Here is a 70,841-nt window from a genome sequence, read left to right as displayed (position 1 = left end):
GTGGTGGTGGTGGTTGATGAAGAAGCAACCGTCCCTAAGTAGCCGAAACACCTTAGGGGACACAAGCCACAACTCAAACAACCACTAATGCTATATGGATCAAAAATTGGTTAGGTTGCGGAAGGCTACGGTGGCAATGCGGATGATGTGGTGGAAGCCCTAGGCAAAGATGCCAAAGTTGTCAAAATTTGATGGAGTCAAATGATGTTGGTGGTATTTTTGTGGGAAGGGGGATGTCACTAGCTTCAAAACGAGCTAAAGAACGTCAAAATCAGAGTTCGGATGAATTAGTTATGGGCAAAATAAAAATCAGACGAAGTCTGAAACTACAGGTTACGGACGTCCGTAAATGGATGGATGTCCGGGCGTCGGACGTCCGGGCGGGCTCGGAAATCCGTAAATTCTGTTCTGTTGGGAGACTCCGGCCGTTCGGAAAGTTGCGGACGTCCGTAAAAACATCGGTCGTTCGGTGGGTCGGGGTCAACGCGAGATGCGAGTTTTGGGACGCGATTTTGGGCGGAAAATGGAGATTTTGGGGTCAAAATTGAGGAGATTTCGTGGATGGATAGTGGGGAAACTTGGGGAAATGCTAGATCCACTCGAAACCAAGCAAATCCATGGATCAAAATCAACAAAACTTTTTTAAACCAACAAATCACAAAAAAAATTTGGGGCTATTTTCGGTGGGGATTTTCAAATTGGGGACGAAATCAAGCAAAAGAAGGCTAGAAAACAAGGGGTAGGGGCTCCAAATTCGTGATCAACCTTGCTCTGATCCAAGATGATGTAGGGTGGAACCCTATACGGCCGATCTTTCATGAAAGGAGCGGATCCCAACTAAGAACACGAAGAACACGAGGGGGAAACGAGGGAAAACACAAGAGAAACACTCAAACCAAGGAGATTAGGTCACACATATGCTAGATCCTCGAAACACGAGAGGAGATACAAGATCCACAATCAACAAGGGACGATACAAAGGGTAACCGGTTCTTCTCCGTGAGGAGGTCTTGATGGGGCAACCCAAGAGGGGGTCTTGAATCCAAGGGGATCTTCTCCGTAGAGGGGCCACGGTCTCTCTCGTGGAGTAGATCCGTAATGGATGAGCAAAGCTCTATCTCACATATGAGCTAAACCAATGCTAACCCTAACTAGGAGGAGGTGGAGGAGTATATATAGTCTAGAGCCACGAAGGGGTAAGTGAGGGGCGAAGGGATACATGGGCCTCGGGCCCAATCTCTGTGCGAAGACAGGCATCGGACGTCCGGTGGGTGTCGGACGTCCGGAGGCTCGGGACGGTCCGGACGTCCGGAAGTCTTCGGACTTCCGTAAATAGCGTTATGTCGCCGTGGTACCGGTCGTCCGGTGGCGCTCGGTCGTCCGGGGCCTGGGGGGTGTCGGACGTCCGGTCCGCGTCGGTCGTCCGGCCGCTGTAGCATTCGCAGGCTGGCTCTTCAGGCTGGTGGAGGCTCCAGGCGTCGGACGTCCGGCGAGGTCCGGTCGTCCAGAGGCTGTAAACTTCGGGCAGCTTCTTCTCTTGGTCCTTGTACTTGGCGTCCTCGCTAGCTCGTCCGTTGGGTGTGGTGGCTCTGTGGCTTTCCTCTAAGTACCTGATCATGCATAGCACACACGTTGGAGGTAGTAGCCATGTCTCACATGTAGAAAATGAAGGTTCGGAGAGGAGCGAGTTCACCTTGTGTCCAATGACGTATGTTCGAGGTCTGATCATATGTCCTTTTGGGGCTTGGAGAGTAGTCGGAGTGTATATGGGGATGAACGTGGGATGCTCCGCATCAGGCTGCTTGTGAACTGAGAACGGTTATGGTTGTATCTCCCTATTACTATGTTAAGAGTCAAAAAAGAAGTTTATTTTTACGTACTTTGTACACTAATTGACCATGACATGATACACCATATGTTCTGCAATGTTGTATGTTCTTTTTTGTGAATAATTCTTGTATTACTCAAAATCAAGTGTTACAATCACGACACACAATATCAATGACTTCCTGTGGACTCGATCCAAGCCACACTGCAGTTCGTGACCTTCCAAAGTTCACCATAACATGACTAGCTGAATTTTGACAACGTTGTATATGAGTAATACAAGAATCGTGTTCAGATTCTCCTTGACCTCCACTAGAAGGGCATACCTTGTTTTGTTACTTCCTTGACTCTGCACCATCTTCACTGCTTCACGACAATTAGATTCAATGTCTATGGAGAGGCTGCTCCATTGCGAGGCCAACATAATACCTTCTTTGATAGCAAGGATCTCAGTTCCTGCAATGCTATATGTTCAGGGGCAGAGCCAGACAATTAAGTCGATGGGTTCATTCATTGAATTAATTATTTTGAGGATTTAGTGTGAATTAATTGATTGTAGTGGCCAATTTCCCAATATCACATAATAATAGTATAACAATCAAATATAACATAGCAATTAAACATACAATATTCAATATATATTTTTTACTTTATAAATAATATAGTGCAAGACATACCGGTTGGACGAAATTATAAAATTACATGCTTGCACACAGCAAATAACTTCAGGTTTAGCTTCTCTCTTCGAAATATTGGAAAAATTGACATATTAGTTTGACAGGTTTATAGTACCATAAATTGAAAGAAGCATGTAAAGTCACTCACATTTTCGGAGAGTACCCTTTCAATCGTCGTATGCATTACTTGCCAATATATCACTCCCAACTTGTCCCTCGATGTACTCTGTTAAAAGGTAGCAACACAAACAAAAGATCTTTGTGCACCTTGTCATTGTTCTCAAGCCAACCATCATATTCCTTAAACCATTCATTGACCTTCCGCGGTAATGAAATTTAAGCGGTGACATGTAAGGTCTCCAATTAAATATGTCCGCCTTATCTCATCCTACTTCTTAGGATTTCTTGTATAATTTGAAATTCTCTTCCAATCAGCGGAGTCGTAAGGCATATCATCTAAATTATTTTTTCACCCTATAGATGGCGCTTCGGGAGACTACTTGCAGTAACGAGATTCTGATGCACCATGCCTATATCCAATATGTGGCCTTCATGACTCCATCATTATCTGAATCTGATGAGCCCAGATCAATCAAAGTTCGGGAAAAAACAAATTAAAAATTAGGGCAAAGGTCATTATCGCACTAGGCTGAACCGAACATGCATAAGAGAAACAAAATGTGATGATGGGATCTATTTTTTTGAATTGGGATTGCATGCCCACCTGCTGGTCGCCGCTGGAGATCAGGTGACACGTCGACACCGTGACAGGCTGACGGCGAACAGGGTAAAGAGAGAAGGCTAGAGGAAAGGCGGCGGTCTTGGGGAAGCGGCAGTCAATTAACGAGACATGCATCCTGGTGCGTACGATTGTAGTACGTGATATGTTGGTGGGCCTTAGCTGGGCTACTCACGTTAAAAAATTGTGGACTAAAAGGCTTCTAGCTTGTCAATTCCGATCCAGTGGGTTCATCCTTAAATTTTTATTGGGTTCATATACAAAACTACCCACATGCACATGTGTGGCAGGAAACTTTCGTTGGGTTCAACTGAACCCAACGCCACAACGCTAATATGTTTATCTTTAATTGTTGTGCACAGTAATTTCCCTTGCACCCGCAAAAATAATCTATAACTGTCTAGACATGCATTGCCCCTTCTATGCTTGTGCTACATTGAGAAATGCGTAATATTATAGTCAAACTATGCATGTCTTGGAACTCATTTAAATTATACTCCCTCTATTCCATAATAATTGTCGTGGTGTATTATGGAATGAAGGAAATGTTGGAAATATGCCCTAGAGGCAATAATAAAATGGTTATTATTATATTTCTTTGTTCATGATAATTGTCTATTGTTCATGCTATAATTGTGTTATCCGGAAATCGTAATACATGTGTGAATACATAGACCACAACGTGTCCCTAGTAAGCCTCTAGTTGACTAGCTCGTTGATCGACAGATAGTCAAGGTTTCCTGACTATGGACATTGGATGTCATTGATAACGGGATCACATCATTAGGAGAATGATGTGATGGACAAGACCCAATCCTAAGCATAGCTCAAAGATCGTGTAGTTCGTTTGCTAGAGCTTTTCCAATGTCAAGTATGTTTTCCTTAGACCATGAGATCGTGTAACTCCCGGATGCCGTAGGAGTGCTTTGGGTGTGCCAAACGTCACAACGTAACTGGGTGACTATAAAGGTACACTACGGGTATCTCTGAAAGTGTCTGTTGGGTTGACACGGATCGAGACTGGGATTTGTCACTCCGTATGACGGAGAGGTATCTCTGGGCCCACTCGGTGATGCATCATCATAATGAGCTCAATGTGACTAAGGAGTTAGTCACGGGATCATGCATTGCAGTACGAGTAAAGAGACTTGCCGGTAACGAGATTGAACAAGGTATTGGGATACCAACGATCGAATCTCGGGCAAGTAACATACCGATTGACAAAGGGAATTGTATACGGGATTGATTGAATCCTCGACATCGTGGTTCATCCGATGAGATCATCGTGGAACATGTGGGATCCAACATGGGTATCCAGATCCCGCTGTTGGTTATTGACCGGAGAGGCGTCTCGGTCATGTCTGCATGTCTCCCGAACCCGTAGGGTCTACACACTTAAGGTTCGGTGACGCTAGGGTTGTAGAGATATTGGTATGCGGAAACCCGAAAGTTGTTCGGAGTCCTGGATGAGATCCCGGACGTCACGAGGAGTTCCGGAATGGTCCGGAGGTGAAGAATTATATATAGGAAGTCAAGTTTCGGCCACCGGGAAAGTTTCGGGGGTTATCGGTATTGTACCGGGGCCACCGGAAGGGTCCCGGGGGTCCACTGGGTGGGGCCACCTATCCTGGAGGGCCCCATGGGCTGAAGTGGGAAGGGAACCAGCCCTTAGTGGGCTGGGGCGCCCCCCCTTAGGCCTCCCCCTGCGCCTAGGGTTGGAAACCCTAGGGGTGGGGGGCGCCCCACTTGCCTTGGGGGGCAAGCTTCCCCCCTGGCCGCCCCCCCCTTGTAGATGGGATCCAGGGCCGGCGCCCCCCTCCCAGGGGGCCTATATATAGTGGGGGGAGGGAGGGCAGCAGTAACACAGCCCCTGGCGCCTCCCTCCTCCCCTGCAACACCTGTTCCTCCCGCTTGCGCTTGGCGAAGCCCTGCCGGGATCCCGCTACATCCACCACCACGCCGTCGTGCTGCTGGATCTCCATCAACCTCTCCTTCCCCCTTGCTGGATCAAGAAGGAGGAGACGTCGCTGCTCCGTACGTGTGTTGAACGCGGAGGTGCCGTCCGTTCGGCGCTCGGTCATCGGTGATTTGGATCACGACGAGTACGACTCCATCAACCCCGTTCACTAGAACGCTTCCGCTCGCGATCTACAAGGGTATGTAGATGCACTCCTTTCCCCTTGTTGCTAGTATACTCCATAGATGGATCTTGGTGAAGCGTAGGAAATTTTAAAATTCTGCTACGATACCCAACAGTGGCATCATGAGCCAGGCCTATGCGTAGTTACTATGCACGAGTAGAACACAAAGCAGTTGTGGGCGTAGATGTTGCCAATTCTTCTTGCCGCTACTAGTCTTATCTTGTTTCGGCGGTATTGTGGGATGAAGCGGCCCGGACCGACCTTACACGTACGCTTACGTGAGACAGGTTCCACCGACTGACATGCACTAGTTGCATAAGGTGGCTACCGGGTGTCTGTCTCTCCCACTTTAGTCGGAACGGATTCGATGAAAAGGGTCCTTATGAAGGGTAAATAGAAATTGGCATATCACGTTGTTGTAGGAGATATGTCCTAGAGGCAATAATAAATGCTATTACTTATCTCCATGTTCATAATTATGTTTATGTTCCATGCTATAACTGCTATGGTTCTCAAGTCTGCAATAACACGAGGCTCGGAGGAAGACTCATATGCACGTGTGGAATAATAAACGGTAAGAAGTATTCCTAGTCTGGCCTCTAAGACTAGCTCAAGTGTTGCATGATGATTCTGTTTTCCTGGTCATGGGCATGTCTATGCCAGCAACTTTGAGGGCACAATGTTAAGAGAACATTTGTGTTGAATCGACCCGAATTGATGTTATGCTATGAGATTCTTTCGTCACAAGTTTAATGGTACATAACACGGAGATGGTTAATGTTTGCATGATTCCTTAGACCATGAGAGTATCGAGTTTCTTCATGCTTGCTTCATGAACTTTGGGGTTTGTTAAACGTCATCCGTAAATGGGTGGCTATTACGGCGGCTTACGGGTTCATGGAAAAGTATGTCAAGTAACTTCATAGCTCAAGATTGGGATTTGCTCCTCCGACGATGGAGAGATATTCTCGGGCCCTCTCGGTGTTACGGTATCCATAATCGTCTGGCCAGACACCTTGTGATTTGATCACTGGGATGCCAGAACACAGAAACGAGAAAAGAAAACAAAACCGGTAACGAGGTAACTTGCATGGTGGACAAATTGTTCGTCCATGGGGATGCAATAAATCTCACCTCGGGTGTTTGTGACATATTGCGAAGCAATAGGAATAGCTCACTGCAACTGGAGGTTCACTCGAATATTTATTCGTGTGGGTATAGGGGTCAATATGGGTGTCCACGGCTCCGATGTTGATCATTGATCGGAAGGGGTTCCGGGTCATGTCTATACTTCACCGAACCTATAGGGTCACACGCTTAAGGGTCATCTATCTGCTGAATACTAGACAGGGAGTCTGAGAGAAAATCATCGAAAATAAAGTTTCGGACACCGAAAAGTTTCGGACAGCGGAAAAGTTCCGCAGAGAGAGGTCACCGGATGAGTTTCGGTGAAACCGAAATAGTTGTTTCGGGGTATGCCATTAAGTCAAAATGGTTTCGGCACATGCCTGATAATTCTTGGAGGGTGCCAGAATCATTCTGGAAACTTTTTAGAATTTTCAGAAATAAAAACCGGAAATGTTCCGGAGCTGCAGGAACCGGTTCAGATGCTTTTTGCAGATGAAAATCACTAAACTGGAATTGTTCCAGAACGCATTGAAAATTATTATGGTGGGTACTAGAAATGTTCTAAGCCCACATAAATATTTTCAGTTCGAACGGACGCTGAAAAATGTCGTCGTGAATAGTGAAAGTGCTTTTTGGGATATTTTATGGAAAGCCACCTTTTGGGGCTTTGCCCAAAAGATCTAGGGATGACATGGAAGGGTGGGAACCTCCTTTTGGGGGGCCCCGCAAGGGGTGGGACGTTCATGGGTGCAGCTCATCCATGGGGCCCCACTTGTCCCTTGTTTTCACTCTTTAGGTCCTTGGGAAGGACTCCATTTCATGTGGGTTTTGGGTTTTCTTGTAAAACCACCCTACCCCTTGGGATTTCCTATAAATAGAGGTGGAGGGGCAGCCCTCCACTCTCATCCCTTGCTCTCATACACATGCCATGCATTATCTGGCTTCTTCTCTCCCTCCCACGAAAAGAGTTTCGTAGAGCCGTAAGGCTGTCTGGGTTCCGGCAGGAACTAGTTCTGGACGGCGAAGCCCTGCCGGATAGATGACACCGTATGTGTGCAACTCTATAGAGAGATCGTAGTTTCGGTCTTAGTTCGTGAGTGCCTCCCGAAGGGCTGTCCGTGTGACCGTCCGAGTTTCGAAGGTCCTCCCGAAGGGCTGTCCGAGTGACCGTTCGAGTTTCGAAGGTCCTCCCGAAGGGCTGTCCACGACATCGTCCGGGGGGCTGTTCGACCGCCTCCCGGAGGGCTGTCTGAGGAGCAAATGAGGGTATACATCCTCGCAGTTGGGAGGTTGTAAATCCTAGCTGCGGGGATCTGCACCGCCGATCGTCATCGACTCTACTTCCCGCTCCGCTATGAGTCGGTAACGAAAAAGATCAAACCATGTATGCAGTCTCCATAGTGGTCCTGGGCTGGTGCGTAGGTCAGAATTTTTTTGTTTTCTGTCGCGTTCTCCTACAGTTGTGGTTTTACGTAGGTAAGAAACGTTCTTGCTAGAAACCTATAGAAGCCACGTAAAAACTTGCAACAACAATTAGAGGACGTCTAACTTGTTTTTGCAGCATGTGCCTTGTGATGTGATATGGCCAAAAAGATGTGATGAATGATATATGTGATGTATGAGATTGATCATATTCTTGTAATAGGAATCACGACTTGCATGTCGATGAGTATGACAACCGGCAGAAGCCATAGGAGTTGTCTTTATTTTTTGTATGACCTGCGTGTCATTGAATAACGCCATGTAAATTACTTTACTTTATTGCTAAACACGTTAGCCATGTAAGTAGAAGTAATCGTTGGCGTGACAACTTCATGAAGACACGATGATGGAGATCATGATGATGGAGATCATGGTGTCATGCCGGTAACGAAGATGATCATGGCGCCCCGAAGATGGAGATCAAAGGAGCAAAATGATATTGGCCATATCATGTCACTATTTGATTACATGTGATGTTTATCATGTTTTGCATCTTATTTGCTTAGAACGACGGTAGTAAGTAAGATGATCCCTTATAATAATTTCAAGAAAGTGTTCCCCCTAACTATGCACCGTTGCGAAGGTTCGTTGTTTCGAAGCACCACGTGATGATCGGGTGTGATAGATTCTAACGTTCGCATACAACGGGTGTTGACGAGCCTAGCATGTACAGACATGGCCTCGGAACACACGCAATACACTTAGGTTGACTTGACGAGCCTAGCATGTACAGACATGGCCTCGGAACACAGAAGACCGAAAGGTCGAGCATGAGTCGTATAGAAGATACGATCAACATGGAGATGTTCACCGATCTTGACTAGTCCGTCTCACGTGATGATCGGACACGGCCTAGTTAACTCGGATCATGTTTCACTTAAATGACTAGAGGGATGTCTATCTGAGTGGGAGTTCATTGAATAATTTGATTAGATGAACTTAATTATCATGAACTTAGTCTAAAATCTTTACAATATGTCTTGTAGATCAAATGGCCCACGTTGTCCTCAACTTCAACGCGTTCCTAGAGAAAACCAAGCTGAAAGATGATGGCAGCAACTATACGGACTGGGTCCGGAACCTGAGGATCATCCTCATAGCTGCCAAGAAAGATTATGTCCTAGAAGCACCGCTAGGTGAAGCACCCATCCCAGAGAACCAAGACGTTATGAACGTTTGGCAATCACGTGCTGATGATTACTCCCTCGTTCAGTGCGGCATGCTTTACAGCTTAGAACCGGGGCTCCAAAAGCGTTTTGAGAAACATGGAGCATATGAGATGTTAGAGGAGCTGAAAATGGTTTTCCAAGCTCATGCCCGGGTCGAGAGATATGAAGTCTCCGACAAGTTCTTCAGTTGTAAAATGGAGGAAAATAGTTCTGCAGTGAGCACATACTCAGAATGTCTGGGTTACACAACCGCTTATCTCAGCTGGGAGTTAATCTCCCGGATGACGCGGTCATTGACAGAATCCTTTAGTCGCTTCCACCGAGCTACAAGAGCTTTGTGATGAACTTCAATATGCAGGGGATGGAAAAGACCATTCCTGAGGTATATTCAATGTTGAAATCAGCGGAGGTGGAGATCAAAAAGGAACATCAAGTGTTGATGGTGAATAAAACCACTAAGTTCAAGAAAGGCAAGGGTAAAAAGAACTTCAAGAAGGACGGCAAGGGAGTTGCCGCGCCCGGTAAGCCAGTTGCCGGGAAGAAGTCAAAGAATGGACCCAAGCCTGAGACTGAGTGCTTTTATTGCAAGGGAAGTGGTCACTGGAAGCGGAACTGCCCCAAATACTTAGCGGACAAGAAGGCCGGCAACACTAAAGGTATATGTGATATACATGTAATTGATGTGTACCTTACCAGTACTCGTAGTAGCTCCTGGGTATTTGATACCGGTGCGGTTGCTCATATTTGTAACTCAATACAGGAGCTGCGGAATAAGCGGAGACTGGCGAAGGACGAGAAGACGATGCGCGTCGGGAATGGTTCCAAGGTCGATGTGATCACCATCGGCACGCTACCTCTCCATTTACCTACGGGATTAGTTTTAAACCTCAATAATTGTTATTTATTGTCAGCTTTGAGCATGAACATTGTATCTGGATCTCGTTTAATGCGAGATGGCTACTCATTTAAATCCGAGAATAATGGTTGTTCTATTTATATGAGAGATATGTTTTATGGTCATGCCCCGCTGGTCAATGGTTTATTCTTGATGAATCTCGAACGTGATGTTACACATATTCGTAGGGTGAATACCAAAAGATGTAAAGTTGATAACGATAGTCCCACATACTTGTGGCATTGCCGCCTTGGTCACATTGGTGTCAAGCGCATGAAGAAGCTCCATGCTGATGGACTTTTAGAGTCTCTTGATTACGAATCATTGGTGTCTCCCGAACCCGTAGGGTCTACACACTTAAGGTTCGGTGACGCTAGGGTTGTAGAGATATTGGTATGCGGAAACGCGAAAGTTGTTCGGAGTCCCGGATGAGATCCCGGACGTCACGAGGAGTTCTGGAATGGTCCGGAGGTGAAGAATTATATATAGGAAGTCAAGTTTCGGCCACCGGGAAAGTTTCGGGGGTTATCGGTATTGTACCGGGGCCACTGGAAGGGTCCCGGGGGTCCACCGGATGGGGACACCTATCCCGGAGGGCCCCATGGGCTGAAGTGGGAAGGGAACCAGCCCTTAGTGGGCTGGGGCGCCCTCCCTTGGGCCTCCCCCTGCGCCTAGGGTTGGAAACCCTAGGGGTGGGGGGCGCCCCACTTGCCTTGGGGGGCAAGCTTCCCCCCCGGCCGCCGCCCCCCCCCCCCTTGTAGATGGGATCCAGGGCCGGCGCCCCCCCTCCCAGTGGGCCTATATATAGTGGGGGGAGGGCGGGCAGCAGTAACACAGCCCCTGGCACCTCCCTCCTCCCCTGCAACACCTCTCCCTCCCGCTTGCGCTTGGCGAAGCCCTGCCGGGATCCCGCTACATCCACCACCACGCCGTCATGCTGCTGGATCTCCATCAACCTCTCCTTCCCCCTTGCTGGATCAAGAAGGAGGAGACGTCGCTGCTCCGTACGTGTGTTGAACGCGGAGGTGCCGTCCGTTCGGTGCTCGGTCATCGGTGATTTGGATCACGATGAGTACGACTCCATCAACCCCGTTCACTAGAACGCTTCCGCTCGCGATCTACAAGGGTATGTAGATGCACTCCTTTCTCCTTGTTGCTAGTATACTCCATAGATGGATCTTGGTGATGCGTAGGAAATTTTAAAATTCTGCTACGATACCCAACAGGAAATAGTTGATTTTTAGTATTGTTTTAATGTCATTGGAATAACTTTCTGGTGCATGTAAATTCTCACATACGGTTGTAATATTGGTCGAGACATGTGTTACACATGTATGCTTAGTAGTGCGAACAGAGGTGTCATTGTGCGGAGCATCAAGACTAGAACAAAGAAAGGCATCGTGTCATAAGAAAGATACCATCAAAACAGACATTTGTATCTTGCTGGACTGCAATTATTCACAATGAGTTTGCCTTTCTTAAGATCAGTGGATCAAATTGGTTTTTGTAAATTGTGATACTAAACACAATTATCATGTTAATTGTACATTTTTGTTTAATTTCACAAAGTTTTCAAAGTAATAAAATATTATTAAGCATCAAGTAATTCCAGATGGATCTTCCATGCACTGATGCAAGGCATGATGCCTGCAATACAATATACGGATCTTCCGATTCGTCGATGGCTCTTTCGGTTTCTCAGTGATGATTATCTCGATCGTTTTGGTTTACGGTCATCTGGCTTTGAAGCTTAAAGGTCTTTTGGTTAATTTCATAAAAACTACATCATAATTAAAATAGAGTAGTAGATTGTTTGGCAAGATATAACTATACTGAACGTAGTACAATTTTATGGCTACAGAGAGGGCCGCATATATCGAGGAAATCTTGCCTCTTGATAGTAACTGTGTAATTCTGGAACTACTCCACGAGGCCACCACAACCGGCGGGCCGGAGAATATCTGGTGCTCCAACACCAAGTGCTACGGTGATACGGACTCTTCGCAGCCGTTGGATCGAAGTCTGCAACATTTTGCATAAAAGCCCCCTAAGAGTCTGGAAATTGCGCATAGGTCCAGCAGATCCATAGCCCCCCCCGGTGCGGTTTCATCTAAGACCCGACAGAAGCCGTGTCACGATAGCACGTGAGCCTTGGTAGCACTATTTCCCACCGGGCGGCCACCTAGCTGCCCGTGTCCTCCTACCTGCCATCTGTTGCTTCGTCCCAAATTAATCAATCCACAAAATCAAACCGCTGCACGCTGCTTCGTCGTTAAGCCTCTGGCCGCCTTCTTCGCGGCCACACCTATAGAATCCAACCCGTGGGGATTGCGATCCCCATCCCCAGACAGCCAAACCAATTGCAACTCTCTCCCTCCTCCGAATCTCGAATCACAAAGGGACCGACCCACCGGCCGACCGAACCAAGCAGCGGAATCGATCGATGGAGGAGGCCTGCGAGATCGCGCGCCTGCCGGAGGAGCTCGTCTCGGCGGCGCTGGCCCGCACGTCCCCGCGCGACGCCTGCCGGGCCGCGGCGGTGTCCCCGGCCTTCCGCGCCGCGGCCGACTCCGACGCCGTCTGGGCCCGCTTCCTGCCCCCCGGCGCCCTCCCGCCGCTCGCCGACGGGGAGCTGGCCGCCCCCGCCCCGCCCTCCTCCAAGAAGGAGCTCTTCCTCCGCCTCTCCGCCGGCCCCGCCCTCCTCCAGGACAGGCTCGTGGTACGTACTACCTGCACGCTGATCCCCAATTCCTCGAAGAGATTCGGCCGATCTCTAATCAATTGATGGTCGTGTTTGCGCAGAGCGTGTGGCTGGACAGGGAGACCGGCGCCAAGTGCTACATGCTGTCCGCCAGGAACCTCTTCATCGTGTGGGGCGACACGCCGCAGTACTGGACCTGGATCCCGCTCGAGGACTCCAGGTTCGTTCGTCGCTATCTCCTGTTCCGATGCAGATTGTCCGAATTGTATCTAAGCCTGTGTTCCTGAATGTTTCTGAATGTTGCTGCTTATCTAACTGCAACTGCATTTGATCTGATTGTGCTGTCGCTTTGTGGTCTCACGCGTCTGATTTCAATTAATTTGACGAGGTTAATTGGTGCAGCCTGCAACTGTAAGTAAGTGGTAGGATGGTAGATCAAAATACCTTTGCCGTGAGCCAAAAACTCAGAATAGGGATTTCAGCATGGTTCTGAGTTCTGACTAGCAAAATTTATGATAAGAACATAGTTGGAATCAGTTGCTGAATATCTCGAAACTGTTTGAAAGAGGTTAAGTTGAAGTCAATTTCATTTGGAGAGTGGAGTACCTCTGTACATGCTAGTTCCTTCACACATAAGCAGAACTAAGTGCCCTTTACAACTTTGTTCTTTCTGATCTATGCACAGCACATATATGACACTTTGCATAAACAATGTGATTTCTATGATCTACCTTGTTCACAGTATAATACCAAGTTACAGAATCTTGCTGCAATGCTAGATCGATTTCAGCAACTTATGCTGTTGATTGGTTTTTGCCTTCGTTATGGAACTTTGATGCAATGCTAGGTTGTTTTCTGCAACTTACACTGTTGATTGCTTTTTGTCTTTGTTACAAATCGTGACCCTATGTTTGCGACAGGTTCTCCGAAGGTGCCCAACTCATGCATGTTTGCTGGTTCGAGATCCGCGGGAAGATACATAGCAAGATGCTCTCCCAGGACACAACCTATGCCGCCTACATGGTCTTCAAGACGACCTATAATTTCTACGGGCTGGATTTTCCGGTCCAGGAGGCATCGATCAGCGCCGGAGCAACCAACTCAACCCGCAAGGTTTGCCTCCAAGGTAACGATGACGACGACGGCGAGGGTGGGGTGCCCGAGAACTACCGGCCGATGGTTCCATTTCCGCGGCTAAGACTCAGGAGAAGGAACCGCCGCGTAGTATCCCACGAAGAGAATGTCGCGCTCCCACAGCAAAGGGCCGACGGGTGGATGGAGCTGGAGCTGGGCGAGTTCCTGAACGAGGGGGGCGACGACGGCGAGGTGTCCATCAGCCTGGTGGAGACGAAAGGCGGGAACTGGAAGAGCGGCCTCATCGTGCAGGGCATCGAGATCAGACGTAAGAAATCGGGCTGAGCGAGGAGCCCCTGGGATTCGACTCTGCCGGGTCAATGTAAATGAATAAGGGAAAGCATATCTTCTGTGGTGTGTGTTTTTGAACACTTCTCCTTTTGCTGCTAAAGCATACTATGTGTTACGGATTAAGTTACGGATTAAGCAGATTTGCGTCTGGTTATGTGAGATCCTTGTGTCTGGTGGCTCCTTGACATCTGGTTATGTGAGATCCTTGTGGCTTGTCGGCAATGCGCACAAGGTTCTTTTCTCGCAGGATTCTGCAGGATCTCTTCATATTTGTTTCTGTCACCATCTTATTTGCCCTGGCTGCGAGCATTTAGTTTTCGATTTCCTTGGGCCGACTGTGAAGACTAGAGGAAGATAAAATTGGATTCAAAAAGCAGCACAAGCCTTTGAGGAGAAACTATGTCAAGGAAAGAAGAGAGTTTCGGCGAGAAAATGCGCTAGGAAAAATTATGTGAAAGAATGGAGAGTTTCTGCAGCAATAGGATTATATTTTCCTCCGGCCTTTGAGGAAAAACTATGTCAAGGAAAGAAGAGAGTTTCGGCGAGAAAATGCGCTAGGAAAAAATATGTGAAAGAAAGGAGAGATTCTGCAGCAATAGGATTATTTTTTCCTCTAGCGTTTGATGAAAAACTATGTCAAAGAAAGAAAAGAGTTTGGGCGAGAAAATGCGCGAGGGGAAATTAGGCGAAAGAAAGGAGAGTTTCTGCAGGAATAGGAATATAGGATTATATTTCCTCTGGCCAGCCGTGAAGATTATTAGTAGAACATAAATTTGATTCAACTGAACTGGAGAGAAGTCAGAGAAAAAAAATGGAAAAAGAAATGGGGTGAGAGAGGCTCGAACTCTCGACCTCAGGATCACTCGCATATTTTCGCTATGAGACCTACGCGCTAGCCAACTGCGCCACCACCCCGTCGGTGTCTGACGAATGATTCAGGCATTTTTATAGGCAGACGGACAGGAAACAAAAGTGGAAAAAGGAATTGGGGCGAGAGAGGCTCGAACTCTCGACCTCAGGATTACTCACTAGCTCATGAGATATTTATCCTCAACGTGCGCCGGCCCACCGTCAGCCACGGGATCGCTCAATGCAGCTATGAGACCTACGCGCTAGCCAACTGCGCCACTTCGCTGCCCATCTCCAACCTCCTTTATATTCACTAATAACCAGTACTCTACCATGCATATTTTCACACATGTTGTTGGTTGCAGATAACTACAGTAATAAGCAGCAGTATGGCAAGATGGAGCAACAGTCATTTGTGGTTTTGTTTGTGTGCATACAGATGATATGTGCCCACCGGCGACGATGTCAGGGTATAAACGACCTTTGGAACCAGTGCTTCTGCATGACCAAATACCGGCATTGGTAGAGATTTGACTCTGGTTTTGGACTGAATCTTGAGTTATCTTCAGGGGGTGGCAGTTCAGCATTAGTACTCGTTATACAATGGTCTTCTTTTTCTCTTTTTAATAAAGAGGGATTCCTCTACGATTTCTATTATGAGAATCCACATATTGTGTTCTTACAACTACCGGCGACATAGACGGGAAAATGACGACGCATGATCAAGACGGAAAGGAGCGTGCACCAGATCAAGCAATAAAGAAAGGACGTGGCTCGCGGGTGCACGGGCGCCCGATCGCAGCCCCGAGCGCTCTTTCAGAAAAGGAAGGAGCCACCCGCGCGCGCGATCAGACAGCTATCAGCCACCCGCGCGCGAAAACAATCACACTCTGCTGTCCCCCGCGTGATTAGGAAGATGCTCTGCCACGTCAGTTCGCAGGAGGTGACGTGGCAGAGCATCTTTTCCGTAATTATGGGACGCTCATTTTCGACGCTCGGTTGAAAAGTTATTACTTTTTTTTAAATGAAACGGAATAAAGAGTGTGTCAGCACATGCATGCGCGTTAGTATTGTTGGAAATATGCCCTAGAGGCAATAATAAATAGGTTATTATTATATTTCCTTGTTCATGATAATCGTTTATTATCCATGCTAGAATTGTATTGATAGGAAACTCAGATGCATGTGTGGATACATAGACAACACCATGTCCCTAGTAAGCCTCTAGTTGACTAGCTCGTTGATCAATAGATGGTTACGGTTTCCTGACCATGGACATTGGATGTCGTTGATAACGGGATCACATCATTAGGAGAATGATGTGATGGACAAGACCCAATCCTAAGCCTAGCACAAGATCGTGTAGTTCGTTTGCTCAGAGCTTTTCTAATGTCAAGTATCACTTCCTTAGACCATGAGATTGTGCAACTCCCGGATACCGTAGGAATGCTTTGGGTGTACCAAACGTCACAACGTAACTGGGTGGCTATAAAGGTACACTACAGGTATCTCCGAAAGTGTCTGTTGGGTTGGCACGAATCGAGACTGGGATTTGTCACTCCGTGTAAACGGAGAGGTATCTCTGGGCCCACTCGGTAGGACATCATCATAATGTGCACAGTGTGACCAAGGAGTTGATCACGGGATGATGTGAGTTACGGAACGAGTAAAGAGACTTACCGGTAACGAGATTGAACAAGGTATAGGGATACCGACGATCGAATCTCGGGCAAGTAACATATCGATAGACAAATGGAATTGAATACGGGATTGATTGAATCCCTGACATCGTGGTTCATCCGATGAGATCATCGTGGAACATGTGGGAGCCAACATGGGTATCCAGATCCCGCTGTTGGTTATTGACCGGAGAACGTCTCGGTCATGTCTGCATGGTTCCCGAACCCGTAGGGTCTACACGCTTAAGGTTCGATGACGCTAGGGTTATAGGGAAAGTATGTACGTGGTTATCGAATGTTGTTCGGAGTCCCGGATGAGATCCCGGACGTCACGAGGAGTTCCGGAATGGTCCGAAGGTAAAGATTTATATATGGGAAGTCCTGTTTTGGTCACCGGAAAGGTTTCGGGTGATATCGGTAATGTACCGGGACCACCGGGAGGGTCCCGGGGGTCCACCAAGTGGGGCCACCAGCCCCAGAGGGCTGCATGGGCCAAGTGTGGGAGGGGACCAGCCCCAGGTGGGCTGGTGCGCCCCCCCCCCCACAAGAGGCCCAGGGCGCAGGAAAGGGGGAAGGGGGGAAACCCTAGTCTCAGATGGGCCTAAGGCCCATCTAGTGGGGCGCCCCCTCTCTCCCCCCCTTTTGGCCGCCCCCCCAAGCCCCATCTAGGGCTGGCCGCACCCCTTGGGGGGGGAACCCTAGATGGGGGCGCAGCCCTCCCCCTTCCCTATATATACTTGAGGTTTGGGGCTGCCATAGACATGAGAACGTCTCTCTTTCGGCGCAGCCCTACCCCTCTCCCTCCTCCTCCTCTCCCGCGGTGCTTGGCGAAGCCCTGCGGGATTGCCACGCTCCTCCATCACCACCACGCCGTCGTGCTGCTGCTGGATGGAGTCTTCCCCAACCTCTCCCTCTCTCCTTGCTGGATCAAGGCGTGGGAGACGTCACCGGGCTGCACGTGTGTTGAACGTGGAGGCACCGTTCTTCGGTGCTTAGATCGGAATCAACCGCGATCTGAATCGCTACGAGTACGACTCCCTCATCCGCGTTCTTGCAACGCTTCCGCTTAGCGATCTACAAGGGTATGTAGATGCACTCCCCTTCCCCTCGTTGCTAGATTACTCCATAGATTGATCTTGGTGATGCGTAGAAAATTTTGAATTTCTGCTACGTTCCCCAACAGTGGCATCATGAGCTAGGTCTATGCGTAGTTTCTATGCACGAGTAGAACACAAAGTAGTTGTGGGCGTCGATGTTGTCAATTCTTCTTGCCGCTACTAGTCCTATCTTGTTTCGGCGGCATTGTGGGATGAAGCGGCCCGGACCGACCTTACACGTACGCTTACGTGAGACAGGTTCCACCGACTGACATGCACTAGTTGCATAAGGTGGCTAGCGGGTGTCTGTCTCTCCCACTTTAGTCGGAACGGATTCGATGAAAAGGGTCCTTATGAAGGGTAAATAGAAACTGGCATATCACGTTGTGGTTTCTGCGTAGGTAAGAAACGTTCTTGCTAGAAAGCCATAGCAGCCACGTAAAACATGCAACAACAATTAGAGGACGTCTAACTTGTTTTTGCAGGGTATGCTATGTGATGTGATATGGCCAGAAGATGTGATGAATGATATATGTGATGTATGCGATTGATCATATTCTTGTAATAGGAATCACGACTTGCATGTCGATGAGTATGACAACCGGCAGGAGCCATAGGAGTTGTCTTTATTTTTCTATGACCTGCGTGTTATTGAATAACGCCATGTAAATTACTTTACTTTATTGCTAAGCGCGTTAGCCATAGAAGTAGAAGTAATCGTTGGCGTGACAACTTCGTGAAGACACAATGATGGGGATCATGATGATGGAGATCGTGGTGTCATGCCGGTGACAAAGATGATCATGGTGCCCCGAAGATGGAGATCAAAGGAGCAAAATGATATTGGCCATATCATGTCACTATTTGATTGCATGTGATGTTTATCATGTTATGCATCTTATTTGCTTAGAACGACGGTAGCATAAATAAGATGATCCCTCACTAAAAATTTCAGGAGACGTGTTCCCCCTAACTGTGCACCGTTGCGAAGGTTCGTTGTTTCGAAGCACCACGTGATGATCGGGTGTGATAGATTCTAACGTTCGAATACAACGGGTGTTGACGAGCCTAGCATGTACAGACATGGCCTCGGAACACATGCGAAACACTTAGGTTGACTTGACGAGCCTAGCATGTACAGACATGGCCTCGGAACACAAGAGATCGAAAGGTCGAACATGAGTCGTATAGAAGATACGATCAACATGGAGATGTTCACCGATGATGACTAGTCCGTCTCACGTGATGATCGGACACGGCCTAGTTTGACTCGGATCATGTATCACTTAGATGACTAGAGGGATGTCTATCTGAGTGGGAGTTCAATAATCAGATGAACTTCATTATCATGAACATAGTCAAAAGGTCTTTGCAAATTATGTCATACGCTTTAGTTCTACTGTTTAAGACACGTTCCTAGAGAAAATTTAGTTGAAAGTTGGTAGTAGCAATTATGCGGACTGGGTCCGTAAACTGAGGAGTGTCCTCATTACTACACAGAAGGCTTATGTCCTTAATGCACCGCTCGGTGTGCTGAACCTCTGCGTCGTCTGTAGATGTTGCGAAACATCTGACATACACGTTTTGATGACTACGTGATAGTTCAGTGAGTAATGCTAACGGTTTAGAATTGTGGCACCAAAGACGGTTTTGAAACGTCGCAGAACATATGAGATGTTCCGGAGACTGAAATTGGGATTTCAGACTAGTGCCCACGTCAAGAGGTATGAGACCTCTGACAAGTTTCTAAATTCTGCAAACTAAGGGAGAAAAGCTCAATCGTTGAGCATGTGCTCAGATTGTCTGAGTACCACAATCGCTTGAATCGAGTGGGAGTTAATCTCCCAGATGAGATAGTGATGGTTCTCCATAGTCACTGCCACCAAGCTAGTAGAGCTTCGTGATGAACTATAAATATCAGGGATAGTTATGATGATCCTTGAGCTATTCGCGATGTTTGACACCGCGAAAGTAGAAATCAAGAAGGAGCATCAATTGTTGATGGTTAGTAAAACCACTAGTTTCTAGAAGGGCAAGGGCAAAAGGGATACTTCATGAAACAGCAAATCATTTGCTGCTCTAGTGGAGAATCCCAAGGTTGAACCCAAACCCGAGACTGAGTGCTTCTGTAATGAGAGGAACGGTCACTGAAGCAGTACTACCCTAGATACTTGGTAGATGAGAAGGCAGGCAAGGTCGACAGAAGTATATTGGATATAAATTATATGAATGTGTACTTTACTAGTACTCCTAGCAGCACCAGGGTATTAGATACCGGTTCGGTTGCTAAGTGTTAGTAACTCGAAATAAAAGCTGCGGAATAAACGGAGACTAGCTAAAGGTGAGATGACGATATGTGTTGGAAGTGTTTCCAAGGTTGATGTGATCAAGCATCGCATGCTCCCTCTACCATCGAGATTTGGTGTTTGCATTGAGCATGATTGGATTATGTTTATCACAATACAGTTATTCATTTAAGGAGAATAATGGTCACTCTGTTTATTTAAATAATACCTTCAATGGTCTTGCACCTAAAATGAATCTCGATCGTAGTGATACACATGTTCGTGCCAAAAGATATAAAATAGTAATGATAGTTCCACATACTTGTGGCACTGCCATTTGAGTCATATTGGTATAGAATGCATGAAGAAGCTCCATGTAGATGGATCTTTGGACTAAGTCGTTTTTGAAAAAGATTGAGACATGCAAACCATGTCTATTGGTATATATGCATGAAGAAACTCCATGCAGATGGATCGTTTGGACTCACTTGATTTTGAATCACTTGAGACATGCAAATCATACCACATGGGCAAGATGACTGAAAGTCCTCGTTTTCAGTAAGATGGAACAAGAGAGCAACTTATTGGAAGTAATACATTTTGATGTATGCAGTCCAATGAGTGCTGAGGCATGCAGTGGATATCGTTATGTTCTTACTTCACAGATGATTTGAGTAGATGCTGAGTGTATTTACTTGATGAAACACAAGTCTGAATTATTGAAAGGTTCAAGTAATTTCAGAGTGAAGTTGAAGATCGTCGTGACAAGAGGATAAAATGTCTGTGATATAATCATAGAGATGAGTATATGATTTACGAGTTTGGCACACAATTAAGACATTGTGGAAAGTGTTTCACAAGTAATACCGCCTGGAACACCATAGTGTGATGGTGTGTCCGAACATCATAACTGCACCCTATTGGATATGGTGCATGCCATGATGTCTCTTATCGAATTACCACTATTGTTTATGGGTTAGGCATTAGAGACAACCGCATTCACTTTAAAAGGGGGCACCACGCAATTCCGTTGAGACGACACCGTTTAGAGAAACCTAAGTTGTCGTTTCTTAAAGTTTGGGGTTGCGATGCTTATGTGAAAAAGTTTCAGGCTGATAAGCTCGAACCCAAAGCGGATAAATACGTCTTCATAGAATACCCAAAACAGTTGGGTATACCTCCTATTTCAGATCTGGAAGCAAAAGTAATTGCTTCTAGGAACGAGTCCTTTCTCGAGGAAAAGTTTCTCTCGAAAGAATTGAGTGGGAGGATGGTGGAGACTTGATAAGGTTATTGAACCGTCACTTCAACTAGTGTGTAGCAGGGCACAGGAAGTTGTTCCTGTGGCACCTACACCAATTGAAGTGGAAGCTTATGATAGTGATCATGAAACTTCGGATCAAGTCATTACCAAACCTCGTAGGACGACGAGGATGCGTGCTACTTCAGAGTGGTACGTGATCCTGTCTGAGATATCATGTTGTTGGACAATACTGAACCTACGAGCTATGGAGAAGCGATGGTGGGCCCATATTCCGACAAATGGTTAGAAGCCATGAAATCCGAGATAAATGGATCTTTGAGAAGAAGACGGACGTGGACGGTAATGTTACCGTCTATGAAGCTCGACTTGTGGCAAAGAGTATTTCCACAAGTTCAAGGAGTTGACTACGATGAGATTTTCTCATCCGTAGCGATGCTTAAGTCCGTCGGAATCATGTTAGCATTAGCTGCATTTATGAAATCTGGCAGATGGATGTCAAAACAAGTTTCCTTACCAGTTTTCGTAAGGAAAGGTTGTATGTGATACAATCAGAAAAGGTTTTGTCGATCCTAAGGATGCTAAAAGGTATGCTAACTCCAGCGATCCTTCCAAGGACTGGAGTAAGCATCTCGGAGTTGGAATGTACGCTTTGATGAGATGATCAAAGATTTTGGGTTTATACAAAGTTTATGAGAAACTTGTATTTCCAATAAAGTGAGTGGGGAGCTGCAACATTTCTGATAAGTATATGTGAATGACATATTGTTGATCCGAAATGATGTAAAATTTCTGGAAAGCATAGAGGGTTGTTTGAAAGGAGTTTTTTCAAAGGAAGACCTGGATAAAAGCTGCTTACATATTGGGCATCAGTATCTATAGAGATAGATCAAGACGCCGGATGATACTTTCATAGAACGCACACCTTGACATGATTTTGAAAGAGTTCAAAATAGATCAGCAAAGAAGGAGTTATTGGCTGTGTTACAAGGTGTGAGTATTGAGTAAGACTCAAGACCTGACCACAGCAGAAGAGAGAGAAAGGACGAAGGTCGTCCCCTATGCTTTAGACGTAGGCTCTATAGTATGCTATGCTGTGTACCGCACACGTAGTGTGCCTTGCCATGAGTTGGTCAAGAGGGTACAATAGTGATCCGGGAAGGGATCACATGACAGCGGTCGAACTTATCCTTAGTACCTAGTGGACTAAGGAATTTTCTCAATTATGGAGGTGAAAGGGAGTTCGTCGTAAAGGGTTACGTCGATGCGAACCTTGACACTAATCCGGATGACTCTGAGTAGTAAACCGGATTCGTATAGTAGAGCAATTATTTGAAATGGCTCCAAATAGCACATGGTAGCATCCACAAGATGACATAGATATTCGTAAAGCACACACGGATCTGAAAGGTTCAGACCCGTTGACTAATAACCTCTCTCACAAGCATAACATGATCAAACCAGAACTCATTGAGTGTTAATCACATAGTGATGTGAACTAGATTGTTGACTCTAGTAAACTCTTTAGATGTTGGTCACATGGTGATGTGACCTGTGAATGTTAATCACAAGGTGATGTGAACTAGATTATTGACTCTAGTGCAAGTGGGAGACTGTTGGAAATATGCCCTAGAGGCAATAATAAATAGGTTATTATTATATTTCCTTGTTCATGATAATCGTTTATTATCCATGCTAGAATTGTATTGATAGGAAACTCAGATGCATGTGTGGATACATAGACAACACCATGTCCCTAGTAAGCCTCTAGTTGACTAGCTCGTTGATCAATAGATGGTTACGGTTTCCTGACCATGGACATTGGATGTCGTTGATAACGGGATCACATCATTAGGAGAATGATGTGATGGACAAGACCCAATCCTAAGCCTAGCACAAGATCGTGTAGTTCGTTTGCTCAGAGCTTTTCTAATGTCAAGTATCACTTCCTTAGACCATGAGATTGTGCAACTCCCGGATACCGTAGGAATGCTTTGGGTGTACCAAACGTCACAACGTAACTGGGTGGCTATAAAGGTGCACTACAGGTATCTCCGAAAGTGTCTGTTGGGTTGGCACGAATCGAGACTGGGATTTGTCACTCCGTGTAAACGGAGAGGTATCTCTGGGCCCACTCGGTAGGACATCATCATAATGTGCACAGTGTGACCAAGGAGTTGATCACGGGATGATGTGAGTTACGGAACGAGTAAAGAGACTTACCGGTAACGAGATTGAACAAGGTATAGGGATACCGACGATCGAATCTCGGGCAAGTAACATATCGATAGACAAATGGAATTGAATACGGGATTGATTGAATCCCTGACATCGTGGTTCATCCGATGAGATCATCGTGGAACATGTGGGAGCCAACATGGGTATCCAGATCCCGCTGTTGGTTATTGACCGGAGAACGTCTCGGTCATGTCTGCATGGTTCCCGAACCCGTAGGGTCTACACGCTTAAGGTTCGATGACGCTAGGGTTATAGGGAAAGTATGTACGTGGTTATCGAATGTTGTTCGGAGTCCCGGATGAGATCCCGGACGTCACGAGGAGTTCCGGAATGGTCCGGAGGTAAAGATTTATATATGGGAAGTCCTGTTTTGGTCACCGGAAAGGTTTTGGGTGATATCGGTAATGTACCGGGACCACCGGGAAGGTCCCGGGGGTCCACCAAGTGGGGCCACCAGCCCCAGAGGGCTGCATGGGCCAAGTGTGGGAGGGGACCAGCCCCAGGTGGGCTGGTGCGCCCCCCACAAGAGGCCCAGGGCGCAGGAAAGGGGGAAGGGGGGAAACCCTAGTCTCAGATGGGCCTAAGGCCCATCTAGTGGGGCGCCCCCTCTCTCCCCCCTTTTGGCCGCCCCCAAGCCCCATCTAGGGCTGGCCGCACCCCTTTGGGGGGGGGGAACCCTAGATGGGGGCGCAGCCCTCCCCCTCCCCTATATATACTTGAGGTTTGGGGCTGCCATAGACATGAGAACGTCTCTCTTTCGGCGCAGCCCTACCCCTCTCCCTCCTCCTCCTCTCCCGCGGTGCTTGGCAAAGCCCTGCGGGATTGCCACGCTCCTCCATCACCACCACGCCGTCGTGCTGCTGCTGGATGGAGTCTTCCCCAACCTCTCCCTCTCTCCTTGCTGGATCAAGGCGTGGGAGACGTCACCGGGCTGCACGTGTGTTGAACGCGGAGGCACCGTTCTTCGGTGCTTAGATCGGAATCAACCGCGATCTGAATCGCTACGAGTACGACTCCCTCATCCGTGTTCTTGCAACGCTTCCGCTTAGCGATCTACAAGGGTATGTAGATGCACTCCCCTTCCCCTCGTTGCTAGATTACTCCATAGATTGATCTTGCTGATGCGTAGAAAATTTTGAATTTCTGCTACGTTCCCCAACAAGTATCTCTTCCATAATTATGGGACGCGGTCCCCTTAGTTGTCGCTATCATCGCATCTGATGGCTGGAGCGCGTGCGCTCGCGCGAGCGAACGAGTGCAGCTGCACGAGTCAGACTTTAGGATAAAGAAACACCCGCTCGGGCGACTCGGGCGGCGCCCAAACCCTAGCCGCCGGGGCCGCGATCTCCCTCTTCCCCTCCCTTTGCCGTCGCCGGAGGACGCCGCCGGGCTAAGCCCGGAGGCCGACGGCGGTGGCGGGGGACTCCCTCTCTCCCGCTTCTTAGGGGTGGTGCGGTGCCCCTAAACGCGTGGTGGTACGGTCGATTCAATCTATGCGTCGCGGCGGCCATGGTTGCAGCTGGCGGCGGCGTCGTGGCCGGCCCTGCCTTGGGCGGTGGTAGCTGCAGGTGCGGCGTATCACTGTACCGCGAAGGGCGGTGGCTGCGGTCGTCGGCGGCGTCGGTGTGGAGGGCCTGGTGGACTATTCGGTGGCGCCTCTGGTCAGATCTAATCTGGCCGGTGCAGCCGACGATGGTGGCCATCTCCTCCGTCGGAGGTGGTCGGCCTGAGGCTGGATGGCCAGATCTCGACATCCGTCATCTAGTCCCGGCCGCGAGTCGAGAAGACAGATTTGCCGGTGAAAACCGAGCCGTTGGCAGGCGAGGGCGGTGTTTTGCACCGTTAGCTTGATGAAGGCATCACCGTGTAACTTCTGTCGACCCACTTGTCACTAGTAGGAAATGGGGCTTTTACCCCGGTTCATAAGGGCCTTTAGTCCCGGTTCTGGAACCAGGACTAAAGGGTCGTTACTAATGCCCTAGCCCTTTAGTCCCGGTTCTTACACGAACCGGGACTAAAGGCCGTCCACGTGGCCGGTGGGGGGAGCACAGGCAGGAGGGCCTTTGGTCCCGGTTGGTGCCACCAACCAGGACCAATAGGCATCCACGCGTCAGCACCTGGCAGGAGCTGAGGTTTTTGTTTTTTTTTGGAAGGGGGGAGGTTTGGGGGTTTTGGGGGGTTAATTTAGGTTGTTATTAGGTAGCTATTAGAGAGAAGTGTCCTCTCTTATATCCCCGTGCTTGGTTTACCAACGCTACGTACTGCTATGCCTAAACATGGCTTAGATTGAAGTGAAGGCAACATGTGGTGCATGTCGAAAGTAATACTAATCCAGACTTGATCAAGTTTGGATTGTACTACTTTCGACACGCAGCACATGCATGTTGCCTTCACTGCTTCAATCCAATCCATGTTCATTTCACCCGCTGATATATAATAACTCTTCATGCACGCATCATGCATCATCATATATAATAACAAGTCCTACTAATCATCATCATACAACTTCCTCGTTATTAATAACAAGTCATACGATCATCATCCTCACAGTCATCGAACCAACCCTACTTAATTGTTCTTAGCACATGATCATCAGTATTAGGTAGGACCGAAATACCCTCTTTAAGGTAAAATAGCATAAAACAATATAGACCATGACTCTCCATTATGGAGAATGGAGATCATCCTGTCTCCAATTCTTGCGCCTCGCTTCCTTTTGCTTCCAAGAAGCTCCTCGCGACTGTCCATACATTTTTTCCATTCTTTGATTTGCATGTCTCCACTTCTTTTAGAAATCCGGTATGGACAGTTGAGATTCGTAGGATGACCTGGTTGTATATTCAAAACATCAAGCCTACCATTCTGATACATCAAATGAGGCACACAATCCTCCGGGATTATCTGTTGAAAAACATAGTAATAACTTCATAGTTAGCAATGATAATGCACTAGTTTTAGAACTATGCAAAATATGCACGGATGTCGTAATAGTAAGAAATCTTACCAGGGTATCTCCATAGTAGTTACCGTAGTTCAACACGTGCACTAGTGGCACGTATGGAGGACCATAATGATGAGGAGTTTGATTGTAGATATTGTAATTCTCAATATCAGTACAAAATCCGACCAGATGAGTTTTCTCCTTATAAGTTAACTCAGAGCCATCGGTGTAGTAGGTTCTGTCTACCATGTTCCGCACATTGTTTGAACAATCAAAATAAGTTGTCAACTAATTTGAAATGAACAATATAAATTAGCTAATAACTATGTTTGAGAAACTCACATAGCGGTAGAATTGGAGGCGTATCAACAAGGACCCAAATGTCCATATTGTCTTGCTCGATGTCAGGATCACCAAGATCCATGGTGACAAGCATACCCTCATCAAAACCATACATCTTGCAAAATGCTTCCCAATTTTTGCAACCAAAATGGGTTACGCTCTCAGAATTATACAGCTTTACTTCAAAATCTATATCATGATGGGTCCTTAGGTGAATTTTCTTTGTTTCCATACTTTCATGGTCTTCAAAACTCATCCTCTCCAAGACGTAGCGTCTTGCATGGCATGGGATAAGCTAGCCGAATTGTAAAAGATGAAAAGTACACGTTGAAATAGTTGAAGTCGTGCTTAATTACGAAAAAATAACACTAGCTTGTCGTCGTTGCGTACCGTTTCAACATCGAACGTCTCCTCCAGCTTAATACTGAAGCGCCGATCTTCGTCCAGGTGAGGCCTGTCGCACTGACCTCGGTCGTCGTGGCACCAGTCGCACTCCCCCGGGAGACTTTCGTCGTCCGAGTACGACATTTCCTATGTTCATTAAATATATGTACTAAAAAACCTAAGTTAGTTCATTATTATTCATCACGGGTTGACTATCGGTTTTGTCGAGTCTTTTCTTGAAAACTCTCAGCTCACGTGGTGTATACATTCGACCGTTGGTGATGGTCGCTCCTCCCTTTGTCCCCGTGTGCATTACACCAAAATGTCTAGCTAGCACACGGGAACAAAGGAGAAGCGACCCCCACGACAACAGTCGGGATTCTTCGTCCTCTCATATATATATGGTGGAACTCTCCCTCACTGATTCCTCTCTGACATTTGCGACCGTCGGTGATGGTAGCTCCTCCTTTCGTTCTCGAGTGCATTACACCAAATTGTCTAGCTAGCACACGGGAACGAAGGAGAAGCTACCCCCACGACAACAGTCGGGATTCTTCGTCCTCTCATATATGGTGGAGACTCGACAGACTTACAGTCAACCCGAAATATCGTTTAATTATCTTTCTAAAAGAGGATTTGGCTGGTCTCACCTCGATGTCGGAGGGGGCGGTGACGGGGACGACGGCGGGGATGATGGAGGGGCCGGGGGGGCTCCTAGATTTCTGCGAAAACAAAAACCCTATAAGCTATCAACTAATCATAGTGCTCTCCAATTTTAGCATTCAAAGTAGGATCGGAGTAGTTTCCACTTTGAGCATTCAATAAGCAAAATCAAATCACAAAATAAAGTAGTATTCAAATTAGGATGCATTCAATTATAAGCAAAACTACATCATCTCCATGCGTCCGTACATCGTCGAATATTATCACTAATACACCTCGAATACTATCATACGTATAGCATCGCTAGTACAGCTAGAACTGTAGCGCCCGACGGATATCGGCGCGGGCGGTGGACACCCAAAGGGACGGAACCATCACAGGATCATAGCTCCAGTGAGATCCCTAAAGAACCTGCCAGGTATTGTCGAACCTGCCCTCCAACGCAACCATGTAGCGACGGACGTGCTGGTCCTCCTCGCTGACACGGTGACGTACCTCCTCCGCGGTGTCCGGAAGTCTCGGCACCGTCACTGGCCCACGCGAACGCCACCAAACAAGGATCGGGTCAACGACGGGCTGGTTCCTCACCAACCTACGCCCACCGGAAGGTAGCACCTCCCAAAACCAGCCCGGCGGAGCCCAGTCCCGGACATGGCCCCTCTGATCAAGCCGGCCTCCTCCGCCGAGTCGACGACGAGGATGCGGGATAGGCATCGTCGACGTCGATGCGGGAATAATTGCTTTAACTAAAAAAACAAACTAGTTCTATTAATTTCCTTACTATAAATAGAATAAAGTAGTACTTACTACAAATAAACTAGCTAGTTTAACTAGTTCTATTATTTTTCTAACTAATTCTATTAAACACTTTCTAAGTAGTACTTACTAAAAGTTATCGGGGAGGGGGGTACATATATCGACAACGACATACCCGATAAAAAATAAGAAGAGGAAGAAGACAAAAAAAAGAGGAGAAGAAGAAAGGAATAGAGGAGGAGATCGAAGAAAAAAAAGAAAAAAAGAGGAGAAGAAGAAGGAATAGAGGAGAAGAAGAAAATAGAGAATAATATATTATTCTATTTCTTCTTCTTCTCCTCTATTTCTTCTTCTTCTACTCTTTTTTTTCTTCTTTTTCATCTTCTTATTTATTTCTCCTCTACTTCCTCTCCTCTTCTTCTTATTCTTCTTCTTCTTCTCCTTCTTCCTCTTCTTATTTTCCTTTTTTCTCTCCTTCTTTTTCTTCTAAATATGAACATACATAAATGACTTCTAAATATGAAAAATCTAAACTACACATCTAAATTACAACAACTAACTTAACTACACATCCAAATTAACTAAACTAAATTAACTAAATTAATACATCTAAATTAACTAAATTAATACATCTACAGTACTATATATAGCTAGGGGGCGCGGCGGCAGCGGCGGCGGCCATTACAGGGAGGAGGAGGAGGGGATCGGGGCGGCGCTCACAGGGTGGCGGAGGGCGACGGCGACCGCGGCGGGCCGGGGGCGGAGGGCGGCGACGGTGACGTATACGGGGCGACGGCTCGGGAGCGCGCGGCGGAGGCCGACGGCGACGGCGGCGGGGTGGCGGAGGACGACGGCGATGGGCGATGGCGTGGGCTCGGGGGCACGGGCGACGGCGACGACGACGGGGCAGCCTGGCGGCGTAGATCGAGCTCGTGGCGTCGTCGGGCGGGGGGAAACTGGCGATGGAAATCTGAAAATTTCCAAAGTGCTACTTATATAGCAAAGGCTTTGGTCCCGGTTGGTGGCTCCAACCGGAACCAATACCCACCCTTTGGTCCCGGTTGGTGCCACCAACCGGGACTAAAGGCCTCTTTTCATCAGCGCAAAGGGCGGGAAGCAGAGGGCTTTGGTCCCGGTTGGAGGCACCAACCGGGACCAAAGGGGAGCATTGGTTCCGGTTGGAGCCACCAACCGGGACTAATGTGCTGGCGCGGTGCGGTGGGAAGTTTAGTCCCACCTCGCTAGCTGAGAGAGCTCAGCACCTGTTTATAAGCTGCGCTGCAGCTCAGGTGTTGAGCTCCTCTCTAATATGCAGGCATTATACATGCCTACCTTTGTCATTGCCATGTTGGGCCTATTGGGCCTGCGGGCCTGCATCCTGGCCCATGTGCAGATGGGTTTCTAGTCGTATGCAGGCTGTGTGGTCCATTAGGCGGCATTTTTTTATTTTTTTTCCAGTATTTTTTTGTTTTCTGAATTATTTATTTTCTTTTGATTTTTGCTTTATTTTTTAATTCTTTTTGCTTTTAGCTCAGAATAATTATAAACTTTCTGTTAATCCATTAGTTTCCAAATTTGAATAGTTTAAATTTCATCCGGAAACTCGTCTGTTACAAAGGGATTTCATTTTTTAAAACTTATTTGAACTCCTGACTTTTTGTGTGTTCAAAATGCACCATTCAAAGCCACATCATCATTTTTCAATCATTTCTGACTTCATTTGTTATTTTTCATGCATTTACTAATTATTTTGAGCTATAAGACCCTAAAATTGAAAAGCATTTCAAATGAACTCTGAAAAGGTTGAAAGTTGGCATGATATCATCATTTCATCCACATAGCATGTGCAAGAAAGTTGAGAGGGTTACGGCAAAAACTGGATGCACTTCGTGTACAAAACGGACAATCTCTTTCAAAGTATCAGGATTTCATCCGGAAACTCGTCTGTTACAAAGGGATTTCATTTTTTAAAACTTATTTGAACTCCTGACTTTTTGTGTGTTCAAAATGCACCATTCAAAGCCACATCATCATTTTTCAATCCTTTCTGACTTCATTTGTTATTTTTATGCATTTACTAATTATTTTGAGCTATAAGACCCTAAAATTGAAAAGCATTTGAAATGAACTCTGAAAAGGTTGAAAGTTGGCATGATATCATCATTTCATCCACATAGCATGTGCAAGAAAGTTGAGAGGGTTACGGCAAAAACTGGATGCACTTCGTGTACAAAACGGACAATCTCTTCCAAAGTATCAGGATTTCATCCGGAAACTCGTCTGTTACAAAGGAATTTCATTTTTTAAAACTTATTTGAACTCCTGACTTTTTGTGTGTTCAAAATGCACCATTCAAAGCCACATCATAATTTTTCAATCATTTCTGACTTCATTTGTTATTTTTCATGCATTTACTAATTATTTTGAGCTATGAGACCCTAAAATTGAAAAGCATTTGAAATGAACTCTGAAAAGGTTGAAAGTTGGCATGATATCATCATTTCATCCACATAGCATGTGCAAGAAAGTTGAGAGGGTTACGGCAAAAACTGGATGCACTTCGTGTACAAAACGGACAATCTCTTTCAAAGTATCAGGATTTCATCCGGAAACTCGTCTGTTACAAAGGGATTTCATTTTTTAAAACTTATTTGAACTCCTGACTTTTTGTGTGTTCAAAATGCACCATTCAAAGCCACATCATCATTTTTCAATCATTTCTGACTTCATTTGTTATTTTTCATGCATTTACTAATTATTTTGAGCTATAAGACCCTAAAATTGAAAAGCATTCGAAATGAACTCTGAAAAGGTTGAAAGTTGGCATGATATCATCATTTCATCCACATAGCATGTGCAAGAAAGTTGAGAGGGTTACGGCAAAAACTGGATGCACTTCGTGTACAAAACGGACAATCTCTTCCAAACGCATTTTATTTTTATTTATTTTACTGCTGCTATTTTTATTTATTTTTCTGCTGCTATTTTTACTTAATTTATTAAGGTTTATTTATTGTAGTTACTATAGTTTATTTTATTTTATTTTATTAAGGTTTATTTAGTTTTATTTATTTTATTAAGGTTTATTTATTTTATAAATATAAAAAATGAAAATAGATGCGCTTATAGAGAAAATTCAACCTAAATTCATAATAAATTTCTATGAAATTTACTGTGAATTTAGGTCAAATTTCCTGTATAAGGGCATCTATTTTCACTTTAAAAGGCAGAGAGGGACGGGCTTATAAACTGTGAGCCCCCTTCGGTTGGCGAGGTGGGACTAAACTGGCCGCAACTAGGACCAGCCCTTTAGTCCCGGTTTGTGGTATGAACCGGGACTAAAGGATGGTGGGCCAGGAGCGTGGCCCATTGGTCCCGGTTTGTACCACCAACCGGGACCAAAGGGTCCATACGAACCGGGACCAATGCCCACGAGGCCCCGACCGGCCCCCTGGGCTCACGAACCGGGACCAATGCTCACATTAGTCCCGGTCCGTGACTGAACCGGGGCTAATGTGGAAACTGCCCTGTGACCAAAGCCCTGTTTTCTACTAGTGTGTGCTGCTCCGGGGGAAACCCTAGGATCTGGTCTTCCAGATCGGTCGATGGCGGTACTGCGGTGTCGTTTCTCTCTTAGGAGCATCGTTGGTGGAGCAACGCTGAAAGACAGAGGCAGGAGGTGAAGCGGCTTCGTCTTGCACAGAGCTTCGGTGGAGATGTCAAGTCATGCCTAGCCGGCAGGTGCTACGTTGTGTCATGCCTGGTCGACAGGTGCTACACACGACAGATCCTCCAGAATCTTCGCGTCTGGATGGACGAGCGCAGGGCGGTGGCACTGTTGGGCGCCGTGGTGGCGTCGACGGATGGACGGACTGGCAAGGATGATGCGGATCTCTCTCCTGAAGATGGGTCAGCGGTCCGATGATGATGGCGGCTTCTAAACGTTTGCATGTGGTGTACGCTTCAGGTCTGCTGCACCAGCTATTTGTTCTGATACGTTATGTGGATGGATGGGCGACGACACCGGTTTTAGATATGGGAGTCAGAGCACTTCATATTATCGAATTTTTTAGGTGTGAGTGGTGGCTTTGGGCGGTTTGATGTATGTTCTTGTTAAACCTATGTTCAATAATAAATAAAGATGGCCGTATGCATCGATTGATGTAGAGGCCGGGGGTTTTAACCTCCTTTTCAGAAAAAATGATCAAAACGGAACAAACTGGGCTATCGCTAGCTGCACATCAAATCAAAACCATAAAAGGGCACATTTTGGTTCGAATGACCAACAGCAAATGGCCTATTGTTTTGAATGGTGCAGTCTCTCAGCCACATCTTGAACTCTTGCAAGCACCAAAACTTGACGCCTTTCTTCAAAAAAGCATACTCGTCCTCATTCTTTGGCCTTGGATCGCCGACTTTCGAGCACGGTGTTGGTTTAATCAAACCCAATCTCATGCCACCATCAATAATGACCATGTCGGCAAGACTAAGATCACGAAACAATGGGACACCACTTTCCTTGCCAGTCACCTTCGTGAAGATTTGATTTTCTTACTCTGTGAATCCATCCTCGTCCAATTCTTCCTCGAAGCCTCGCCATCCAAGCCATACCCATACATACGGCTATATAGGAGGCTACGATCCATGTCTTGTTGGAAGACAATGACATCCAAGTTACCGATGGCATGGTAATGAATCTCTCCATCTTCCACATAAGCATCACCATGAGAAATAGCGTGAGCATCAGCATGAGCAATAGCACGACCAATCATCACCATGAGCAATAGCACCATCATCACCATGAGCAATAGCATCAATCTCTTCCTCTTGAATTACTATGGCTCTAGCATTCATCCCTACTTCATTTGGTTGGCTACTTGGTGGTTGGCTAGAAGAATTGGGGACATACACCTCGACCGTATCATCATGCATTGGGGAGGAGACATTCCGGTTCAAGTCGATTTGTAGCTGAGGAATTTCAACCTTTGTGTCAAACAATTCAAGTGACTTGTCTTTCGATTCCTTAACTTTATCCCTGTACACTTTTCAATTCAATTCCGAGGTGATAGGCATACTCTTCAATTGAGACTTTACTCCCACTCTAACCTCGTACCTTTCAATAAGTTTAACCTCATCATTTGGGTCAACGAGGGGGTCGACGATGGCGAGGTGTCCTTCAGCTTGACGGAGACCAAAGGTGAAAACTGGAAGCGGGGCCTCATCGTGCAGGGCATTGAGATCAGACGTAAGAAATCAGGTTGAGCGAGGCGCTCCTAGGATTCGACTCGCCCGGGTCAGAGTAAATGAACAAGGAAAGCATATCTTCTGTAGTGTGAGGTTTTGAACGCCTCTCCTTTTGCTGCTAAAGCACATCTGTACAGACTGTGCTACCTAGATGACTGATGAGTTAGGGGTGTTTGGTTTGCTAGATGACGCATGCCGTTTGTAGGCCTTGGTTAGGCATATTTGCGTCTGGTTATGTGAGATCCTTCTGTCTAGTGCCTCCTTGGCATCTGGTTACGTGAGATCCTTGTGGCTTGTCGGCGTATCTACAAAGTTTAGTTGAAGATGTAAGTGAAAATGTATGGTTCTTTTGTATCTACAAAGGTAGGTAAGACGTCAAAATGCCATACATTTTCGCTTACATCTTCACTCACATATGCTTGCATATCTGTAAGAATAGATATTGCATGTTAGAAAGGTCATGCACTGCTTTTCTGGAACAGATAAGGAAAGAAAAGGTTGGTACAGTTCATTCTTTCGCAAGAGTCAGGACCTTGTAATACAGGATCTCTTCATATATGTTTCAGTCACCATCTTCCTTTGGCCGACTGTGAAGATTAGAAGAAGACAAAATTGGATTTCAAAAAGCAGCACAAGCCTTTGAGGAAAAAAACTGTGTGTCAAGGAAAGGAGAGAGGGCTTCAGCGAGAAACGGCGAAGTTAAGAAAATGTGTATGAGGAAAAAATATGTGAAAGAAAGGAGAGATTCTGCGGGAATAGGATTATTTTTCCTCTGGCCAACCGTGAAGATTTACTATAAGAAGATAAATTCATTCAACTAAACTGAAAAGAGAGGATGCAAAAAACTACAAAAATTTGGGGCGAGAGAGGCTCGAACTCTCGACCTCAGGATCACTCGCTATAGCTATGAGACCTACGCGCTAGCCAACTGCGCCACCGCCCCGTTTGTGTGTTCTTACCATATCCAACCTTATTTATAGGCATGATAGCTACAGTAGTGCTCTACCTTTTTCATACAGTTTTTTTTTTTAAAACGGATCTTTATACAGACTCGTTGTAGAGAACTACTTCCTCCGTTCCTAAATATAAGTCTTTATAAATATTTTACTATGGACTACGTAGTTAACAAAATAAAGGAATCTATACTCTAAAATGCATCTATATACATTCATAGGTGTTCCATAATGAAATCTCTATAAAGATTTATATTTAGAAACGGAGGGATAATAAGCAGTACGGCAAGACAGAGGAAACAATCGTCTGCGATTCTGTTTGTGTGCATACAGATGATGTACCCTCCACTGGCGATGTCAGTATAAACGACCTTTAGAACCAGTGCTTCTACTATTCATGTGCTTCGGGCTTGGGAATTTTTCTTCGGGTTTTGCCATGCCCGGCCCGAACCCGACCTGGCCCGGAGAATGATCATGTTTAGTACTCGGTATACAATGGTCGTTTTTTTTTGCGAACCAACATGTGGTTGGATGAATAGGAGATAGTGGTATCTTCAGCCCATCAGGGTTCAAGTCATGGTGCTCGCATTTATTTCTGAATTTATTTTATTCCGGCGATGCGCGTTCAGTGTGAGGAGACGTTCCCGTCAACTACGAGGCACCTTTGGTGACTTCGTCAATCTCAAGATGATATGTCGACTCGGTCTCTCGAAGGTGCTCATAGGGGTAGGGTGTACGTGTGTGTTCATAGGGATGAGTGTATGCGCCTATATATGAGCGAATGCGTCTGTATCATGTTAAAAAATGATCCCTTTTTTTAGATAAAGAGAGCTTCCTCTTTGATTTCTATTATGAGGAACCACATTGTCTTATTACAACTACCAGTGACATAGAAAGGAAAAGGATGATGCATGATCAAGACAGAACAAACTGGGCTATCCCTAGCTGCCTATCAGAACCACACAAAAAATCTATATTAGCGTAGGCACCGATAACCCAGAGACACACAAACAATTCAAACTCTACCATCATCCTCGGAAAGCCACATGTCGGATCTCCAGGAGATGTTAATAAAGGTGCACAAACCACATTTAAGTTTTGGATGGAAATAAAGCTTAACCAAAAGCGACCAGCAAGGGGGCAAAGGAGATCGAATTGAAGAGGTCTAGAAGAGCTTCGACCTGGAGAAGAGGTCCTCCTATCATCATGCATCAATCCTACAAGTCGCCATCCATCCAAGAACAGGTCTGAAGATTTCTCCAACAATCACCTCAGCCCTTTTTACGACCCATGTTTCGCGGTCTTATCTGCAAAATAAACCAGTCATGAAGCATTTTGATTATCAACCTTGTTGTTATAAAAGATTCCTCGTTTCATAGTTTTCAATTCGTCCAAAATATATATGTAATACCAACAGCCGCCAGATCTCTATTATTCTTACTAAAACCCTTCAACCACACATTAAACGTGTCATGAACATTAAATAATAGGTTTGATTTACAACCCTCATCATTGAAATCAGTCACATTGCACCCTGAACTTACCACATAGTTCAAAAGGCAACCCTTGACTCGGTTTTTGGCCGGTCAACTGGTTTTGACTAAGTCAAAGCTGACTGGGCAGCCAACTTAGCAGCCCACAAACACATACATAGGGGCTGTATTGGTATTTAATATTTTGTTTACAGTTTTTTTCAAGGGAATGACATTTCGGCTTGACCGCTAGCGGCCCAGTAAAGTAAAATAGTTTAAATATAAATACTATATCGGTATGGTCGGATGTTCTACAAGTTATTCAAATTCATCGATCCCAAGTTCAAGCATACTCGAGTCGGTATCCACACACGACGGCGTTCATCTAGACGCTATGCCCCTTGAGTTTCATCCAACAATGCATCAATGTGAAGGGACTGCCCTCCATTGTTTGGGGCGGCACATGTGGGCTATACAATAATGTGATCATCAAGTTGCAACATTCAGTGTGATACAATGAATTGACTAACATGTTGAGCAACAAGAAGCAAAACCTTCAATCTCCATGATTAACGCGCCCGATAGCCACCTTCTTTCCACCCGTGCGATCGCACCGCAATACTTCATGACGGAGTTTGAGATAGTGTACCACAGATGAGATAGTGACTTCACGTTACGATCACACATCATATGCAAGTTGTAGGAAGTGAAGTGTTTTTTCTAGTGAAACCAAGAGTGCTCATTGTGCCAAAATACCGCGCCCCTTGCTTCATGCCTGCAAAGTCCGCACTTTTGACCAACCAAACACTTGTTGGGCGTGGTGTCCGCCTTAGACAACATCGACAGGGGCGGAGGGTACCTCGCTGTGGATGAATCCGGGGGTGAAATGGTGGCATAGTTCAAGGAGGGCAAGCAGGTGGGTGGGGCAGCCAATGTTCAACAAGGCATGTGCAGCAGCCGAGGTGGTAGAGCAAAAACGTTGGAATGGGAGGCTGTGGATATAGAGCAAGGGGGAGGGACAAATTGAGGGGAAAGGGGTCCGAAAGAGAGGATTTGGGTGGGCCGGGGTGTCACAGGCCTACGTGGCGGAGGTTTGGACTCCCGCAAACCTTTCACGAGTTGGTGACCGGTTTACGGGATTTTGAATGCCTGAACGCGTCCGCGGTCGTTTGAGGTACCATGTTGGATGGCAAAATAATGTTCCAAACGTTTAAGATGATTTGATGATCCCCGTTGGAGTTGCCCCTATGTTGTACGGCTTTTCTTCTTATTGAACACAATGTGGTTCTTCCTTGGTGGCCTAGAGCTAGGGATGGAATTTTAACTCGAAACTCATGAGCTAAAGGAGTAGCTCGTGACTGGGCTCGACTCAGTTTTGGTGACTAACGAGTGGAGCCGAGTTTTAATCTGAGCTCGTTAACAAAACAAGTTTAATGAGCCAAGCTAACGAGTTACTCGTTTAGCTCATTAATCAGAAGGGGCGCGAGATAAGTACCGATATTGTTATATATTCTTGTCACTTATAAATTTTACCAAGTGTTCTTTCAGTGTAAATTTCTTATTGTTGTGATTTGTGAAGAAATGTATGTGTCTGTAAGTATGTTTTCGTAGATTAATTGCACACATAATATAAATATTGCTATTGACGCCTATAACGAGTTAAACGAGCTAGCTCTCGAGTTACACGAGGTGATCCGAGTTTGACTCTGAACTCGTTATGTTAACGAGCTGACGCGTTATCGTAATAAGCTGTAACGAATCGACTAGAATTCCACCCCTTCGCAGAGACCGGCGGTTGGTTGGAGCTGGCTGACAAATTTCATAACGACGGAGACTTGGACGGCGACGTGGGCACCGGAGAGAATATCACATGGAAACCAAGTTTCGGCGGAAACCAATGGAAACCACGTGAAATGACGTTTTAAAGTTTCAGAAAAGAAGTTTCACAAGAAATAAAAGATATGGGTTGTTAAAAGTGTGACGTTCTATTAGCATGTGAAATTCTGAGCTCTAAACAATATTTCACTAATGAGGTATGAAAAAACAAAATCATCATTGGTTAGTGTCGGATCAATATTCATGGCTGAATTTGTTCTTTCAAAGCTCGTGAACAGTAATGTGTTTGCACTTGGAATTTTGCATGGCAATACAATATCACGCTCTTATAACATCATGTATTGTTTTCAGGTTTTTCTCAAAACTTTCAAACATGGTTTTCATATTATTATTATTTTTAAAAACTTGATTTTCATGTGATATTCTCTCGTCGTCTCGTGTACGTTGCGTTGACTTAAGACAAACCACACGTACGTATGTGAAGAGAGTCTTCACCACGTAGTGCCGCCCACGAGGCCACCGCAAGCGGCCCTCCTCCAACTGTCGTCCCCCACCTGCCGTCTGTTGCTTCGCCCCAAAATATTAATCCACATTCAACCCGCCGCTCCGACGTGCTCCGTCGCTAAACCTCCGGCCGCATTCTGCACACCCACACCCGAACACACAAAAGAATCAAATCCGTGGCGAACCAATCGCAACTCCCTCGCACTCCCCTCCTCCGACGACGAATGTCGGACCAGAGGACACCGGCCGGCCGGCGGGCGGAGGAGCCAATGGAGGGCGCGTGCGAGATCGCGCGCCTGCCGGAGGAGCTCCTCTCGGCGGCGCTGGCCCGCACGACCCCGCGCGACGCCTGCCGCGCAGCCGCCGTCTCCCCGGCCTTCCGCGCCGCGGCGGGCTCCGACGCCGTCTGGGCAGCCTTCCTGCCCCCCGGCGGCCTCCCGCCGCTCGCCGACGGGGAGCCACAGGGCCCCGCCCTGCCCTCCTCCAAGAAGGAGCTCTTCCTCCGCCTCTCCGCCGGCCCCGCCCTCCTCCAGGACAAGCTCATGGTACGTGCCTGCACGCCATCCCCCAAACTCCTCCAACAGATTCATCCTCGGCCGATCGCTGACCAACTTGGTTGTCCGCGCGCCCGCAGAGCGTGTGGCTGGACAGGGAGACCGGCGCCAAGTGCTACATGCTGTCCGCCAGGAAGCTGTCCATCGTGTGGGTGGACACGCACTGGGCCTGGATCCCACTCGAGGACTCCAGGTCCGTTCGCTCTTCCTTTCCATATCCATAGACTTTTATATAGCTTGTGTGTCTGAACGTTGCTGCCTGGTGATGCCTTTCTTAACTAGGAGTAATTGCAATTGCATTTGATTTTACTGTGTCGTTGCTTCGTGGTGGCACCATTTCGATTGCAATTAATCTGACCATGTTAATTCGCGCAGCCTGCAGCAGTGTAGTAACTGGTAAGATGGTCCTGTGAAGTGTGAACCAAAACCCAGGAAGGGGATTTCGGCATAGTTCCTGGGTAGCAAGTTTTAGAATAAGCACAATGCTTGAAATCAGTTGAAATGTTGGTGGTCTTGAAACTGTTTCAAAGGGACCCAGTTTTGATGTCACTTTCATTTGGATACCGGACTAATGCTCTACATTCCAAAGTCCCGGTTACTTCACACATAAGCGAAATTGGTGCTAGTTTTATATTCCTTACTTTCAAAAAAGCTAAGGGCCTTTTCAAATTTGTTTAAATATGAACTATAGGCAGCACATAGACCACACTTTGTGTAAAGGATGTGACTCCTTGTTCACACTAGAGTTCTTTGAGTATTCTGTGCTGTGAATGTTTCTGTGATATTATCTTGTTCTTATCTGACTGTTTCTATGCTGTTATCTTATCCTTACCTGCCTGCAATTGCATTTGATTTGATTTTGCCGTTGCATTGTGATCTAACTCGATTTCAATTCATTTCGGGGTTAATTGGTGCAATCCACAGCAGTGTAAGTTGTAGGATGGTAGATTAAATTACCCTGTGGATAAAAGCCCAGAATGGGGATTTCGACATGGCTCCTGACTAGCAAATTTTGGAATAATACTTGAAATCGGTTTTTGTTGATCTTCAATGTCTTCGTCTTCTTGACAAGTTGTAACCATATGTTTGCGACAGGTTCTCCGAAGGTGCTGAACTCGTGGATGTTTGCTGGTTCGAGATCCACGGGAAGATACATAGCAAGATGCTCTCCCAAGACACAACCTATGCCGCCTACATGGTCTTCAAGATGGCCGATTATTACTACGGGCTGAATTTTCCTGCTCAGGAGGCATCGGTCAGTTCCGGAGCAACCAACTTGACCCGCGAGGTTTGCCTACAAGCTGGCGAGGCGGACGAGAACACGCATTACGACGAGGGCGACGACGATGAGTACGACGAGGAGGACGAGGACGTCGACGAGTACTATCGGTCGCTGACGAACCGGCGCATAGTTCACGAAGAGAATGTCACGCTCCCTCAGAGAAGAGCCGATGGGTGGATGGAGCTGGAGCTGGGTGAGTTCCTCAACGAGGGGGGCGACGACGGCGAGGTGTCCATCAGCCTGACGGAGACCAAAAGCGGGAAGTGGAAGAGCGGCCTCATCGTGCAGGGCATCGAGATCAGACGTAAGAAATCGGGCTGAGCGGGGCGCTCCCAGGATTCATTCCACTCGCCCGGGTCAAAGCAAATGAATAATAAGGAAAAGCATATCTTCTGTAATGTGTGTTTTTGAACACTTCTCCTTTTGCTGCTAATTCTGCGCACAACTTCTTGTACAGAACTACAGATGACTCATGAGTGACAGACATTTGGTTTGTTATACGATAAATTGATTCAGACGTTGGTGGCGCTTTGGTTTAGCAGCTTTGCATCTGGTTAGGTTGAGATCCTTGTGTCTAGTGGCTGCTTGGCATCTGGTTATGTTGAGATCCTTGTGGCCTGTGGCTGCTTTGCATATGCTTCCTCTTGTCGGCAATGCACAAAAGGTTCTTTTGTGTATCTGCAGAGAGATAGATAAGGTGCCAAAATGCCATGCATTCTCACTCACATCTGGATGCCTTTTTTTCCTGAGAATATGCTAAAGGCATGCGTATCTGTAAGAATAGATGTTACATGTTAGAAAGTTCATGCACTGCTTTTTTCTGGAAAGATCAGGTGGTGTTGATAGCTTTCGTTCTTAATAAGAGTCAGGAAAGATCTTTGTAACAGAATCTCGTGTCACTCACTCTTCTTTGCCCTGGCTGCGAGCATCTAGCTTTCTTCTTCGGCCTTCTGTGAATGATGAAGATTAGAAGAAGATAAAATTGGATTCAAAAAGAAGCACAAGCCTTTTGAGGGTAAAAGTATGTGAAGGAAAGGAACATAAAATTGATTGATTCAAATGAACAAGGCTTGCCAAGGAGTTGGCATGTGAGGAAATTTTATGTGAAAGAAATGAGAGTGCCTGTAGGAAACGGTTTTCTACAAAATCGCATCAGAAGTCGCTCAACTCCCGGGTGTTACCTGAATGGAAATCCGCGGCAAGCTACAAGGCTAGACTTCTCTTGGCTGGTGGCATTGTGCATCCGAAATTCAGCGTGGAAAGTAATAACAGGTTAGGGAAACTCCAATATAGATCATCAAATCGGACACACGAAATGTCCATGGACGCGTTCGCGGACATCGGATAGTGGGGGGCGGCCATTCAACCCTATGCATCAAATGGTCGCCTTTTTTTTGCTATGTCCGAAGCACTAAAAATAATTATATAAATAGCACAATTCATCAAAATAGCATGCAAATATTCAAGTACAATAGTTTAAATATATATATATTATATTTGTTATGACCGGATGTTCAACAAGTTATTCAAATTCATCGATCCCAAATTCAACCATATTTGAGTCACTATCCATAGACGACGGCATTCATCCAGACGGTATGCCCCTTGAGCTTCATCCAACAATGCATCAATGTGAAGGATTTGCCCTCCGCTGTTTGGTACAACTAGTAAACGTGCACGTGAAACGCACGTCTTGACAAATATTAATTTTAATAACCACTATAAATGCTAATAACTACGTTATATAATTGGATGTTGTACATTTTCGCTAAATTTTTAAATATTTTGTTAACTGCAATAACAGTCAAGCACACAATATTGAAGTAGTACTATCTAAAATATATCACACACTAAAATATTACAAATATCTTTCAACACAACATTTTTTTGTTTGAAACAAATGCTTCAATAAATATTTTCAACCATTGTTTAGATCATACATAGTGTTGTGGAAACCCTGCCGGTGCAAGGTTCAAATCATCAAATATCATCAAGTCCAACACATGGATAAAATCGGGTAGCCCATTGGTAGCTGCAAGGTGGACCACCAGATTCCTCTACATGCTTCTTTAGATCCAGAGTCAATCAAAAAGAGAAGTCTTCCGCTGTACATGTAATAGGGCAGTGTAATAGGACAGAAATGTCAACAGTTTACAAATGGGGATAACAATCATATTTAGAATACGTCAATAAAAATTTACAAATGGGCAGTGTAATAGGACAGAAATGCTTATTTGGGATTGATTTAGCACCAGAGAAATTGATTTAACATGATGGGTGGACATTACTATAAACTTAAAATCAATAAGTAGCAAGAGTGCAATCCAAATATCTTTAGAATACGTCACTGAAAATTGCAACTACCTATAACCAATTTATAAAACATGTCAATAAAAATTTGCATGGCTTGCAAGATGTCATGTATAAGCAGTGCAATCTCTCGTTCCATGACCAGAAAATAAGACTGTCGTATGACAGGATTAAGGTAATAAATGGCATAAGTTACTTTGTTAACCATATGGCACAAGGCATACAACAGCATACCTGGTTGACTGTTCGGCCCTTTTCAATACATTGTCAGTGTGCTCCAACGAAATAATTGTTTGTTCTTAAGCTCTGCAGATATACCTCTTCTGTAGCACTCAAGAGAATAAGTTAAAATTAACAGATGGAACGAATATACAGGTAAATAAGCGAGCAGGTGAAAATAAACTATGTACTATAAGCAAGTAAACCAATAAGCAAAACAGAGGGAGAACATCTCTATAATCTTCCCATGAACCTAATGGAATATTTTAAGACATAGTTTCCCTCTTCGTTCATTCAAAAATAAAAATTACTTGCCCTTGGGTTCTAGTTTGGGAGTTGCAAAGAAAATAAGAACATATGTTACATCAAGTTTTCAAATTCAGATAAAGATCAGGTGGTGGTGGACGAATACCAGTAGTAAGATTTATAAGCTGGGGGAAAGGCGGCATGTATTCGCAATCTCCTCGGACCGTCGCGCTAGGCAACTACATATTCGAAAAGATCAAGCTTGACCATACTTTTTAATTAATGATCAAAACCATCCATGCCTCGCAATGTTTATTAATTTCACATAATCATTATTTAAATGCCACACACACACCGTCCATACAAAAGGAGGTGGGAAATAAAATAAAATATGTACTGAACCTTGCAAAATTCAAAAAATCATACTCGGATTGGTACAACAACACATCAAACTATTCCCATGTATTTTTTGTTTGCTAAAAGACTCGAAATATCCTAGATCTGATGCTTGTACAAGTTCGGTTAAAAAATGGTTTGACAAGTGTGCACACTGAAGGTATTTTGACTGCCTAGATTAACAAAAAAATTGGGCGATTTCACAACAACTCACTATAGTACTCCCTCCGTTCCAAATTACTCGTCGTGGTAGTAATTTGGAACGGAGAGAGTACCAAATACTCCCTCCGTTCCTAAATATTTGTCTTTCTAGAGATTTCAGCAAGTGACTACATACGGAGCAAAATGAGTGAATCTATACTCTGAAATATGTCTATATACATCCGTATGTGGTAACCATTTGAGATCTCTAAAAAGACAAATATTTAGGAACGGAGGGAGTACCAGCTCACGGTAGTAGTATACAACAAAAAAATAGTACAAGGACAGAACAGTTGATGGAAGTAGAAATACTATGTAGTACGTCAACTAAAACAGCTGTGAAATAGTTTCATTCGTTTCCACCAAGATCTATTCATATCTGGTTAGCTAACACACAAAATCAAGAAATGTGATGGATAAGGGGGACATCATCTTGGCATGTTCCAAGTTTGGGGGCGCCCAAATTCCATGGGGACACATATGAGGTTTGTATAGTATAGAAAAGGAAGCACCTGCTGGCCTCCATATCAGCCAACTACACAGTGATGACTTGGTTGGCAGCAAGTTGCGTGCTGCTGCATGTAGCTGGATCTGAATTACCTACGTGGAATCAAGATATCTCAGAACTTTATCTTGACGACGACCTCTTGGGCGCAGTCTTTGCACCAGCTTCCCACCCCCCACTCTGTTCGAACGTCGACGCCCGATGTGCAACCTCGCCGTGGCAGCCAAACCATCCCGGCGGCCGCAATGTCTTCTTCACAATATCGTATAGGACCTCTCCAGCACCATGTCTTCCTCCAATCCCTTTTACTCCGCCCCCCTGGTCGCTTGTCCACACCTCATCGCCTGCTGCACGTCGCATGACGACACTTCATCCGCAGCCCTCCATCTCGCGCTCCAGTGTCGCTGTTGTACCTGCAATTCCGCGGGGGTAAGGTTCGGATCATGGGGAAGTAGAGGATTTGAGGGCGACGGCGCGCGGGGAATCCCTAGCATGGTTGTTCGCTCGGGGGAGGTAGAAGAGGACCGCCCTCACATCCGTCAACGGGCAGAGGGCGACCAGCGGCGAGCGGCTCCCGCGGCGAAGGGCGGCTCGGCGGCTAACGGCTGCGGGAGTTTGCGGGGGCGGCGATATGCGCGGTAGGAGGATGTGCGGGCTATGCAATAACATGATCATCAAGTTACAACATTGAGTGTTATTCAATGAATTGGCCATCATGTTGAACAACAAGAGCAAAACCTACAATCTCCATGATTCACGCACCCGGTGGCCACCTTCTTTCCACCCGTGCGATCGCACCTCAATACTTCATGACGGAGTTTGAGATAGTTTACCACAAATGAGATAGACTTCACATTATGATCATAGATCATATGCAAGTTGTAGGAAGCGGAGTGATTTTGCTCATGAAACCAAGAATGCATATTTTGCCAAAAAAAACGCGCCCCCTTGCTTCATGCCAACAAAGTCCGCACTACTGACCAACCGAATACTTTGCCGGGCGTGGTGTCCACCATGGACGGTGTTGACAGGGGCGGAGGATACCTGGCTATGGACGAGTATGGGGGTGATCAATGGTGTCGTAGTTCAAGGCGGACAGGCACGTGGGTGGGGCAGCGAACGTTCAACAAGGCATGTGCGACAGCCGAGGTGGTAGAGCTACGATGTTCAAATGGAATGGCGCGGATATAAAGCAAGGGGGAGGGACGGGGTGAGGGTAAAGGGGTCCAAAAGAGAGGATTTGGGTAGGCCGAGGTGTCGGAGGCCTACGTGGCGGAGGTCCGGACTCCCTCAAACCTTTCACGAGTGGTGACCGGTTTGTGGGATTCTGAAAGCCCGAACGCGTCCACAGACGTTTGAGGCACCACGTTGGATGGAAAAAAATGTTCCAAATGTTAAGATGGTTTGATGATCCCCGTTGAAGTTGCCCTTATATTGTACGGTTTTTCTTCTTATCAACGGCAATGCGGTTCTTCCCTGGTGGCCCAGAGCTAGGGATGGAATTTTAACTCGAAAATCACAAGATAAAGGAGTAGCTCGTGACTCGGCTCAACTCAATTTTGGTGACTAATTTTAACCAACTCGAAAATCACAAGATTGGTGGAGAAATGTATGTCTCTGTAAATATATTTTCGTAGATTAATTGCATACCTAATATCAATATTGCTATTGACGCCTATAATGAGTTAAACGAGCTACCTCTCGAGTTACACGAGTCGAGCCGAATTTGACTCTGAACTCGTTACATTAACGAGTCAAGCCGAGCTCACGTGTTATTGTAATGAGCTGTAACGAGCCGAGCCAACTCGACTAGAATTCCACCCATTCGAAGAGACCACCGGTTGGTTGGAGATGGCTGACAAATTTTACAACCACGGAGAGTTGGACGGCGACGTGGACGCTGGAGAGAATACCACGTTGGAACCAAGTTTCGACGGAAACCAATGAAAACCACATAAAAATGATGTTTTAAAGTTTCAAAAGAAATAAAAAAAATATGGGATGTTAAAAGTATGACGTTGTACTAGCATGTGAAATACTCAGCTTTAAACACATTATCATTAGTGCGGTATGAAAAGACCAAAATCATCATTGAACAGTGTCTGATGGTAAACACCAGCGTTCATTGCTGAATTTGTTCTTTCAAAGCTCGTAAATGGTATTGTGCTTGAACTTGAAATTTCGCATGGCAATAGAACATGGCCCTCTTAACATCATTGCATTGTTTTCAGATTTTTTTTCTTCAAAACATTCAAACATGGTATTTACAAAGTTTTCTTTAAAAAAAACTTGATTTTCATGTGATATTCTCTGGTCTCGTGTACGTTGCGTTGACCTAGACGAGCCAAACGTATGCGAAGAGAGTCTTCGCCACGTAGTGCCAAATTAATCCCAAATTAGTCCACAATCAAACCGCTGCTTCTCCGTCGTGCTTCGTCGCTAAGCCTCCGGCCGCGTTCTCCACACCCACACCCGAACAAATCCGTGGGGACTGCGATCCCCAAACAAGTCGCAACTCTCGGACCAGAAGACACCGGCCGGCCGGCGGACGGACGGAGGAACCCATGGAGGAGGCCTGCGAGATCGCGCGCCTGCCGGAGGAGCTCCTGTCGGCGGCGCTGGCCCGCACGACCCCGCGCGACGCCTGCCGCGCAGCCGCCGTCTCCCCGGCCTTCCGCGCCGCGGCCGACTCCGACGACGTCTGGGCCGGCTTCCTGCCCCCCGGCGGCCTCCCGCCGCTCGCCGACGGGGAGCCGCCGGCCCCCGCCCCGCCCTCGTCCAAGAAGGAGCTCTTCCTCCGCCTCTCCGCCGGCCCCGCCCTCCTCCAGGACAAGCTCGTGGTACGTACCTGCACGCTGACCCCAATCCCCCTAGGTTCCTCGGCCGATCGCTAATCAAAATTGGTGGTCGTGCGCGCGCCCGCAGAGCGTCTGGCTGGACAGGGAGACCGGCGCCAAGTGCTACATGCTGTCCGCCAGGAACCTCTTCATCGTGTGGGGGAACACGCCCGAGTACTGGACCTGGATCCCACTCGAGGACTCTAGGTTCGTTCGCTCTTCCATATCCATACATCCATATAGCTTGTGTGTCTGAATCTGAATGTTGCTGCCTGGTGATGGCACTCTTATCTAATTGCAATTGCATTCGATTTGATTGTGCTGTTGCTTCGCGGTCGCACCATTTCGATTGCAATTAATTTGACCAGGTTAATTCCTGCAACCTGCAACAGTGTAACTGGTAGGATGGTCCTGTCAACCAAAACCCGAAACCCAGAAATGGGATTTCGGCATAGTTCCCGGGTAGTAGCAAGTTTTAGAACAAGCACAATGCTTGAAATCAGTTTTTGGTCATCTTGAAACTGTTTGAAACGGACTAGGTTGAAGTCAGATTCATTTGGATACCGGAATAATGCTCTACATTCCAAAGTCCTGGTTACTTCACACATAAGCGAACTTGGTGCTAGTTTTATATTCCTTACTTTCAAAAGCCAAGGGCCTTTTCAACTTTGTTTATATGAACTATAGGCAGCATAGATCACACTTTGTGTAAAGGATGTGACTGACTCACACTCGAGTATTTTGTGCTGTGAATGTTTCTGTGCTGTTATCTTTTTCTTATCTGACTGTTTCTATGCTGTTATCTTATTCTTATCTGACTGCAACTGCATTTGATTTGATGTTGCTGTTGCATTGTGATCTCACTCGATTGCAATTCATTTCGGGATTAATTGGTGCAATCAGCAGCAGTGTAAGTTGTAGGATGGATGACTAAACTACCCTGTGGATGAAAACCCAGAATGGGGATTTCGACATGGTTCCTGACTAGCAAATTTTGGAATAATGCTTGAAATCGGTTTCCGATGATCCTTCATTTATTTGAAAGAGATTAAATCGCAGTCAGCTCTCAGTTTGAAATCAGAGTACAGCCGTACATGATAAGTCCTTGTTGCTTCACACATAAGCATTTGCTTTTATTTTCATTACTTTCAAAAGCAAAGCGCACGCCCTTTACAACTATAGCCATAAATGACACTTTGCAGAAAGAATACAACTCTACGGTGTACCTTGTTCACTGTAGACTTTTGAGTATTCAGTTTCAGTTCAACTCATGTTGTTGATTGGTTTTCGTCTTCTTTACAAGTTGTAACCATATGTTCGCGACAGGTTCTCCGAAGGTGCTGAACTCGTGAATGTTTGCTGGTTCGAGATCCATGGGAAGATACATGGCAAGATGCTCTCCCAAGGCACAACCTATGCAGCCTACATGGTCTTCAAGATGGACGAAAATTCCTATGGGCTGAATTTTCCTGTCCAGGAGGCATCGGTCAGTTCCGGAGCAACCAACTTGACCCGCAAGGTTTGCCTACAAGCTGACGACGGGGACGAGGACGAGTACGAGTACGTGGAGGAGGAGGATGAGGAGGACGATGAGGAGGAGGAGGATGAGGATGAGGACGACGACGACGAGTACTATCGGGCGCTGACGGACCGGCGCGTAGTATCTCACAAAGAGAATGTCACGTTCCCTCAGAAAAGAGCCGACGGGTGGCTGGAGCTGGAGCTGGGCGAGTTCTTGAACGAGGGGGGCGACGACGGCGAGGTGTCCATCAGCCTGACGGAGACCAAAAGTGGGAGGTGGAAGAGCGGCCTCATCGTGCAGGGCATCGAGATCAGACATAAGAAATCAGGCTGAGCGAGGCGCTCCCAGGATTCATTCAACCCGCCCGGGTCAAAAGTAAATGAATAACGAAAAGCATGTCTTCTGTAATGTGTGTGTTTTTGAACACTTATCCTTTTGCTGCAAATTCTGCGCGCAATTTCTTGTACAGACTATGCTGCGCAGATGAGTTATGAGTGACAGACATTTGGTTTGGAAAGTGTAACTAGAGGCAGTGGCTGCCGTTGTAGGCCTTTGGTTTAGCAGCTTTGCAGCATCTGGTTATGTGAGATCCTTGTGTCTAGTGGCTACTTGGCATCTGGTTACGCTGTTGAGATCCTTGTGGCTTGTGGCTGCTTTGTGCTTTGCATATGCTTCCTCTTGTCGGCAATGCACAAAAGGTTCTTTTGTACGTCTGTACAGAGATAGATAAGGTGCCAAAATGCCATACCTTTCCACTCACATCTGGATGCCTTTGTTTTTTTCTGAGAATATGCTAAAGGCTTGCGTATCTGTAAGAATAGATGTTACATGTTAGAAAGGTCATGCACTGCTTTCCCGCAAAAAAAAAGGGGGGTCATGCACTGCTCTTCTGGGAAAGATCAGGTGGTGTTGATAGCTTTCATTCTTTGGCAAGAGCCAGGAAAGACCTTTGTAATACAGAATCTCCTGTCACTCTCTTCTTTGCCCTGGCTGCGAGCATTTAGTTCTTCTATTTTCCTGCGGCCGACTGTGAATATTAGAAGAAGATAAAATGGAAATTGGATTTAAAAGAAGAACAAGCCTTTGAGGAAAAACCATGTCAAGGAAAGGGGAGTTCCTGCAGGAAGATGGTTTCTATTTCTTCTGGCCGACAGTGTGAAGATTAGAAGAACATAAAATTGATGTTTCAACTGAAGTGAAGAAAAGAAAAGTTGCAGAAAGGCAAAAAAAAAGGAAAAAAGGAATGGGCTGAGAGAGGCTCGAACTCTCGACCTCAGGATCACTCGCATGTTTTAGCTATGAGACCTACGCGCTAGCCAACTGCGCCACCGCCCCATCGTTGTTCACCGCCCATCTCCAACCTCCTTTATCTCACCCAACCAGCACTCCACCATCCATCTTCCCAGACGAACGAGCTTGTGTTGCCGCACAGAACTGGGCCGCAGCACGGCAAGGTGGAGCAAACACCAGCGGTACAAGATTGTTCTCTGTGTGTGTGTGTGTGTTGGTGCATCGAGTGATCGATCGGGCGACATGCCCACATGGGTCCATCGCTCATCCGTCTCCACTTCTCGAGCCTGCCTCCACCAACCACCTTGTCTGAAAACAAGAGAGGCGAAAAAAATGCGTTTTTGTGTAGCCAGGTAGACGTCTAGATTCACTGAACACGGCGGCGAACACGCGGAGCAGCCTGCGTCTCGCAGCCATTTTGGTGACATGCTTTTTCTTGGAAAAGTGTGTGCAAGTCTACGCGTGTAGTCAAAAAAAAAAAAAACTAGTAACACGCACAAGAAAAGTGCCTTGCAAAAAATACTACAGGCCTTTTCAATTCTACAACATACTCCCTCTGTCTCAAAATAAGTGACTCAACTTTATACTGACTAGAATTTGATGTGCAGAAACCATAGACTTACAATAGAATTACTCGCAAAAAAAAATACTTACAATAGAATTATTTCAATGTTGTTGTGGGTGTGGATTGAGACATGGCACAACAACTTGATTATATTTTAGTCAGCCACGTTCCCTTCCCTTGAGAAAAGCCTCGGGTTCCTCTGTCTTCTGCCAATCCGCCTCGTCTCCGGTGGCCTTAGCGTCAGGCGGCGCGGTGGATCCCGGCCCTTGCCGGCGGGAGGGCTCTGTTTTCATATGTTCCTTCGAGTTTTGTTAGGATTTGTGTCCTGCTCGAGAAGACAAGACGGCGGCGACTCCCTAAAGACGGAATAATGTTCTCCCCGTCTAGTCCCCGTCTGAGTGGTGTATCTAGCATCATCGATGGGCGTGTGGAGGTGTGTCTCTGGCGGATCTGTCTTTGTTGGATTTTCTCGGATCTGTTCGTACTTTGTATACGTTCATGTGTCTTTATGTTGGATCCTTCCGATTTACCCGACTCTTAATCGGTGACGGTTGATGTTCTACTGCGCTGGTGCTATGGGGCCTTAGGACGACGACTTCTCAATTGTCTACTACAACAAGTTTTGTCCGGCTCCGGCGAGGGAGGAGCCGTGACGACGGGCGCCTTTCGGCTCGCTTCAGTGTTTATAGTCATCGCTAGGTGGTCTACGGATCTGGATGTAGTTTTTATTTTTATTTTGTGAGAAAATTACCGATCTATTCATCTTCAATCATGGCAGTACAACGAATACCAGAAATAATAGAAATTGGATGTAGTTTTTACTATTTTGAGGGTTCGTTGTACTGCCATGATTGAAGATGAATAGATAGACAATTTTCTCGAAAAAACTTGATTATATATTTTCTTCCGCAAAAATAATAATTGATTATATGTTTCCTCAACTGGCCAACCTCCTTCCTTTAGTCATTAACGTGATTCAAGATGACGATAAAAAACAACAAATCATGCCAATTGAAATATATGGTTTTGGAGAAGTTTGAGCGTGTCTTTCTTTGTGCGGGATCTGACAAGATTTCCGATGGTCAATGCAAGGTGAGCTTGATGCTGGTCTATAGGGCGGGGAAGTACGGAGGCTTGTGGATTTTGGACGTGCGGGCGCTCCGATTGCCTTGGCCATGGTCCGAATGGAGGGAGCTTGATCGGGCCTAGGTTCTATTATGGACGCCTTGCAACAAGGTGGAATGGACCTCTTCTACGCCGCTATGTTGGGCGATGGCCGGATCACCAAGCTTTGGAACTCGTCGTGGCTTCTTGCAGACAAGGCTAAGGCTAGCGATGATGTGCCCCTGATTTCTGACATCTCCACTGGCACGAGCCTCATCGCGCGGGACGCTTTGCATGACTTTGCTGGCGTGCTCGGGAAGATTGACATGGCTCGCTGCCTCTCAATCAACCAATTTCGTGCCCTTTGGGCAAGTCTGGAACAAGTGTAGCTTCGTGATGACATCGCCGACGACATTGTTTGGAAACTGACCGTTAGTGAACACCTACGAGGCTCATTTCCATGGGACGACCGACACCGTCATGGTGCTGGCAGTTTGGGGGCAATTGGGCACCTCCCAAGTGCAAATACTTCGCTTGGCCCGTCCTCAAGAATACAATTTGGAAGGCTACCTGTTTGGAGAGAAGAGGGTGGTTCAACTGCGGTTTATGTCAGCTTTGCAAGAGCGGTCCTGAGTGGGTGGTCCTTGCTCCATATGCGGAAACCTCATGGAAATTCATAGTGCCCCTTTAATGCAGGTTCTTTTCATGGCTTGTGGCAAGGAATAGATGCTGAACATTGGATCGCTTGGTGAGCCGTGGCCTACCACACCAAGCATAGTGTCCACTTTGTGATCAGCATCAGGAGACCATCAACCATATTCTCCCCTCCTTCGTCCTGGTGAGGACAGTTTGTACAACGGTCATCACCGCCCCTGGTCATCCGGTGTGGATACCCACTACTAGCAGCTCCATTGTTGAATGGTGCAATGCATGCCATCGTAACATGGACGCCAAAGATGTGAGAACTTTGTTAGCGCTTGACTTGTGGACACCGTGGAAGCATAGAAATGCCGTGGTCTTTGATGGGGCTACTCCACCGGCAATTGTGATGATACGACAAATTGAGGCGGAAGGAAGAGCATGGAAGATGGCCGGACTCATTAGAGGCAACTATGATGGACTCTTTGATGTGAACAGTAGCTAGCATAGCTTCTATGGATGTTTATGGGTGCGTCTACCGCGTTGTAAAACCTTGTGAACCTTGTAAACCTATGAAGTGCATTCGTGAAGGGTAGATCAATCCATGATAACTTCATGCTCGTGCAATGCACGGCCCGTCGCCTTCACGCACTCAAAGAGGAAGCAGTAATGCTAAAGCTTGATATCTCCAAAGCATTCGATTCGGTTCATTGGCCCTTTCTCTTAGAAGTGCTGCGGACCATGGGTTTTGGCCCTAGATGGCTCGTGTGGGTTTGCGGACTGTTGTCCACATCATCCACGAGGATTATGGTGAATGGCGCCCCGGGACGACCAATCTTCAACAACAAGGGTTTGAGGCAAGGCGCCCCCCCCCCTCTCTGATGCTCTTCATTCTAGTCATGGAACCGCTGCAACGAATTTTTGAGCTGGCCACCTCACGTGGAATTCTAGCCCCGCTAGCAAGAAGAGGGATGAAGCATCGCCTTTCGATGTTCGCTGACGACGTCATGATTTTTCTCAAGCCATTCGACCAAGACTTACAGGCGTGTGCGGCACTTCTTCAGATTTTTGGTGATGCTTCTGGACTGCATGTCAACCTCAACAAAAAGCGCGGCTTTCCCAATCCGCTGCACGCCAGCCACCTGGGAGAGAGTGACTACGACAATTCGATGCCCGATTGGTATCTTTCCTTGCAAGTACCTAGGATTGCCACTCACCATCCGCAAGCAATCTGTAGTTCAGCTTTCGGGACTCGTGGACCAGCTGGCCGCGGCCTTGCCAAGATGGAAGGCAGCCACCATGCCAAAAAGTGGGCGCCTCCTCCCAGTGAAAGCTGTCCTGTGCGCGATCCCGCTCCACGCCATGCTTGCGCTGGACATTCCACAAAAAATGATCGCAGCGATGAACAAAGTCTGTAGGGGCTTCCTATGGTACGCCAAGGCTGAAGCAAGTGGTGGAAAGTGTGCTGTCGCTTGGGAGACAATTTGCACACCTATGTGGGCAGGAGGCCTCGGAATCCCGAACCTTGGCTGGCTAAATACGGCAATGCAGTCGAGGTGGCCATGGCTACAAAGATCGGACCCAACCAGGTCATGGGCGGAATTCAACATCTCGGTACCAAAGGAATCATGGCAACTGTATAGAGCCGCTTCCATGTCGAAAATCGGAAACGGGCGGAACACGTTATTTTGGGAAGACAGATGGCTGCAGGGACAACGGATTCAGGAGCTTGCGCCAAACTTATATAGCCGAGTCAGGCGCAAGGTGCGCGCCACGCGAACAGTACATCAAGCACTCGAAGAGAATGCATGGGCTACAGACTTAGGGCCTGACCTTGACCAAAACTTGCTTCGGGACTACTTCACTCTCTGGAATGCGGTCTCCGGGGAAGTTCTTCATGAGGGCCAGGAAGATACTATCACTTGGGCTTGGGAGCAAGACGGCCGACACTCGACCAAATCAGCTTACGCAGCGAAGTTCTGGGGCCGAGAGGTGGCCCCAACAGCAACTTTCACGTGGAAGTCCAAAGCCCCCCTACAATGTCGCTTCTTCGCTTGGCTAGCCCTACGAAACAGGTGCTGGACTTCAGACCGCCTGGCCCGGAGGGGCCTTGATCACCAGGAGGCGTGCCCGTACTGCGATCAGGGAGAGGAAACGATAAACCATCTTCTCATGGATTGCGTGTTCACGTGGCAGGTTTGGACGACGGTTTGCGGTGCCCTAGGCAAGGCTGACTGGGTGCCGGCGAGGGGCGAGAGGCTTCAGGATTGGTGCCACAGCAAGACAGGCATAGGACATGCCGGGAAGGATGCCAGAGCGTTAGTGATCCTGGTTCTATGGGAGGTTTGGAAACACCGGAACGCGATTGTATTCGATGGGGTCCAGCCATCCCTGCAACTTGTAATCAGTAGGATAGAAGCCGAAGGGAGGATGTGGAAGCAGGCCGGCCTCATCAAAGGGGACGTAGCCCCCTTCCTGGGTGCGTTATTCGTGTGGGCTAACGCGAGTAGGTAGATTTGCGTATGTATCGGTGGAGTTGGGTTTGCATATTTGTAACTCCAACGTGGAGGGGCTCTTCCCCCTTGTTTCCCCCCTTTAATAGATAGTACGCACGCTCGTGCGTATTCGAGAAAAAAAAGAGTTTTTTCAATATGTATGGTTGTTTTTTCAAAATGCAGTCGTGGTTCTTCACTTGACCGCCCGCCTGAACACGTCACCTCCACAGGAGATCCAAGAGGATGGCTATGTCACTGCTGATGCCTCTCTCCTGAGACTTGTCACTGCTGATGTAAACACGCGCGATTAGGCACTCGGTTCAGAAGTTGAGATGCTAGTTTGGCTAATATAAGTGGTGTCTGATGCTCTGAAAATTGTAAAGTCTCGTGGAGCCGTGGAGGACCGGTGGCGAGCGACGCGAAGTGGGTCGGCTCCACGTCTCCCATCAGGAAACGAATTTAAGCCGGAGGGGACAAGTTTCCAATCCGTCCATCCTCTAATCCCGTAGCAGCCAGCGTAGCCGCCCCCACCTGCTCTCCTCTGCTCCGGGATCAATCTACCCCGGCCGTCGACCTAGGGTTTTGTGCAGGCCATGGCGCGGAAGATGCTCAAGGACGGGGAGGCGCCCGTCGTCGCCGACGACGGCGGGAGCTACGACTACGACCTCTTCGTCATCGGCGCCGGCAGCGGCGGCGTCCGCGGCTCCCGCACAGCCGCCGGCTTCGGGGCCAAGGTCTGCGCCCCCCTCCGCCTGCTTGTTTCCCCTCCCCACCCCCCAACATCCTGCGGTTTATCAGGAAATTGGAACTATTGAGCGGAGATTCGGTTGGTTGAAATTCTGAGGTGATTTTCGTGCAGGTTGCGATCTGCGAGCTCCCGTTCCACCCCATCAGCTCCGAGTGGCTGGGAGGCCACGGCGGAACGTAAGCACAATCCCGATTACTTCCCTTCTCTGCACTTATGTTGCTGGAATTACCTTCTGAATCTATCTACGCGTGCTCGCTGCATTTTAGGTGCGTGATACGTGGCTGCGTCCCGAAGAAGATACTCGTCTACGGGGCATCTTTCCGGGGGGAATTCGATGTAAGTGGCCTTATGCAAGCTAGCTGTTGTTGTCCTGTCAAGTAGGAGTATTATGTTAAAAAATAAACATTATTCCTTCCCGGTTGACCAAACTGTCAGACTGTTGCTTGCTGCACAACCTCCACCCTTAAGCTGTACCCAACTATTGTAAATCCTATACTTCTTTTATTCTACAGCTTGTAATCTGCATTGGGAGCAGTGTTCTGGTGTGCTCATTTTCATAACCCGTGTGTTACGAGTGCAGGACGCCAAGCAATTCGGGTGGGAGATCAACGGGGACATCAACTACAACTGGAAAAAGTTGCTGGAAAACAAGGTCAGGCACATACACCTTGGCTTAGCACATTCATTGTTCATACTGGGCACTAGTATAGGTGCCTGTGACCCAAGATCATGATTCTTTGTCCTGCAGACTCAAGAGATTGTGAGATTAAATGGAGTGTACAAGAGAATCCTTGGTGGTTCTGGTGTGACCATGATTGAAGGGGCAGGAAGTATAGTTGATGCTCATACTGTCGAAGTCACCCAACCAGACGGTTCAAAGCAAAGGCACACGACCAAGCACATATTGATTGCAACTGGTAGCCGGGCAACTCTGGTCAACATTCCTGGAAAGGTTTGGGAAGTTCCCCTTGAGAAATTTTTATGTTACTTGTATTACTGGGTGATGTTAGTGCTAACATGTTTCCTTAGCTCCTTGGGTGTTCCTCTGCCCGTGTCTGCTTTCAGAATGTTTTAGTTTTCTCCCATGTGAATGTGATTTACTCATTGTGATTCTATTGCCTTAGTGCTTCACATGAATAACTCTTTCAGTTTGGAACACACTTAGTTAGTCATCTTTCACCTGCCTTTGGGTTATTAAGGAAGCAAAGTATTACATTTCACTGTTTTCTGTATTCCTCTTGATCATTCTGACCTACACCAATGGGGATATTCAATTACAGGAGCTGGCTATTACTTCAGATGAGGCTTTAAGTTTGGAGGAGCTACCGAAACGCGCCTTGATTCTTGGTGGCGGGTATGTTTCTAGATTTATGTGATACATTCTGACATACTGTTATTATTTTTATTACCAATTCTTCCTAACCAACTTTTTTCCTCTGGCGCGTCATTGCAGATATATTGCTGTTGAATTTGCTTCAATCTGGAAAGGGTTGGGTGCTGAAGTAGATCTATTTTATAGGAAAGAGCTTCCTCTAAGGTATGTAGGTGCTGTCAACACGGAGACTGCACAAAATTTCTGGTCATTTACCCAAATTATATACTGCACAATTCAGAAGCATTTTCATGTAGTTTGTGTGGTTGGAGATGTCGTGTCACACTATCATGTGCTTGAAGTTGCTAGTATCCATTTTTTCTTACCGAAGCGTCACTTATTTTCTTCTGGTACTCTGCCTAGTTTCCTTGGCCATCATGATGTTCCACTCTGCAAATGAAAGTAAGACTCCACCCAAGCAATATGTTTGTGTGGTTTTGCATTATACTGAAAAGCGGATGGTGTGATTTTTAGCTTTTCCAAAGTAGTGACTGACATTGTTCAAAAAGTTTGAAGCCTGTTATGTGCACGACTGCATTAGACAGTACCTAAATATAAAAGATAATTGTTTAAATAGGAAAGAGATAAGATTCGAGTTAGAGATCGGATTGGTATCATTTAAGTTGTTACTTAGGGGTCAAGTAGTCCTCCTATCCTATATAAGGGACAACATATGTACCCATAATCAGTGGCAATAAGAGAACAGCTTATCAATCTATTATCTCCCTTATTCATCATCCGAAGCCTATGTTCTACCCCCCAATCCCCTCCAGCGTGACGTTTGGACTTCTTCATGCCAGTGGTTGCCCAGGTTGTTGCAGACTCTAGTAGAGCCTGACCCTTTACCCTATTCAGAATTTGACAACAAGTCCGCGTAAAATGGAAATTCTGTCATTGGCATTTAGCATTTTAAATTTCTATGTATTTCACATTGTGGAATTCTCTAAAAATTAGTATTCGACTGAAAGGTGAATGTAACATTACACTGCCACTTGCAGAGGTTTTGATGATGAGATGAGAACAGTTGTTGCAAGTAACCTTGAGGGAAGGGGAATCAGATTGCATCCGGGGACCAATTTGACTGAGGTGATTTATGCTAAATTTATGAAGTTCAGTTTGCATTCCTCGTGTTCAGGCTGGAGTTTGTTTTGACCAATTTCATTCATGTTAACCAGTTGAGTAAAACGGCCGATGGCATTAAAGTTGTGACAGATAAAGGGGATGAGCTCATTGCAGATGTTGTTCTTTTTGCTACAGGTAATTACCATGTTTTGTTTGTTTGTTTTGAGACTAAGTTTATCTGTTCCATTTAAGCATTGTTCACATCATGCAATCAATAAAGGGACAACCCGACACCTCCTGGTTACTTGTGTCTGTAGAGCAAAAAATTATACTGTATTCTGAAACTTGTACTGATTTATATTTTAAAAAGATACCTATCCACTTATTTGTTTGTCACGTATTAATCTGTTGTGGTTGGATGTGGAAGAATCAGACACTACTGGTTTCCTTGCTCTGTTTAGAATGTACTCCCTCTGTCCCATAATAGAAGAACGTTTTCCAAGCTAAAACAGTTTGAAAAACGTTCTTATATTATGGGACGGAGGGAGTAATATTTATCGTAAATTTTATTTTGCATTGAATATGCAAGTTCAGAATTATTCTTATGCCTGGTTTTTAACTTGTGCAGGTCGTGCGCCGAACTCCAATAGGCTGAACTTGGAAGCTGTTGGTGTTGAGGTTGATCAAATAGGAGCCATCAAGGTCTATCTTCTTTCTTTATTTGAAATTTACTTCTCATATTTCTGTTTCTGCCCTGACAAACCCACTTGTGAACTCGGGTCTGTGTCCATATTATGCACTGGGCTTGCCATTAATTTCTGCATTGTATACTCTTGGCAATCTGAAACGATATTTACTTCTCATATTTCTCTCTCTACCCTGACAAACCCACCTGTGAACTTGGGTCTGTGTCCGTATTCTGCACTTCAGTTATGCTATTAATTTATGCATTGTGTGCTTCAGGCATTCTGAAAATACGATTTGTTAATTTTGACTTCACGTCTGTTTAGGTTGATTGGGTCTGTGTCCACATTATGCACTGGATTTGCTATTAATTTCTGGATAGTATATAGTTTCGGCACCCTGAATAATATAGTTGTTAATTTTGGCATCATGTCTGTTTAGGTTGATGAATACTCCCGTACATCAGTTCCAAGTATATGGGCCGTGGGTGATGTAACAAATCGGATTAACCTAACACCTGTTGCTCTGATGGAGGCTACTTGCTTCGCTGTAAGTGATAACTGTTGTTTGTAATCCCTTCGCAGTAACTTGTTCTGGTCGTTCTGCTTGTAGTCTTTGTTTTTTAAATCAGCACTATTTATTCTTCCCTATCTTTTTCGTTGCAGAAAACTGTGTTTGGTGGCCAGACAGTTAAGCCTGATTATAAAGATGTACCTTGTGCTGTTTTCTGGTAAGTAGTTACCTTAATTTAGTTGAAATTACTTAGTTTATACTTAGGTTTAGCAATTAGTTTCAAGCTTTTCTCTGAGAAACATGTGGTTCCGAACTTTGTTCGTGTCACTACAGTGAGAGAGTAGAATGACAGGATAGCTCCTTTTGTGTCAATGAAACGTGCTGTCATTTACCCCTGAAAACCTCTGCTAGACTACCACTAGCTTCTGTGTTTTCTGAAATGTGCTACTTTATTGCACTATCATCCCCTCAGTGTTATAGTGTGAGAATATGTTTTTGTCAAATTAGCATCCCACCACTATCTGTCGTCGGTCTGAGCGAACAAGAGGCTTTGGCGGAAACCAAGAATGATCTTCTTATTTACACATCAAGTTTCAACCCAATGAAGAACAGCATATCCAAGTAAGCATCTCAGTGTTTTCACTGGTTTGTGCACCACTGCACTCTATCAACATTCTGTTTGATACTAAGTTCCTTGTTCTCGTGGGGAAGGTTTCTGATTTTGCATTTGTTCTTATCTTAAAGACGCGTGGAGAAGTCTACCATGAAACTGGTGGTTGATGCTGAGACCGATAAGGTACTTGGTGCAGCCATGTGTGGACCAGATGCAGCTGAAATTATGCAGGTATAAGCATTTGTGGAATTCCCGTGCTCTTTTTATTAAGATGATTTTTTTTTTGCTGTTATCCATTCGATGTATTCTATACCTGAGCTTGTAAACGACACAAAATGCAGGGCATTGCTGTTGCGCTCAAGGCTGGAGCTACCAAGGCGACCTTCGACAGCACCGTAAGTTGAAAGAGATTGCCACCACATTACGACAGAGTTTCGGGTCTCATTGTTTTTTCAGGTTATAACAATGGTACCACGTTGGCTGGCTTTGCAGGTCGGGATCCACCCTTCTGCCGCGGAGGAGTTTGTGACGATGCGGACCTTGACCAGGCGCGTGAGCCCGCCATCCAAGCCGAAGACGAACTTGTAAGCAAGATCCGTGCAATGTTTTGGACCAAAATTATACCGGTGTGGCGAAGGGAACTGTGTACACGTAGATGCTTGTTTCAGTTCGCGAGCCCTGCTGCGCTTGGCATTTGACCTGAAAGGGTGATACGGTGTATTTGATGGTAGAAATAAGTTTGTGTGGAACAGTTTGTACAGAAATCGTGGGTATTGTCATGATTTCCAACCCAAATAAGCCCTTGAAGTTGAAATACTTCCCCATTTAGCCTGCATGTCATGCCAGTACCTTTTTTTGAGGGGTATGTCATGGCAGTCCCTGAATATTATAGGCTGCTCATGTGCCTTCAGGTTCCTGTCTCCAAGTTTTTTTTTTTTGAGAAACTGTCCAAGTTTTGCTGTTTGTTCAAGTTGGCTCTGTCTGGGCCTTGGCCTGCAGGCCTGGGCCCTACAAAGCTGCTGAGGTAGATAGGTACAACCCACAGGCCAGCAGTTGCTCAATAAAAAAACCCGCAGGCAGCATGATGAGGCCCTGTTTAGAAAGAATGGCGGGTACTAAAAGGAAGTTGACATGAACGAAAGAGTTAATTCTAAAAAAAAGAGAATGAAAAGTGACAGTCCAATTTCTCTGCGAGGCCGCTCCAGTGCCTGCCAGGGTCACATATCCACACCAGCCATCCATCCAATCCTGTGCCATCAGCACTGCTGCACTAGTGCAAGTTTTGCTATTCGGGTAGAAAATGTACAGATTTTTCGCACCCCCTTGTTCCACACAAGGCTTACTATTAGTTCATGGAAATGGTCCTCAGTAGGAGTAGTAGTAGCACCACAATAGTCCCTCGTGTTTTCTCGCTGTCCCTCTCCCTGTACGTATATGCATAAAAGTAGACCAAAACCTTCTCGCTGGGCACAAATTCTTAGGCTGGTCATAGTGGGAAGTAACTTAGACTAGTAACATGTCTATGTTACTACCTCTATAGTGCATAGTACTCCCTCCGTCCGAAAATACTTGTCATCAAAGTGAATAAAAGGGGATATATCTAGATGTATTTAGTTCTAGATACATCCATTTTCGTCTATTTTGATGACAAGTATTTTCGGACGGAGGGAGTATCATAGATTAGTATCATAGGTGGTCTCATTTATTGCCATGCATGACACATAGTAGCACCACATTTATTATGTTACGGTATCTACCTATGTTACTATAACCATCTCTCTCTTCTTTAATTGCCTGCCACATAAGCATGTTTGCGAGTTTCAAGTACATGATACTACTTATGTTACCCCCATTATGGCCAGCCTTACTCTACAACCGACCGATCATTGGTGCCGCCTTCAATTCCACCTGCAACGGAGCAGAAGATTACCTTGAGCGGCAGCGGCAGCAGCATTGCAGAGTCATGCTGACCTCGGGTCGGCTCGGCTCTCCCGGCTGCGACCGAGGCTGCGCATCAATGCGCGCCTGCCTGCCTCTGCCTCTGCCCCAGTGCATGCCGGAGCCACACCGCCCAATCCCGCTCCTCCGCCTCACCGCCCGAGCCCATCAACCGAGGAAAATATCAGGTGCTAGTTTAGGTGCTCCAAGAGCTTCTCGGCCATTGGATCTGAAATCCAACGGTCATCTACAGATGCGCTGGACCCGATTTGCAATACCAAATTTCTAGGGATGTTCTTTGAATAAAAGCGTGAGCTCTCTCCTCGGCCTTCGGATCTCAGATCTAACGGTTGAAAAGCTCCTGGAGCACCTGATCTTAGGTGCTCCCGTAGCACCAGATATCCTCCCATCAACCTGCCATGAGTGTACCGTGGAAAAGAATATCGGCATCAATGCCCGCGTCTGGACGCCGCACGACCCAATCCCGTGCCGGCATCCATCCATCTGCCTTCGCTGCGCTGCACACACCACACGGTTAAGTACGCAGGCAGGGGAGGACCGGAGGAGGAGTAAAACTTGACGCGGTTTCGGTGCTTGCAACCTCTGCCCATCTCTTCCCTGGTACTCTCCATTGGTTTGTTGGCTTGGCCTGGCTAGGTTCCATACGTCAATGCAATGCAGAGTGCGAGTACAGTCTCACGCGGCTTCGGTGCATGCAACCACCTCTGCTCGCCTCCTCCGATCCCTGGGACTAGTACTATTATGGGAGTACTCCTGTGTAGTACTCCCTCCGTTCCAAATTACTCGTCGCAGAAATGGATGCATCTAGAACTAAAATACATCTAGATACATCCATACCTGCGACAAGTAATTCGAACGGAGGGAGTACTTGCACCAGTACTCTCCCCTAGTTTGTTGGCTTGGCTTGGGGGAGTGCAAGGATTAACCCATTTTGGAAAATACATTTCTAAATGCCAAGAATACCTGAAAAAAATTGCACAAGTATGCCTTCATGTTCCATGTGCGTCTATAAAGTTTCACGGAAAAATAACTTTTTTTACGGCTTGTGTAAAAAAAACAAAAAAAATTGTGTCGTGGAACACTATTTAGAAGCACAGAAATTTGTTCTTTTTACGGTGACAGAACAAAATTATTTTTTTCTTTCACAAAACTCTATGCCACGTACTCACATTCGCGAACATGTATGTGTGATTTTTTTTGACATTTTAGAACGTGCTTTTTTTTTTGCTAACCACATGTCCCATGCGGTATTTTAGAACGTGCTTAAAATGGATTTTTTGAAAAATGGGTGTATATGCCAATGGTTGCACGGGGTGCCCTCTCCTTGGCTTGGTCCCATGCATCAATGTATGAACGAGCGTGTCTTTTTCATGCATGGTGGCATTTGTCGCGTCGCGTGCATTTATCATGATCTGACGCCCAAGTCAAACGCAACGTACGGGACACGCACACAGTACACCACACCACACCAAACGAAACGAAACGAGCCAAGCACGCGGGCTTGACTTTGCATGGAAGTTACGCATGTCGTGTTCGTGATGAGGTTGCTGGCTATTATTGGCCCTCTCCCTCTTGGTCGATCCTCCGTCCGTCCTTGCCTAGCTGGCTACAAACTACCGGCCTACATACAGATGAGATGAGCTAGTCAACCGGCGTTAATATGGTCTCTGCGATTAGCTCGAGCGCCCAATAATTTGCTAGCAACTGGATGGTCGATCGACAAGGTACGTACACCCCAGATCGGTCACCAGCTACCTACAGATCGGCATGAACGTACGGGTCGACAGACAAGCACACGGACAGACAGACGCAACCAATGCCCTTCAAACTTGAATGATTGCATGCATGCCAATATATGGAGTGTATATGACCATGCATTACGACTCCAAAAGCTGGCCCGGCCCTGCCTCGCCTCTCGTGGATAGTGGCAGATCGGTCGATGCGTTGCGCCGAGCAATGCCATCAATGCGCGCGCTGGAACAAGACCTAGCTTAGCTAGAGCAGCGGCTACCTGCCCCGGAGGCCCGGACCAAGTTGCAAGCAAGGAAAGAAGATCGTTGGGAGCACAAGGCACAATCCCGCAAGTACAAGCCAAGCGCGTGCTTGCACCGGCCGGAGATGAGGAAAAGGCATCGCAACCGCCGGTTGGCCGGGCGGACAGCGCCGCGAGGCCGACCTTTTCCGGCCGCCCATGCATGTTGCGGTTCCGCCGCCAAGCCAACGGTCCGGCATTGATCACCACCGCCGCGCTCCTCACCAAGCAACGCCCAGGACGGCTCGGGGATGCGCAGGGCCGGAAGGGATGTGATCACACCGGCTTTCCACGTGAGGCAAAGCACGCCGACGCGCCAACTTTTTTCGGTTTTTCAGTTACGGGAACGCCGGACACCAGGCCGCCAACCAACCACGACGGAGCCACGGCGTTGGATTGATGCCAGACGACGATCTGTGGGCGGGCACTTGCGGTGTGGATCCTCACCGCCGCACCCATCCCCACCGGCTTCCTGCCCGGGGCCATGGCCATCAATCCCACCTGCAAGGACCCCGTGCATGCATGCAGCCGTAAATGCAGCGCCCGGACTTATCCATGGAGGCACGGTCACGCACCGTGCGCAGGCTTTATTTCCTGGGGAATTTAGTAGTCGAACGGAGCTTCTCTTCCTGCGAGCTTTGTTCCCAAACGGAGCTTCAGTGGTCGCAACATTTCCTTCCTTCCTACCTTCCTTCCTTCATATACAAGCATGTCAGTCAGTGATCCTCTTGCGTGTCTGCGGCATTGTACGAGCTCCAAACAGGAAGAAACATCACGCGGCATCCTAAATTTGGACGCGCGAGTTATGTCCTGCTGGAGTGGAGTACAACCATTTGCATTTGCAGCTATTTCTATTCAAATTTCGTGCTACAGTGCCTGCTGGTGGGGTGCTACTGTTTGGTCGCAGTTATGGCACAACCGTACAACATGCCCGATCGACCTGACTCGCGCTAGCAAACTGCTGCAGCGAATTGAACGCCAACCGGTTTTTGCAAATGTGAATCATGTATTTGAAAAATGTTAAACGTGCATAAAAAATATTCCTGGTGCACAGGAATAATGCACAATGTCTATGAAAAAAGTAGTCATCAAAACATGTATTTGCGAAAAATGTTAATAATGTATTTAAAAATATGTTAAATGCGTATAAAAATATATTTCAGGTGTATATGGAAAATGTAGAACATGTATTCAACAAATTGAACATAAAACATAAATTTAGAAAAATGTTGACCGCACATAAAAAATGTTAATCTATTTCAAAAATGTTATACTTGTATAAAAAATGAGAAAAAGTAGTCATCAAGCATATAGTTTTACAAAGAATGTTAATCATGTATTTAATAAATATTAAGCATGTATAGAAAAATGTTCCTGATGCATACGGAAAACATATAATGTGTAGTGAAAAAAGTAGTCACCGAATAAATATATTTAAATAATATTAATAATCTAGCTAAAAATGAGAAACATTTATATAAATATGTTGCTAATGTATACGAAAAATGTACAATGTATATGAAAGAAAAGTAGACATCAATAACATAAATTTGAAACAATGTTAATAACGTATTTAAAAATGTTAAACGTGCATAAAAAATCTGTTTCAAAATGAAAAAGTTTTATAAAAATATGTTGCTAATGTGTACGAAAAATTTAAAATGTTTATGAAAGAAAAGTAGACTTAAATAATATGAATTTTAAAATGTTAATAACATATTCAAAAAATGTGCAACATGCATAAAAATAATGTTCTAGATGTATAAAAAAATGTACAACATGTATGGAAAAATGTTCCTGATGCATACGAAAAATGCCCATTGTGTGCAAAAATAGTAGACATGTGTTAAAATACCGAGAAAGAAGCAAAGAAAACAAAAGAAAATGCAAGAAAAAACAAAAGGAGCATAGAAAACAGATTAACAACAAGAAAGAAAGAAAATAAAATGAAAAGGGAAAACAATCGAAAGAAAAACAAAAAAGAACTGAAGAAAACCAAAGAGAAACAGAAAAAAGGGATAATTGTTTCTGTGTCACCGTCGACTGATTTGCCCCTAAATTTGGAAAACACGCGGTCTTGCCCAGCTTTGACCGCTCCCCTTGCGTTTTTGCCCTTCCGGCACGTCTCCGTCCAGTCAGCGCCGTTTGACCGCAAACGACGCGTTACTTTGGACACCGCTTGCCCCCGTGCTCACTCACACACTCTCATTCCCCACTCTTGCTACCTCTTTTTCCGTCTGACGAACCCTAAATTGCGGCGCCGAGCGGCGGGCGGCCAGATCCATTGCAAGGTGATGGGGGAGAGTGGAGAAAGCGACGGCGGTGGCCGCTGCAGTGGTAGGAACAGCACACCTCCATTGCAGCGCGGAGAAGGCGGCGGCGGCACCAACGGCGACAAGGGAAGCTCCTGTGGCGGATCTGCACCAACGGCGAGAGGGTGAACACCCATCCGAACAAGTAGGGTCAATAGTTCAGCATTTAGGCCGTAACATTTAGCAAAAAACGAATCTGAAACCCAACAAGTGCTCTCCGAACCAAGCTAGATAGTCTCCTATCACTAGGCTCACCAACCAACCTAGACTGGCTTGAATGCTGTCTCTCTTCTTCTTTGCTCGCGAGAGTGAATAAGAGGACGACCCACCGGGGGGAGGATGGAATGAGTCGGCAAGGGGATCAACCATCTTCTTTCAGTAAAGGCCCACACATTATCCTTAATATTGGGGATCTGCACCAATGGCGACAAGCGGGGGCGGATCTGCACGGCAAATTCCCCCAGGGTTATTATTGGACCTGATTTGCTCAGTTTTTTCATAGGAGATTTACTTGGATTTAGGGTTTAGTCTAAAGTTTGTGCGTTTTATCACTGGATATTGTTCCCCCATAGGATGGATCCAGCTACAACGTTCTTTCTTTCAGTTCGAATGGAGACCACTGTTCTAGTTTCTGCTGGTACAAAAGGAAAAGATTGTGGATTCACATTTCCTTTAGTTGTGGACAACACTAGTTCATATACTAATTTTAGGGCTGCCATTTGTGCCAAGTATCCATGGGGATTGTTTGATGCTGTGGAGATCAGATATTGGGATAGTTCCAAACTTTGTTGGGTCCCTGTGCAGTGTGATGCAGAGTTAGGTCTGATGTTTGCAAGTAATGCAACAACTATGTCATGCAATTTGGAAATTACAGTTATACAAAGAACTAGAGGCCAGAGATGTGTGAACACATCTAGTTCCAGGCCATCTGCATCCAGAACTAGGGCTAGCAGTAGAACACCAAGTGCTCCTAGAACACCAAGTGCTTATGCAACTGCAAGTGTCAATGAAAGCCAAGAAAACCAAAAGAAGCCACTTGATCCTGTTGTGGAGGAGGCATTGCCTGATGCACCTGGTTTGGAGGATGAGGTTCTATATCCTGGATATGTCCAGCACAATAATGATGAAGGAGATGCAGCAGATAAAGAGTACATTCCTGCAGAATTTTCAGATGCAGATGATGATGAGAAGCAAGAGGATGTTGAGATGGGAGTTTTTGAAGATGCAGAAGAGGGCAGACCTGTAAAGATGTATGACAGGGAAAATCCATGTATTGATGAAGGTGTGGTATTCCCTAGTGCAGTTGACTGCAGAAATGCAGTTTCAAGCTTCTCAATCAAGTCTGAATTTGGACGCGCGAGTTATGTCCTGCTGGAGTGGAGTACAACCATTTGCATTTGCAGCTATTTCTATTCAAATTTCGTGCTACAATGCCTGCTGGTGGGGTGCTACTGTTTGGTCGCAGTTATGGCACAACCGTACAACATGCCCGATCGACCTGGCTCGCGCTAGCAAACTGCTGCAGCGAATTGAACGCCAACCGGTTTTTGCAAATGTGAATCATGTATTTGAAAAATGTTAAACATGCATAAAAAATATTCCTGGTGCATAGGAATAATGCACAATGTCTATGAAAAAAGTAGTCATCCAAGCATGTATTTGCAAAAAATGTTAATAATGTATTTAAATATATATTAAATGTGTATAAAAAATATATTGCAGGTGTATATGGAAAATGTAGAACATGTATTAAACAAATTGAACATCAAAACATAAATTTAGAAAAATGTTGACCATGCATTAAAAAATATTAATCTATTACAAAAATGTTATACATGTATAAAAAATGAGAACAAATAGTCATCGAGCATAGTTTTACAAACAATGTTAATCATGTATTTAATAAATATTAAATATGTATAGAAAATGTTCCTGATTCATAAGGAAAACATACAATGTGTATTGGAAAAAGTAGTCATCAAAAGAATATTTAAATAATATTACTAATGTAACTAAAAATCAGAAACATTTTATAAAAATATGTTGCTAATGTATACGAAAAATATACAATGTAGAAAGAAAAGTAGACATCAAGAACATAAATTAAAAAGTTATTTTAATAACATATTTAAATAATGTTTAGCGTGCATAAAAATAATATTTTTTTTAAAATGGAAAACATTTATGAAAATATGTTGCTAATGTATACCGTACAATGTATATGAAATAAAAGTAGATCAATAACATAAATTTGAAACAATGTTAATAACGTATTTAAAAATGTTAAACGTGCTTAAAAATAATAATTTATTCAAATGAAAATATTAATGTATACGAAAAATGTACAATGTATATGAAAGAAAAGTAGGCATCAATAACATAAATTTGAAACAATGTTAATAACGTATTTAAAAAATGTTAAATGTGCATAAAAATAATAATTTATTTAAAATAAAAACATTTATAAAAATATGTTGCTAATGTTTAAGAAAAATGTACAATGCATATGAAAAAAAGTAGACTTCAATGACACGAATTTAAGAAAAATGTTAATAATGTATTAAAAAATGTTAAACATGCATAAAAATAATGTTCTAGATGTATAAAAAAAATGTACAACGTGTATGAAAAAAATGTTCGTGATGCATACGAAAAATGCACATTGTGTGCAAAAAAAGTAGACATGTGTTAAAATACCGAGAAAGAATCAAAGAAAACAAGAGAAAATGTAAGAAAAAAGATAGTGGGAAGAAAAAACAAATGGAACATAGAAAAAATGAAGAAAACAGATTAACAACAAGAAAGAAACAAAAGAAATACAAAATAAAATGAAAAGGGAAAACAATCGAAAGAAAAATAAGAAAGACCTGAAGAAAACCAAAGAGAAACAGAAAAAACCCGATAAAAATCGGAAAGTGTAACCAATAGAAAAACGTATTACAGTGTATAGCGCGCATAATTGCTTCAAGCGAGACCGAAGCTACACTTGCTACAAGCGAGATATAGATTTTGTGCATGCAACCCAACCAGGCCCACACGGTGCAAGTTTGGGTGTTTGGTAAGCTGGGTTGCATGCATTTCTCGGTCCGCACAAAACTTAAAACAGTCCCGGGCCAGGCTGAGGGGAACGACTGATTTGGTCGTTTCTCATGAGCTAGCTCACTCAAGCCACACGTGGCACTTCCCTGCACGCGTTGGGAAGAGGGAGATGACGCGGCGTCTCATAACTCCTCCCTTCTCTCCCCGTTACTACCCTCTCGCATTAACTCCACCTCTCTCTCTCTCTCTCTCTCTCTCTCTCTCTCACCGCCCCTTGGTGCTCTCCAATGGCCGACCCGCGCCACCCCCAGTCCCATCGTTGCCGGCACCACCCCCATCCACGCCCGGTGGGTGTCTGACCTGACTCGAACCGGCATTGACTTGATGCCGGCTATCCGGGTGTCATCCCCCATCTGCACCAGGCCGTGGTTAGCGGCCATTGACTCACCAATGTCGTTCATGCCGATCGGTGCAGCTGCGGAGGAGAGCACAACGGCGGCCGTGACAAGTAGTTTTTGAAACCCCGAGTGAGGGTTTTCTTCCTTTGCTCTGGTCCAAGCCAAGGAGAGCGCGGCCGGAGGATCGATGACTGGGCCCTTTTCCTCCATCTCGCGTGTCACGAGGAACACTGATGTAATGGAGAGGATCCTCGGATTGGGCCCTAGAATGGTCAGATTATCTGTTCCACGGCTAGCACTCCTTTTACCGAGAACCGCTCCGGTAAGCTATTTGTTCCCCATGCTCAAGTTAGCAGTTAGTTTTTTTGCCTCATTCTAAATAGATTGGATTTGATTGCAATGGATTGGCTTTGATTGGATTGATTCGTATCCAATCGATTCGGAGTCATGCTATGTGCCTGCTTAGGGTGTTAATGCTAATGCTGTACACTGGCTAGGTTATTCTTGCTATCATGACAATGATACATTGGTAGTTAGGGTGTTCTTGGTATGATCACAATACTAGTCAGGGTGTTTGTGCTATGATCACAATGCTAGTTAGGGTGTTCGTGCTATGATCACAATGTTGGTTAGGATGTAGCTGTAATCAGAATGGTTGCTAGGTTGTTTCTATGATCATTGTACTGTGTGTGCACGTTCATATAGTAGGGGCTATCTTCTCTCATAGTAGGAGAATGCATGTGCATGCATTTTACGCAGTTCTATGATATATTGATCACAACACTGCCCAATTGCGACTGCCGTGATCAGTGGCAGATGCTATGATCAGTGCAATTGGGAACAGATCATAGAAATCTCCAATTACATTCTGTCATGATCAGTCCACCATTGCTATGATCACAAGACCATAGGACTGATCATAGCAATGGTGCACTGATCATAGCAATGCTGCACTGATCATGGCGGAATGCAGTTAGGCATTGAGCACTGATCATAGCAATGGTGCACTATCATGGCAGAATGCAGTTGGGCATTGCTATGAACTGACAAGGTCATGAAGACGTAGTGGGACACTGGTTACTTACTCTCGTCAACTGAATTCACAAGGTCACGAAGACGTAGTGGGACACCGCCGATTGAGTGGCGTAGGTTGTAGCTGTCGTCGAGGTGGTTGAGGACATCATCCCAGTGAATTGATGACTCAAGAGGGTGGGCATCCTGGGCAGTCTGGCCAAGAGGATTGGCCGCTGGCCTGG

General features: G+C 45.9%; 4 protein-coding genes, 1 long non-coding RNA gene and 2 other non-coding genes across 7 annotated transcripts; 4 read left to right on the top strand and 3 right to left on the bottom strand.

The window, feature by feature from the left end:
• Positions 1–1,940: 1,940 nt before the first annotated feature.
• On the bottom strand, positions 1,941–3,329 carry LOC123146101 (uncharacterized). The gene is made up of 4 exons (XR_006472613.1): positions 3,229–3,329; positions 2,653–3,078; positions 2,505–2,569; positions 1,941–2,283 (listed from the first exon to the last, which is right to left on the bottom strand). It is a non-coding gene; the product is annotated as an uncharacterized lncRNA (long non-coding RNA).
• Positions 3,330–12,222: 8,893 nt separating this feature from the next.
• LOC123146100 (F-box protein PP2-B10) lies at positions 12,223–14,343 on the top strand. The gene is made up of 3 exons (XM_044565685.1): positions 12,223–12,777; positions 12,861–12,979; positions 13,680–14,343. The coding sequence occupies exons 1-3, from the start codon at positions 12,502–12,504 to the stop codon at positions 14,176–14,178; spliced, it is 894 nt and encodes a 297-aa protein (XP_044421620.1). The 5' UTR covers positions 12,223–12,501; the 3' UTR covers positions 14,179–14,343.
• Positions 14,344–15,008: 665 nt separating this feature from the next.
• TRNAM-CAU (transfer RNA methionine (anticodon CAU)) lies at positions 15,009–15,099 on the bottom strand. The gene is given in 2 exon segments: positions 15,009–15,044; positions 15,062–15,099. It is a non-coding gene; the product is annotated as a tRNA-Met (tRNA).
• Positions 15,100–34,779: 19,680 nt separating this feature from the next.
• On the bottom strand, positions 34,780–34,866 carry TRNAM-CAU (transfer RNA methionine (anticodon CAU)). Its single transcript is given in 2 exon segments — positions 34,780–34,815; positions 34,829–34,866. It is a non-coding gene; the product is annotated as a tRNA-Met (tRNA).
• Positions 34,867–38,776: 3,910 nt separating this feature from the next.
• On the top strand, positions 38,777–41,031 carry LOC123146099 (putative F-box protein PP2-B12). The gene is made up of 3 exons (XM_044565684.1): positions 38,777–39,233; positions 39,323–39,435; positions 40,338–41,031. Exons 1-3 carry the CDS (start codon positions 38,913–38,915, stop codon positions 40,843–40,845), a joined length of 942 nt encoding a protein of 313 aa, XP_044421619.1. The 5' UTR covers positions 38,777–38,912; the 3' UTR covers positions 40,846–41,031.
• Positions 41,032–46,784: 5,753 nt separating this feature from the next.
• On the top strand, positions 46,785–49,366 carry LOC123146097 (F-box protein PP2-B11). The gene is made up of 3 exons (XM_044565683.1): positions 46,785–47,241; positions 47,327–47,445; positions 48,565–49,366. The coding sequence occupies exons 1-3, from the start codon at positions 46,966–46,968 to the stop codon at positions 49,091–49,093; spliced, it is 924 nt and encodes a 307-aa protein (XP_044421618.1). The 5' UTR covers positions 46,785–46,965; the 3' UTR covers positions 49,094–49,366.
• Positions 49,367–55,255: 5,889 nt separating this feature from the next.
• LOC123146096 (glutathione reductase, cytosolic) lies at positions 55,256–60,673 on the top strand. The gene is made up of 16 exons (XM_044565682.1): positions 55,256–55,587; positions 55,713–55,777; positions 55,868–55,937; positions 56,182–56,253; positions 56,350–56,553; positions 56,882–56,955; positions 57,055–57,138; positions 57,972–58,059; positions 58,149–58,230; positions 58,664–58,737; positions 59,161–59,268; positions 59,385–59,449; positions 59,740–59,853; positions 59,977–60,076; positions 60,187–60,240; positions 60,338–60,673. The coding sequence occupies exons 1-16, from the start codon at positions 55,447–55,449 to the stop codon at positions 60,431–60,433; spliced, it is 1,491 nt and encodes a 496-aa protein (XP_044421617.1). The 5' UTR covers positions 55,256–55,446; the 3' UTR covers positions 60,434–60,673.
• Positions 60,674–70,841: the final 10,168 nt, after the last annotated feature.

The sequence above is a fragment of the Triticum aestivum genome, chromosome 6D (assembly GCF_018294505.1).
Source record: "Triticum aestivum cultivar Chinese Spring chromosome 6D, IWGSC CS RefSeq v2.1, whole genome shotgun sequence".
Lineage (NCBI taxonomy): Eukaryota > Viridiplantae > Streptophyta > Magnoliopsida > Poales > Poaceae > Triticum > Triticum aestivum.
The sequence above is the reverse complement of the archived record's forward strand: the minus strand, read 5'-3'. Positions and strand labels throughout refer to the sequence as shown.

Coding starts and splice junctions, on each gene's coding strand:
- LOC123146096 (XM_044565682.1), top strand. CDS start 55,447: ATGGCGCGGAAGATGCTCAAGGACGGGGAGGCGCCCGTCGTCGCCGAC. Junction 58,738..59,160: donor ATCAAATAGGAGCCATCAAG/GTCTATCTTCTT, acceptor ATGTCTGTTTAG/GTTGATGAATACTCCCGTAC. Junction 60,077..60,186: donor ATGCAGCTGAAATTATGCAG/GTATAAGCATTT, acceptor CACAAAATGCAG/GGCATTGCTGTTGCGCTCAA.
- LOC123146097 (XM_044565683.1), top strand. CDS start 46,966: ATGGAGGAGGCCTGCGAGATCGCGCGCCTGCCGGAGGAGCTCCTGTCG. Junction 47,242..47,326: donor TCCTCCAGGACAAGCTCGTG/GTACGTACCTGC, acceptor GCGCGCCCGCAG/AGCGTCTGGCTGGACAGGGA. Junction 47,446..48,564: donor ATCCCACTCGAGGACTCTAG/GTTCGTTCGCTC, acceptor TGTTCGCGACAG/GTTCTCCGAAGGTGCTGAAC.
- LOC123146100 (XM_044565685.1), top strand. CDS start 12,502: ATGGAGGAGGCCTGCGAGATCGCGCGCCTGCCGGAGGAGCTCGTCTCG. Junction 12,778..12,860: donor TCCTCCAGGACAGGCTCGTG/GTACGTACTACC, acceptor GTGTTTGCGCAG/AGCGTGTGGCTGGACAGGGA. Junction 12,980..13,679: donor ATCCCGCTCGAGGACTCCAG/GTTCGTTCGTCG, acceptor TGTTTGCGACAG/GTTCTCCGAAGGTGCCCAAC.
- LOC123146099 (XM_044565684.1), top strand. CDS start 38,913: ATGTCGGACCAGAGGACACCGGCCGGCCGGCGGGCGGAGGAGCCAATG. Junction 39,234..39,322: donor TCCTCCAGGACAAGCTCATG/GTACGTGCCTGC, acceptor GCGCGCCCGCAG/AGCGTGTGGCTGGACAGGGA. Junction 39,436..40,337: donor ATCCCACTCGAGGACTCCAG/GTCCGTTCGCTC, acceptor TGTTTGCGACAG/GTTCTCCGAAGGTGCTGAAC.